Raw genomic sequence first — 72,089 nt, 5'->3', positions numbered from 1 at the left:
GCATCACTGAGCTGGTTGCCACCAAGTGCAACTGGTCGCTCTGTCTTAGGGAACCATGCTCTGAACAGCTGCATCTTAGGACAGACTGTCTGGGGTGGGGGGAAAAAGAGAACAGATTTATCTACTTTCCATTTCCCAAATGGCAACATTTTGACCATAAGATGTTAATTCCTCTGCAATTCTTGGTTGTGCAATTCTGGGCTTGAAGCAAGGTTCCCTGCATCCCCATCATGGGGAAGCTCAGGATGGGGGTTGAGAGGCCTGGGGCATGGGCATGAGGCTGGGAGAAGTAGCTGGAGCTGGTGGCCACAGTGGCCAAGTGTGTAATGTAGTACTTCCACCCAACCGACTCCCAACCAGAATCTGAAGGGGCTTCCTTCATAAAGTAAGGATGAGGATGAAATAATTCATAGAAATTTAAAAAAGGATTTCAGTTTCTTATTCTGAAAAGGAAGGGAAATAATAATAATGCTTACCCATAGGGTTGTTGCAGTGATAGAGTGAATTCAAGAAGTTAATATTTTTAAGCATTTAAAGTATATGTGGCATATGAAAGCCACTATGTAGATATTTGTGTTTTTTTAAAAAAATAAAATGCTGGCTACATGAGCTTAGATAGCTTCCGCAACAGAGCATTAAATTTACCTCTAAGCTTTCTAGCAGTTCAGGAAAAAAGGAAATATGATCTGAAAGAGAGCCAAGCATTTAACTGGCATGAAAACCTAAAGGGAATTGATCGCAAGGGACATTAAAAAGCACAATGAATAATGTTTTCATGATGGTTTAAAAATGGCCAATTCTTTCACTGATACTCTATCAGATACAGCTGCTTCTTCTGGAAGCTATGATCAAGTTCAGGTCTGTAATTTTCTAAGCATTATTTTGAACCAGTGGTTCTAAAGCAGGGGCAGTGTTGCCTCCCAGGGGCCATTCGGCAATATCTGATGATATTTTTGGTTGTCACGACTTGAAGTGAGAGGGTGGTAAAGGAGCTGACATCTAGTAGATAGAGGCTTAGGATGCTATTAATATTACATAGAATATACCTATACTAAAAAATGTATTTGTTGTTTCTAAAATTCAACTTTAACTGGGGACCCTATAGTTTAATTTGCTAATTCTAGTAACCCTCGCTGCTAAATTTTCTTCAGTGCATAGGGACAGCAAAGCGTGGTCTGCCCCAAATGAGAAGAGTAGTTAAGTTGATAAACCCTGCCCCAAGGGAAGTATAGATCTTTGCATATTTTCCTAGAGGAATGGAATCATAGTGTAGATGTTAAAATATATTTTCCTTAGTCAGACTTTTAAGATTAGTTAGCTGACAATTAGTTTCAGCTCAAAACCTTTGGCCTCGGCCTAATTTATTTATGTCTGTGATGCTGATGCGAACTTGGGTCCTGTCTCCCACAAACAAGTGACAAAGTGGACAAAGTATAGGAAACTCCTTAAACGTCCCCACTGATCTTTAAATATCTTCTGTCCATACCTGAAGTTTGATGTCCTCAGCCGTAAAGATGCTCGTCTGGTTATGTGGAGAGATTGATTGCATAAACAGTCAGTTAATCCAGAAATATTTACCCAGACTGACATTGACTAAGGTGATTTGGGCAATAAAAACAGGTGGAAAGCAGAGGCTGTGATACTCAGGGCCTTGCATTTCAGTGCAGAAGTAACTCAAGGGAAGGATACTCCGTGTCTTCAACGTGGGATTAGGTAAAGGTCAGGGGTTGGCTGAAGGACATACTGGGACAGAGAGCTGGGGGAAGTCCATCTTCCAAAGGAGGGGCCGTGAGTGTGGGCAGATGTTGGGCGCCGGGGGCATGCGGTCTTTCCAAGCAGGGAGTCCCAGCTGGCACGTGGCTCTGGACGAGGGTGGCATAAAAGGCTTGGTGGAAAGTCAGAATCTTAATCCCCCTTTCTCAAACTAAACTCCCTTGACTTCTCTGGCTGCCTGTTGCCAAGGTCCACATCACACTGCTTTTAAAATAATTTTACTAGACACTTCTCCATGTAATAGAACCAAATAGTACATCACAAAGAAAATATTCTCTAAGTAGAGCTGGAAAAGTCCACAATGTAAACTCCCTTGTGAAAATATTGATGGGTTAATCCCTCACCTCCACCTGCTTCCCAGGACTACTTAGAATGAGATATGGTTTATTAGTGTCTTCAATAATTGTCCAGAGCTGTGGTCAGCAAACTGCGGTTCACGAGCCACATGCAGCTCTTCGGCCCCTTGAGGGTGGCTCTTCCACAAAATACCATAGCCTGGGTGAGTCTATTTTGAAGAAGTGACGTTAGAAGAAGTTTAAGTTTAAAAAATTTGGCTCTCAAAAGAAATTTCAATAGTTTTACTGTTGATATTTGGCTCTGATGACTAATGAGTTTGCTGACCACTGGTCCAGTGGTTTTGCATTGCAAAAAAAAAAACAACCCTCAAAACTGCAGAGGGTGCATTACCAACCATAAAATGGCACAGAAAATGGGGGAAATTAGCTGCCAGCTGCTGTCCTTAGCTAAATTGCTGTTTAAGAAGGTAGAAGATGCTCTCTATCCAATGCTGGCTCACCTAAGGTTGCACAAACATCTGTCTTATTCTCAATCCATAGTCAAATTTTCCCTTTCCTTAGTCATTTCTTAGTTGTGGGGAGGTGGCCCTGTATTTCTAACTTTGTCATGCCACAGTAAAAAAAAAAAAAAAAAAGGAAGAAAAAAAAGAAAGGCAGAATCATGCTTGGTGTGATGTAATATAATAACAGATGTTCACACCAGTGACCCTGATTCACCCAGAAAAGGAGTCAGAGAGAAGGGAATTTTTAGCATCCACTTCTGAAAGCTTGCCATCAAAAAAATAGCTGGAGATAACTTGTTTTGTCTGTGATCAAAGGGTTAGTTTCAATTCTCTGAGAAGCTGACCTCTGTGATGCACTTCCTTCTCCGTGTGGCTGGGAAACACGTGCTGCTGCACCTTCCTAACGTGCTCGGCTCCCAAAGGTACGGATGGTGGAAGTGCATGTTCTCGAGGGCATAGGCATTTTTTAAAATAAACTTTTTCTGGTGGAATGGTGTTAGGTTTATGAAAAAGTTGTATAAATAGTTGTTTTCACAAATTCCATCATCCAATTCCCCCCATTGTTAACTTACATAACCAAAGTACGTTTGACAGAACTAAGAAGCACATTGATGGGCACATTACTATTAATTCAGCTCCAGGCTCTGTTTAGATTTCGCCAGCCTTTGCATGAATTGCCTCTTACTGTTCCAGATTCCAACCCAGCCCACCACACGGTGTTTAGTCTCCTCTGGTCTGTGACAGTCTCTCAGCCTTTCCTGGTTTTTCTCGACCTTGACAGTCTTGAGGAGGACTAGCCAGGTACCCTGTGGAATGCCCCTCCCCAAATTTGGTTTTGTCTGTTGTTTCTCACATGATTAATGGGGGTTGTGGATTTTGGGAAAGAATACTACAGAGGTGAAATGCCCTTCTTGTTACATCATATCAGGAGCATATGATACCATGTGACATCTCTGGTGATGTTAACCTTTATCATTTGGTCCAGGTGGTGTCTGCCGCATTTGCCCTTCAGACACAATGCCAGGCACGATGGGACTGAGGATCCTAGGAATTCAACACCTGAGACCCAAACCCAAAGGTTTCACAACTGAAACTCAGTTATGTCCCCAAATAATGTATCATCTCCCCCTGCAAGCTGCTCTTCCGTCAATGTTAATAATCTCGGTATCCATCCAGTTGCCGAAGTCAGAAACCTGGGAGTCATCTTTGACTCCTGCCTTTCTCCTGCCACTAAATCATGCCCAAGTCGTATAATTCCTGTTTCCTAAACATCTTAATCCTTCCATTCCTCACTAGCCCCAGGTCATTGGCCTCATCCAAGTTACGTTACCAACCACATACCCAAATTATGATCGCAGGTGCTCAACCAGACTCCCTGCCTCCAGTCTTGCCCCCTTCAATTTTCTTCTACTTTGGAGGCTAGAGAAATCAAATCATATTACTTCCCCGTTAAACCTGCCCTACTATCCTGAGGACAAAATCCGAACTTCTCACAAATTTACAGGCCTCCAAATCTCTCTTTTGATTATGCCTCTAATCTTCCTTCCTGCCCTCTTTGCCTCAAACTTTATTTACCAATCATAACCAGCCTTTTTTTACTTTCCCAAATACACTCTTCTCTCACCTCGAAGAACTTCACACATGCAGATCTCAGTTTAGCATATGTTATCATCCAACCTTAATTAGTTTTCAGTATTCAGCTTAAATACCTCTTTCTGCAAGAAAAACTGACAAGACTCTCTCTTTCAAGCCTTCAAAGGAGATAGCCTCCTCTGAGCCCTCTTTTCATCTAGACCTCCTCTCTGGCAGATTTTAGCAAGAATTCTGCTAAGTCACTTTGGCAAGAACTGATTGAGTTCTTCATTCCTACCCTTGATGTCTGAGTCCCTGACCTGCCCTTAGCAAAGGTCCCGTTAGGTCCATTTAGTAAGAATCCCCAACCCTTAATGTCTTCTCTTAGTATTTTTTGGTCCACTGACCCCTTCCCTCTGCTTCTTGGCTGTGGAATCCCCAGCTGTTTTTGCTGTATTTGGAATAGAGTCAGTTCTCTACAGAAGTCTCTTTCTCTACTGCAATAGTTACTGAATAAAATCTGACTACACAGCCTTTAACTAGTGTCTGGCTTTCCCCCCCCCTCTTTAACAATAACTCCTTGACCCCTAGATGAGGTTAGGACCTCTATCACACAACTCTTCTACTTCCCCTGCCATGATTCTCATTATAGGTTATAGTAACTTCTCTAAATATGTGTTGTTTATTTTACGAAACTGCAAGTGTGCTGAGAACAAGGATTAGATCCAGGTCACCTTTGTATTCCCAGCACAGCCCAAAGCTGTGTAGGGCAGTCAAGGTTTGTGGAATAATGGAATGAGTTTTGGGGTTGCTCACTTGCCTGCCTGTATGGAATGTTCCGCCTGGACAGGAAGTGTTAGGTAGTTTGGGACCATCCAAAGGTAGTGTAGTCGGCCTGCACCATGAATGAATCTGTATCTACGTCTGCACCATTGAGCACCTCTCTGGGTCTGGTCTGCCCTAGAGCAGAAGCACTGATGTGGTTTTCTCTAGCAATGCCTGCTGGTACAGTTGGCCACTGCCTAACTCATTCACTTTCTCAGGAGACACTCTCATCACAAGTGCCTAAAGCTCATTCTTGCACTCTCTACATTTGTTTACCTGTCTTTGTCTCCATTTTTGGCTTCTACAAAAAAATAGGGTAGACCTAAGTTTATCATTTATAGTGTTCAGGCACAAAAAAGTGATTGCTAAGTTCTTCATTTAAAGTAACCATTCTTCATTTTGTATCTGTCTCTCTGCTTATTTATTTCATTGAAGCTTGGAGGCAGTTGACTGCTTTTTGTTGCATTTTGGGAGACTGATGAAGAGTATCAGGTTCATATTAAGTTTGAATGGGGGCTTTCTGCTGTTTTGAAACAGATAAATGGCCAATAATTTTCAGACAGGAATATCTGCATTTTAATAAAGTATGGAATGTAGGTAAAGGCAAACAAAACAGTGGTTACATTAAATAAAAATTCGCTTTTATTAAACAAATAGGTTAGATGCAAAAGATTGTCATTAATCTGACATTAAGAGACCAAAGGGACCACCTACAACAGACTACCAGACTGCACCCCAAAGGGGAGAGGTCTCATCAAAACCCATTTATCTAGAGAGTCTCTGTCAGAGTTTTAAAGGTTCATGGAAAAGAGAATTCTATAACCTCTGTAGCAGATCTTTCTCGCTGTTGGAAATGCTGACTTTGGGAAACCTGAGTCTATTGATTTTTCACTTAAATTCTTCATGCTGCAGGTAAAACCTAACTCCTTTTGTCTTTTTTGCAGTGTAGGAGGAAACAGAAGCTTAAAGAGGTTAAATTACTTGCCCATAATTTCACCTAATAAGTGGTAGACTTAAGATTTGGACCTCTTTCTGTCTTTATCTACTAAAGCAGCTCCTCTTTTGTTCTTAACCAATGGACTCCTTGCCTGGTTAATTAGATTATTCAATAAATAAGCTAATTCACTTCCTTAGCTCCGATTAAAGATAATGCCCACTGTTGTCCATAAATCCATATTTTTCTAACTCTATGTCCAGGGGTCCAGGTCAGTGTGAGCAGCTACCAGTCTGCCTTTGGGAATACTGGAGATGGAAATAGAAGGCTGCAATGTAGCGTCGTTGGCGTAGTTCATGAACAAGCTTGGAAGCATTGAATATTCCAGGCCTCTAGTACAGTTTTCTACTCCAGATTATCCCAGAAGCTCTGACATTTAAAAAGTGGTAAAGGCTAATCTGAGCTCAGGACTAGTAATTCTGCCTCAAATCCCTTGTCTGTAAAATGAAGACCATAACACACTCCTAGTAAGGATCCCTGGCACAGTACATGTAAGGAGGTTGAAACAGAGCCTAGTTGATAGTGAGCTTTCAATAAAGCTTAGGTACAAATAATATATTTAAATTATTACCATTATCTTTGTTATTGTTGTTGTTGTTGTTGTTATAAAATAAGAGCAAGGTGTTTAAATACAGCCACAGCCAATTAAGTGGTGACTAGGCCTCTGCCTTGAGGTCCTGACTGGCCAGTGACTCAGGCAAGTCAGGCTGTAGCTCCAGCAGCTGCAGCTAAAACACACAGCCAGGGGCCTAACCATCTGGGAATTTGTACATTCATTTTAGCGTTTCCCAGAATTATATCCACTCTTGAGTGTACTAATATTTACTCATAAAATATTGTTGTATTTAACTCTTGTCTCCCAAAGCCTTACTTTGTAGTGCTCCTATTTATACTATAGACTTTGGGGGTTTCTGTTTTTCATTATAGCTCACTGATGATTCACATCCAGACCTGGTTATTGGTCTTATATCTACTCTTCAAATTTTTAACCATTCTTCTTTACACAGAATTCCTACTTTTGCATTCTTACCAAATTCTTCTGACTTTTCTCTCATCATTTGTAATTTTGTTTGTTTCATATTCCATTTGACCTTTGTCTAAATCTTGCATTAACATTTCTTACATAGCTCATCTTTTGCTTTTTTACACTTCTTAAAACTTGAAAACCTTTGTTTAAGCACATAAATGCTCAAACTGCACAAGAAAGTATACTTACTATAAAAACACAGAGAAATACATACAATTCTTATTCCATACTTTATTAGCTTCAAATATTTTCCAAAATATATTTTATTGATTTTTTACAGAGAGGAAGAGAGAGGGATAGAGAGTTAGAAACATCGATGAGAGAGAATCACCGATCAGCTGCCTCTTGCACACCCTCTACTGGGGATATGCCCGCAACCAAGGTACGTGCCTTGGACCTTTCAGTTCGCAGGCCGATGCTCTATTCACTGAACCAAACCGGTTTCGGCAAGCTTCAAATATTGAACACTTGTCTAAAAGTTGTAATAGTAAAAACTCTATTATATTTAAATACATGAAACAAACAAAGCTCAGACCTGCAGAACATAATTATGAAATGTTCCCTGGCATTGCCAATTTTTATGAATGAACATGCTCTTACTATGGAGACCACTAGGTACTTGCACATTCCTTAGCTGCAGGGGCCCCATGAAGGACTCTTTCAGATGGCATGCCTGTGTTCTCTGCTATCTCCTTAGCCTGTAGGTAGAGCCCAGAGGGTGTTCTTCATTCCTCTCATTTAACAGATACCCTCATCCACATGCATTGGGCTATCCTTCTGAAACTTTCTCCTTGGAGACCACACTTGATGGTCATCTTGATCAGATGGTATCTCTACACAAAGGAGGAGAGGGTAAATGTGTTTCAGGAGTTCACTAATATGCTTATGCCTGTATCCCCAGCCAACCCTTCACCCCCACCCTGACACCCCTATACTTGTGAATGAGTGTACTTGCTTGAGCAGGTGGGAGTTTGTTAAGAAGAAAAACAACATGTTTCAGGTCTTCCTAGCAATCTAGATGTTGGTGGAGGCCAGTGGATGGCAGTGTAATTAATGTTCTTATCTTTCTCTGAGAGAAAACCCTTCATGGCAAATGACATTGTGGCCATGCAGATGGACTCCTGCAAAGATAAGGATGTTACTGAGAGGTCAGGTCATAATTCTGAGATCAGGTCACAATTCAGGAAGATTTAATGGGACCTATTGACAGTACCTTCTGAGTACCTTGCTAGCACATACACCCTAATGTATCCCTGCCCAGGGCCACACCATGAGTCAAAAGGTGAGTACCTCCTCAGAGGCATGTAAATTAAACACAGTAACTCTTTCAGCCTCTTCCGGCTGCGGGGTAGCAGGAAGTAGTCTAATTAAAGCAGACATGTCCTAAGCATCTAGATTGGAGAAAGGAGAAGTATCAGGAAGTCAAAGGTTTTTTTTTTAGAAAGCTAAAGATCCTATATGAACTGATGATGGATTTGTAGAAAATGTTGATTTGGAGATTGAGGTGAAAGAGGTGTGCAGGAGGCAGCCAATTAGTGATGTCTGGAGTCTAACTATGACTCAGCAAACCACCGCAGGCACTGCTACCAGCGGAATGCACAGCTCACTCCCCACAAAGCAGCAGGTGCCAACAGCTGCCCTCTGCAGGCTTCTCTGGACCATCCCAGCAGCAGAACCTGAAACCACCAGGGAGACTTGTTTCCTGGGAAGTGGATGCAGTGCCAATAACCTTTTGCACCAGATGTAGTAACAAACAATAGAGTGTCAAGCTCTGAAAACATAAGCCATAAAGCTGTTTATTCTGATACTGGAAAAATGAGATATTCTTTCTTTTTCTCGCTGTATATTCCATAGCAGGCAAGAGGGGGAGGCCACAGGACAGACACATTAGGCAGCAGGCTGCACAAGAACTTTCAAAGTCGTGATTCTCCCACTGGCCTGCTAAGCCCCAGCTGCCATCCCCTGCCAGCCTGATGACCCCTTAACCGCCTCTGCCTCAGCCCCGCCTCCATGGCTTTGTACAGAAGGTCGTCCAGAAGGTCTCCCAGTCTAATTAGCATTTTACCTTTTTATTAGGAGAGATGATACTTATTGACTGTTGTTTTCCTCAGAGGATTTCAAATGAAGGGTATCTGACTCAATGCGTGTTACCTTCATTTTGCTGCTGGAGTTGAACAGCAAGTAGAAGGCTAACTGAGGAGTTAATTAGCCATTGGTGCAAGTCTGCTTCATGCTTATTTCAGGCCTCTCCTCCTCCTTCCCCCAAAGGAGCACTGATTCCTGCTACCCTACCCTCAGGCCAGCGATGTCTGTTGTGGCAGATGGGGATAGGGGTGGGGAATCTCTCCTTCTTCTGACTGGACCACACGTTACCCTCACTGTCAGCAGGGTATACATTTTGGCTAAGGGATGGGGAGAGTCTTAGGCCAGTATTTGAACCCAATTCTAAGGTAATCATGTATATAAAAATCTAACTTTACCAAATAGATATATTCTAATTGTATTGCAATCATATTTTTTCTTTTCTTTATGAAGGAATGAAGTAAGCTTCCTTGGTGATTTTAGAATAGGATTTGATTTGCAAATTTTTTATTTAAATACAGCCATTCAATTATTTGCTGCACTCAGCTGGATTAGGAAGGTCCGAATATTGGGTTGTTTTTGTAAGGGCTTTGAAGTGCTCTTTGTAAGAGTTTGACCAGCCACGGTGGGAGGCAGTGTTGCTAGTAGTTAAGAGCCTGGGTTCTGGCGTGGAATTGTTCTGATTTTGATGCTTCCAGATGTGTGTTCTTGGACAAGTCAATCTCTCAAAACCTCCCCTTCCTTATAGGTACAACTGAGACTCTTAAGAGCTGTTTCCTCCTGAAACTACTAAAGGATTCAGTAAGGTGATGCCCTCAAAGAGCCTGGCATAGGCCCTGGCACTAAAAGTGTTGGATTATAATGATGGTAACGGTGAGCCCCATATGGTCTTTGTCTTTGTCAAATCCCCACAAACACTCCTCTTTATTTAATCTGCCAAATGCGTAATTTTTCTGCTGCAAGAGATCTAAATCAATAGGTAGTGGGGTAGATATGAAAGAATGCAGGAAAAAAACCAAGTATTTTATTTGTTGTAGGAAGAGAGGCAGGGAAAAGGATAGAGAGATATCGTCAAACAGCTGTTTCCTGCATGCTCCCTGCATGGGATCAAGACTACAACCTGGGCATGCACCCTGACCAAGGACCAGCCACCTCTTGGCTCATGGGTCCACATTCAACCACTGAGGTACACCAGCCAGGCGAAAAATAAGTACTTTTAAAAAATACCTGAAATGCAGATTCACCTTCAAAATAGCAAGATAGCAGGACATGAATAAATTCTAGGAGAATTACATACAAATGAATAGCGATAGCTATTGTCAGGGATGCCTGAGGATAGACACATAAGGGAACAGGAAGGGGTGTGGTCTACCACAGGAATGAATCACTTGGGATCAGGCAGGAACAGGACGTGGTGGGTGAGGGTCAGCAACCAAAGCCAAAGGCTTGTGGGCCTGAGGGAGGCACACAGAGCCACTGTGGGGCCCAGCGGAGGCTAGCCAGCAGCAACTGAGAGGGCTGACAATGCACAGGCGAATTGAGTAAGGTTTCTAAATATAAGGACTTCTGACGTAGTGTGTGAAACCTCAGCTGGTCTATAATAAGCTCTAACCTTTGTCCACTTTGGAACCAGACTTTACAAGGGGATGGTTTACTCCTGTGCTTGGCCTCAGGTCACAACCATTGGTTGCAGAGCAGGGCACTGCTGAATGTACAAACTATTAATATAAGAGACTTATTTTCTTACTGCAGGCATGTGCTCAGTAGGGTGCGTGCAGGAGGCAGAGCCAAAGGCCATGCCTTGTTTAAGTCTAAGCTTCTCCTAGTCTACGGTGGGAGAGAAGAGCTCTATCTTTGGCAGTAACGACTTACGATGCAGTTCTAGATCTGGTAGGCTCTATTTACTTGGCAGGATACGGAGCCATGTGTGTTCTGATTACTCTCTCTGCCTCACTGAGCTATTTTTTGTGGTCATATGCAGGTTACCAACTTTCAAAGAACTAGAACTCGACAAAATGCATTAACACAGAAGCTAGAAAGGTTAGCTTACCCTTTGTTTGGCAATTTTGTAAAGCTTTAGGATCTTGGAGGACCTCATCACTGTCCTTATCACTGCACAGTCCTAAACTGAGAAAACATAAGCCACTAGGCCCAACATATGCCCTTAAGCTGTCTTGTGAGTATGTCTCTACTACTGGACTTCTGCTACCTTCTTATCAAAGTACTTGCTAAAGAGCGAACTGGTTATCTGAGTCTTTCGCTTGTCTGGACTCAGAATGGATGGGGTCCCCCTGTAGCAGTAGCCCTGAAATGCATGCCGTCCCTGAGACACGCTAAACGAGAGCCGCAGGCAGCACTCCTTGGGTCTGGTGACAGAAGCCCAGGCTTATGTACGAGCTGCCTGGTGTTTCGGTCTGATTCTGATAGCCCAATCAAAGTAGCCTGAAAACTTCTTTTTACGTAATCCAAGAAAATAGTCATCACTATTCAGCTAAATATCGATAATTCATGGCTACATGCTGACATGACCTATAACTTATTTCAAAATATTTTTGTTTCACTTGTCTTATTCCTCTTTAAAGAAGGGAAATTATCTCACTGACTTCTTGATTATACAGCGTATAATTTAAAGTAATGAGACTGATTTTTTTTTAGATGACTATTTAGATCAATTTCAAGTATGAGTCCCAGGACGGCTTTGAACAACATACGAAGTATACAGCTATACCTTTAACAAGGTATGGTTTGGCCCTGGCCCGTGTGGCTCAGTTGGTTGAGCATTGTCCTGCAGTCAGCATGTGCAAGAGGCAGCCAATGGATGTTTTTCTCTTCCTCCCCCTTCCTCTCTCTCTGAAAATTTAATAAAAACACATTTTTTTAAAAAAGATATGTATTTTTCCAGGACCCAGGAATTAAAGAAATATACAACCTATCACTTGCAAGCCCTCTTAGGTGCCCTGGAAAACTCTTTCCCAGCAAGGCAGTTGATGGGATCAAACTCCTTGGCGCCCTTCCTTGGTTCCCATCCTGTGTCCCCAGCACTTCATCTTGCCTTGTCTGCTGCTCTCCCCCTAGTTCTTGATCTTTTGGCATCTTAGCATTTGCCTCAGCTGCAGGCTCTGGCATCTCCCTTGCTCTTCAGTCCTGGTGCTCCTCAATGCTTCTCTGAGACCTGCCCTGCCGCCTCCTGGAGCTCTGGTTTGCTCTCCACCTCAGGTTACACCTGGTCCTGGCAAGAGCTCTTGGTGACAACCCCTTTCAGTCCTGCCAGACCCTAGGCCTTTGCCCCAAGGCTAGTGCATGCATGTGTGTGGGGGGCCGGGGGAGAGAGTTATGGGGGTTACTCTTTGCTTAAGAAATAGATACTAATAAATTTATTTTGCCACAGACACCTTTTAACAGATTAAAAAACTATTCTACCAGTCTGAAGCATGTTTATTCTTAATTCTATCAATTCAACAGTTTTTCATTATTGATTGATTGGAAAATATCAATGGAGGCCTTTTAGGTATCTAGACACTGAGAAGCTATCTTATTGCCCTCAATTCTGAAGAGAACATAGGGTGCTCTAGTTATGAGATGTGTCTCCCTGCACTTGACTACAAGAGCTGACTACACTTATCCCCATGGTTGGCAGATAGACTGTCTTCCCTCCTAGTCCATAGGGCACCTCCTAAAGCTGTCAAGAGAGGGACACCTAGATAGGCCATTCCTTCCTCGAGTGTATACACATTGTCAAGTGTAAAAACAAGAAGTAGGATTTTGTGCAGAGGGTACTTATGCTAGTTGAAAAGGCAGGGAGAAACTATATTTATAGTACTTCTGGAAGAACATGCAAGCAAGTGACAATATCAGTTGCCTCTGATGATGGAAACTGGGTGGGTGGGAGTCTGGGGAAGAAGAGAAAGTTTTCAATATTTAGGCTGCCATAACTTTTGAATTTTAAGCCATATGAATATTATATCTTTAAAAACACACACACACACACACACAAATAAAATCTATTTTTAAATGTTAAGTCTCAGCAAGAAGGTGGGAGAGTGTGGGAGGTGCTGTGTTCCCTTGCTATACCTTGGGATCTTGAATAAACTGGTGAGAGAGGTACACAGGTGTAGATACAGAAAGCGAATCTCTAGGAAATCATAGAGGAAGGAAGCAGAGCTTAGCCTTACATTTGTGTGTAGGTTTTGTTTTTTTCTTGAAAAATATATAAAGACACTCCTCATGGAGTTGCATGTGGTGGGCCCCTTTGGGCCATGATTGGGAGGCAGACAGGCAGGCCCATGATGACCAAAGGAAGGTGCCAGAGGGGAGCATCTGGAAAGCGCTGGTGAATCCGAGGGGTTTAGGCAGCAGAGGTTGCCAGCTGTATCAAGTTCTGCATAAATGCTTCTGTGCATTTCTTCTTTTTAAAAAAATATATTTTATTGATTTTTCACAGAGAGGAAGAGAGAGGATAGAGCTAGAAACGTCAATGAGAGAGAAACATCAACCAGCTGCCTCTTGCACACCCCCTACCGGGGATGTGCCCTCAACCGAGGTACATGCCCTTGACCGGAATCGAACCTGGGACCTTTCAGTCCGCAGGCCGACGCTCTATCCACTGAGCCAAACCGGTCTCGGCTAGCTTCTGTGCATTTCTGAGAGAGCCCACATAACCACTGAGGGATGTGAAGACTTACAAAATGTTCACTTTCGTGATGCTTGTTTGAATGTCAGGCAGGAAGATACTGGATTTTGATGATATCCTGTCAAAGTATCTTCCTTAACGAACCTCCACTCTCCTCTCAACAGAATAAATTTGTGTTCCCTGGTATAAACAATAATGAACACAGAAAGTGATTTACAGTATTGGGTAAGGCTGTCTGTATAATCTGCTGTTTATACTCCCACCTCTTTTTCTTGGTGACAAATGAGCTTAATACAGTGAAGAAGTCCTGTGCAGCCCACAGAGGGGAAGTCACAACTCACCAGATATCCAGGTGGTTATCAAATCTGCAAATCAACCACAACAGGCCACCAGCACTAAAACTCTTCAGAGCAATTCACAATGTTAAATGTTAGAATTGACTTTAAAATATAAGGCTCCTCTTTAGAAAAGCAAAACATGCACAGGTGTTCCACAGGTTGTGTTTGCTGGACATTTAAAAGATTCATATCCCTAAACCATGGGTAACTGGAACAAAGTCACATTCCTGAGGAGGGCAGAATTCTTTACTGAACTAGAACCAAAGGAACCAACCCCTTTTGGGATCACAAGCAGCTCCAGAGACCAGAGCCTTCATCTTGGGTCTCTTCTTACAGTCAGTCAGCTTGAGCACGCTTGGCTGCCCGCTCATCTTCCTCCTCGTTCCACAGCTAAACTGTTTACATGCATTACTTCATTAAATCCTCACACCTATCAGCTGGGTTATTATCATGGTGTTTTATAGATGAAGAACCTGGGATAGAGAGAGGCTAAGTCATTTTTCCAAAATTGCACAGCTAGTCAGTGGTAGAACCCAGGCAGCAGGATTCTTGAAATTGCAATCTCAAGACCACATTGTACTGCAGCTCTATAGAAAAATACTGTGCTCAGTGGGATCATTTTATATGCGCTGTGTTTAATGGAAAAGTGTTAACTTTATATTTGAATACTAAAAGAAAGAAAACTATAGAAAACTTGGGCTGCCAGGCACAGTTGTGCAGGTGAGCACGGCCCAACCTTAGGGGCCCATTCACCTGACAGCCCTACGAAGGATACTTCTTAGTGCTCTGCAGGGCTCGGAGACACACGCAAGTGCATGGCCTCGAGTAACCTGAAGGATTGATGAACTTTGGGTAAATGTTTCTTTCTTTTCTTAAAAAAAATAAATTTTAGAGAGGAAGGGAGAGGGAGAGAGAGAGAGAAACATCAATGATGAGAGAGAATCATTGATTGGCTGCCTCCTGCAAACCCCCTACTGGGGATCAAGCCCGCAACCCAGTCATGTGCCCTCAACTGGAATCAAAACTGGGACCCCTCAGTCAGCAGGCTGACACTCTATCCATTGAGCCAAACCATCTAGGGCTGGGTAAATGTTTCTTTACCATGAGTGCCATTATTTCCTAATTGATCCCTGTAAAGTTAGGAAAGCTGACTATAGAAAAAGAAAAGCAAGGGAGGGGAAGAGATTTTAGAGACTATTAAGAGTTTGGCAAATTTATTTTTTAACACTAGGCTTCAAATTTGACAGATTGAATTAACTCGTTTTGCTATGACAGGTGTGAATTACCACCTCTCTTCCCACATCTCTTCCCTCTACTGTTTTTTTGTATGTATTATTATTTTTATATGGTCAACATTTATAATATTTATATTTTATTAGGGATTGTAATCTTCACAGTTGCTTAGTCTTAATTCCACATCGAAATGGGCTACCATAACTTATATCATGGTCTCTCTGTTATTCACATTGAGTAACTTCTTAATTAGTCCCCAGATTATCGCTGGATACCTATAATTTTGTGATTTTATTCAAGTATTTCTGTGAGATGGATTCCCACAGAAATTGGGATTGTTGGGTAACAGGGTACTAGCATTTAAAAGTGTATAAGGCATTGTGCCCTGGCTGGTTTGGCTCAGTGGATAAAGCGTCAGCCTGCAAAGTGAAGGGTTCCGGGTTCCATTCTAGTCAAGGGCACATGCCTGGGTTGTGGGTTCATGCCCAGCGTGGGGAAGGGGGGTGCAGGAAGCAACTGATCAACGATTCTCTCATCATTGATATTTCTATCTCTCTCTCCCTCTTCCTTCCTCTCTGAAATCAATAAAAATATATATATTTTAAAAATTGTATACGCATTGTCAAATTGGCCTCTAAAATGGCTGGACCAACTTACGCATCAACAACTGTCTCAGAGACTCTTTATTCTTATGCCCTCATCCACACTGAATACCACTTTTTAGAATTTTTGCTTGTTTGAAGGATTGTGAAGAGTATCCTACCCTATAACCCAAGTTAGAGATAATGACAATTAATCATTTATTGTATATTTTCCAGATATACAAGCACCAAATGTATGTACACACATACAGTCTTTTTTAACATAAAAGGTCAATACTATACAAACTATTCTCCATCTTGCTTCCCCCCCTCCCCCCATTACAGAAAATCCATGTCAGCATATATCTATCTAATTTTAAAAGCTGTATAATATATACGCAGATGGCCATTATGTAAGTGTTCCAATATTTATTTAATGTTTTATTAATGGTCTCTTATGTTGTTCCAGACTTTTATTTCAAATAATGCTACAGTTAATATCTATGTCTACATCTTTGAACACATTTTTTATTATGTCTGCTGGTTAGATTCCTAGAAGTAAAATTTCTGGGCAGAAAGGTATGGGCATCTAGTTTGTATTGATGTTGCCAAAATAGCCTCTGAAAATGTTGCACCATTTGGAGCCCCACCAGCAATGCCTAGCATCTCCTGTTTATCCCTGGCCTTTGCAATAGTGTTGTGTTAAACTTTGGGATATTGCCAAAGAAAGTGAAAAATAATATTTGTTTACCTTTATTGTCCAATTGTCTTATGGGTAAACAAGGAACAAATTTTTAGTATGTTTAGGAGGCATTTGTGTGTCTTTTGAGGTGTTCTTTACATCCTTTGTCCACTTTTCTGTTGGATTTGGGGGAACTGCTATTTCTTTTTTATTTGCAAATTTATTTATATATTGAGTACATTAGCTTTAGCCATATGTTTTGTTAACATTGTTTCCCATTTGTAGTTTGTCCTTGTCTTTCTTTGAATTATTTTTGGCCATAAAGAAATCTTTTTTTACTTTTACATAGACAAATGTTTTAATAGTTTGTTTCTAGGTTTTGTTTCTTCCTTTGAAAGATCTTTGTTCTGAGATTGAATTAAGCAATTATTTTATTTTTAGGTGCTTTGATGTTTTTATTTATATTTAAATATTTTATTTATCTGCTACTTATTTTGTTATAAGGTAGGCATTCAATCTCCTTTTTGTTCTTATTGTTAGCTTATTGAACATCAAATGCTCTGTCTTTTCCCCACTGCTTAGAAATCCTGCTCTTGAGAAAATCACAGAATTTCTAGTGGGAAGGCACCTAAAGAGAGATCTAGCTTTGAAGTTCGTGCATACTGGTTTGCAGATTGGTGCTCTACTGGCCACCTCAGGATCTCACAGGGACTCACCGAAAACACAAGTCACTGCCCCATGAGCTGCAGTTCTGAAGGTCTTGGTAGTGTTCAGGTTACTGTCTTTCTTTCTCTGTTTATTTTAAAAATTTCAACCCAGTTTTGACAAGAATGCTACATAGATAACGTGCATCATATTAGGAGACACACAAAGTCAGTTTGTCTTCATCATCGGTGCTGTTAAGTTTAATCACTTTGTATATACAGATTTCTAGGCATCCACAATGTTTAGATGCTATGCATGTGATTTTGATGTAAAGCCAGGTGTAAGATTCACTGATTAGTAAAATATTCTTCTCAGAGACCTCTCTTCTAGGAGGTCTTTGAAGGCTAGGCATTTGCAGGAATATTATTAGCTGTCTATATAAGGGAACTTAAAGTTTTCAAGAGCAGACAGATCCTTCTAGTTTAGCTCATTAAAAACATATTAAATACCCAAAAGAAAAGAATAAAGAATTAAAAGAGAGGGTAGGGAGATGGGGGAGATAAGAGATCAACCGAAGGACTTGTATGCATACATATAAGTATAACCAATGGACACAAAACTCTGGGGAGGGAGGGCATGTATGGAAGTGGGGGGGGCAATGGTAAGATATATACACATATAATAATTTAATTAAAAATAAAAATTAAGTTAAAAAAGAATTAAAAGCATTGGCACAAATAGACACTTGTATATTCATATTCATGGCAGCATATTCCCAATTGCCCAAAGTGGAAACAGTCCACATGTCCATCCGTGGATGAATGGATAAACAAAATGTGGTATGTACATACAATGGATTATTATACAGCTTTAAAAAGGAAGAAAATTCTGATGTGTGTTACAACATGGATAGAAAACATCACAATATTTCATGTTCCTAAGTGAAGAAAGCCAAACACAGAAGGTTATATACTATATGATTCCATGTATATGATGTACTTAAAAGAGCCAAACTCATAGAATTAGTAAGTAGAATAGAGGTTTTACAAATTGAACATTATAACAATCTAGGACAGCCTTGAGATTTTTATTTATTTATTTATTTATTTATTTAGAACACTAAAAGTAAATATCATAAAGGTAAAGCAGTCCTCCCATTCAGACATGGGACAGCATCAATGGCACCTGGCCACAACCCTCCTTCCCTTTCATTTGGAGCCTTTGCTCTGTTCCTGTGCCTGCAGAGGGTCGTGCAGCCACAGAGGCTGCCTGAAAGCATGTTGTGTGTGACGATTTATACAAAAGCAGCTGTAGAGAATGCTGAGGGCTTTCCTTTTCTCTTCTGGAGATTTCAGGGCAGACAAAGGAAAACTTGGTCAGCTGGAAACAGCTTGGCATTTCTTGATAGCTCATGTAACAATTCATAAGCAAAACAGCAATTCAACTTTGTATGGCAACCAGTCTGTTTCTTCCAGTGAGGTAGGCTCTAGCCAGGTTGTTAGCTGCCCTCACAGCTCAGCATGCACTTGGCCTCCAAGACTGCAGCCCTATGTGAGGAACCTCAGGCCACTCCAAATTCAGGCCCAACCAGCTCCTCGGTGTCATCTGGATTCCACACTCATCATAGGGGCCCAAGGCCCAATTCTATCCCAAGGAGGCCACTGAGCAGAGGTGGGGCTCCCCTACCCCTCAAGGGTGATGCTTAGTTTGGGGATGTCAAGGAGGCTGCCCCAGCATGGATTCATCAGCACTCCTTGCAGGAAATTTGTGTCTTTCAAGGAGCAGACAAGTACAAAGACAATCACAGCAGGCAGGGAAGAGATGCCTGGAGATCCAGAATGAGTAGAAAAAAAAGGGATCAGATAGTCTGGGGCTTCGGGTGAGAGCCCACATCTCAGCTTCTCCAGAACATGTTGCTCCCACACCTCTACCCCCAACCTGTACCCACTACCCTTCAGAACACCCACTACCCTTCAGAACAGGAGGGAACTGCTCTCACTGCCTGCAGCCTGACCCAGAATCCCACCTCCTTCTCTAGAGCCATGGGCTCTCCAGCCTCCCCCAAAGGTAAAGCGGCCCCTCAGGCCTTGGTAAAGGAATGGTTATTATTACTGAGGGGAAAAAGCAATAAAAAATCTCCAAGGACTTTGGAGAGAAGAAGGGTGTGGCCCTCAGCCTAAGTGTAAAGAGGAAAAAATATGCCTTCAGCATTCTTAGGGCCCAGTCTGATCCTTCCAAGGCCCAGAGAGCAAGAGTCCAGTTCAAGTGGGAGGCCAGACCTTCAACAGGAGCCCCAGGCTGCAGGTAGGGAGAAGGGCCCAAGACCCTAAATGTAAGGTTTCTCCCCCACCTGACCCCCCATCTCCACCCCCAATCCTCTTTCCCACCATCATCCTAGGCTGAGGCAGTGCCTAGATGAGTTGGAAAGTTACAGCTCTTTGCAAGGAGTAGGAGGAGACACTGAGGAATTGAGAAGATAACACCCTGGAGCCTAGAGGCATTCTCCTTCAAGTCATCTAAAGTGACTAAAGCTTTCCCTCTTCATTCTCTTTGCTTGAAGACTGACTTCTACCCTGTATGACAGTCTTTTCCCTCTTGGGACAAGCCTCCTACAAATCACTGTCATCCAGGCCACTATCGCCCACTAATCTGGAGAAGATTGTTTTTGTGCCCAATTTTGCTTGCTGGAAACTACTGTTTGGTCTGCGGTGCCCATGAAAATAAAAAATTTGCAAAACCAACCCTGTGCCTTTAGAATGAGAGAGGAGAGTCAAAAGTAGCAATACTAGTATATGCAGCTGATGGCATTTAGTGGTGAGGCACGAGGTGAAGGAGGAAGAGCAGAGGGCCAAAGGTCATGGCCAAGTGTGTCTCCTCTAATCATTCTTTGGTCTGGGCGGACCATCTTTCTATACACCCAATTCTGTCCTTCAGGAATCGGTGCAGAGTGACCCACAAGTGAAAAACAAAACAAAAAGAGCCTTATCAACAAACAAGATCCCCTTTTTACCCTTTGAGTTATAAAGTTGTCTTTGCAGGTCAGCTACAAGCATAGCAATCTCTAGAGAAGCTATATACTTTTTAAAATAATATGAGAATTGATGCCATGACATAAAGTTGACAAATTGACATAAAATAGTCTTGAATTTCATGAAATGAAAAATAATAACAGAAACATTAGTCCCTCTGTTGCTAAGAAAATGAAAGATATGGAAAGGCCACTGTGCAGTGAATGAAGAGCGAAGTGAGATGTCCCCAAGTATAGGCTGAGAAACATGGAAGACTGTGCCTACATGGGCAGGACGGGGCAGAAATTCTTCCTGGATATGTAGAGCAGATGACATAAACAGCCATGGAGACCTCTCCCCCAGTTTCTAGTGTTGCAGTAAATACTAGGAGAAAACATTCTGAACTTAAACATTCTTTCTTCAGTGACACTGCCCACCATCTGGGAACATTTAAAGCAGTGCCCGTGGGAAGTTTAGAATGAGCTGGAAAGTCACCTTCCAAAATGGGAGCACTCCCACTGCCCTGAGCTGATTGACATCAACTCCCCTACACTGCACTCTGCTGAGCCAGGGAGAGGAAAGGGGGCGACCAAGGCAATAAAAAAACTCTGATTTCAGCCCTTTGGTGTCTATCTAAGGAAGCACTGCTTAATGATCACGTGTGATGAAACCATTAGACAAACTTCACAAAGGAGGGATCAAGATGGCCCTACCTGCACCCACCAGGCCTCACCTGATGAAACTCCACCTCTCCAAGAGTCGGACAACCAGACATGTCTCCTGCTATGGTATACTGGGCAAAATACAGCATCTCCTATCAAGTGTTCTTGCCAAAAGAGTTTAACCAAAATGGAATCAGTCCTGTAAATGTTCCAGTTTATAGGAATACACAGGTGGAGAAACAAAGTTCAATGATGCTACCAGGAAGCAAACAGTCAAAGGCAGATCATGACACTTTCTGTGACACAATTGGTTGTGGGTTTTTTTTCCAACATATTGTTGGGATTAAAGTGTAAGAAAAAGCAGGAGGAGAAGGAGAAGGATCTGATCTATATTAAAAGATGCTTATGTAATAACCAAATACAATAAATGGACCTTATTTGGATCCTGATTACAACAAACTTGGGGGGGGGGGAGAGGAATTGAGGCAATCAGGGAAACTTGTAGATGGTCTGCTGTTAAATGATACCAAGAAATTATTAATTTTGGTGGTTATTATATTGACATTATCTATATACTAGAGGCCCATTGCATGAGGAGATTTGTGCAATAGGCCTTCCTTCCCTTGGCTTCCAGCACCGGAAATTACTAGTCTGTATTTTTATTAAGCCTTAAAACTTTTCTTGTGTGTAATTGGTGTCAACATTTTTCTAGAGCTGTACAAAAACTATAAACCTATATTCACATCAATAAGATGGTGAATCACTATTGACAATATATTTTTATATTTCTCAAGCCTAAATTAGAGTTTTCATTAAATAAAGGTCATTTTTCTTAAAGAATAAAAAAATTAATTGGCTTTATATTCTAGATGTTAAATGAATTAAGAAACAACAAATATATGTTACATGGGTTGTTATATTATATAAAAAATACCAGTTCTGGGAAGCCTGAGAGGACTGTATAGTGCAATGCAGAAGTAAGGCACTAACTGACCCATTGCCCTTACTGGCTGCATGGTGGGGGTTATCCGGTGGTGATGTCTCACATCCCCTCCTGTGCACAGACCTCAGCTGTTTAGCTGTTGTTAGGAAATACAGGTTAATACTCTTAAATCCAGACCTGGCCAGGAGAATGATGTCCTCAAAGGATTTTGAATCTGGTTGCCAGTTTGTGTCCAGTTGTCATCTCGTTCCTTGAGCACATCTCAGGCCGATTTGATGCACCTCATTCTTGAAGTGTTATCATCTGTGAAGTATTTTCTGGATCCTTCAACTGCAGGAGAACTTGACTCACTCGTTAGCAGATCCCTACTGAGGCATTTCATTTCTTTAGCTAGTTGATTTATGCAAAAGTTAAAAAGAGGGAGAGGAATGAGCAGAAATCTGTGCTTATTATATCAGAAACTTTTTTTGTTCCTTTATGTCTAAGAAGTGAGAAATTTTTGTTTTGCGAGAAAAATATATTGTTAAGAGGTTAGAAACTGCCCTTGGAAAATGTAGTTGTATTTCTACAACAGTTATCTGAACTATAACTCCTGAGTGAAAGCAGGAAAATGGAAATAACCCACTGGGTTTCACCGATTCTTAAACCCAGCTCTGAATGGGCTGAGGTGGAGATTCTGGAGGGTCCAAAGAACCACATCTCCACCTTGGAAAAGAATCAACTTGAACTAGTCTTTAGTTTGAAAGACAATGCTGACTGTGCAAGTCCAGTCTCACTAGGGGTCTGACACTTATCAACTTGGAGATGTGGGTCTAAATTTCTAAAAGTGGAAGGTGGTTCCTTAATAAATAACAAGACGGGGTAGAAAGAGACAGTATAAGCTTCAAATCTGAGCTTAACCCCTATTTTTTGAACTAGGTCACATTTGTTATTCTCTGAGCCTCGATTTCCTCTTTTATGAAATGAGATTAATACCTAGCTTGCAAACGTTTTGTAATTTGCACACACACACATACAAAGAATATTCTGTTCTGCTAAAGCCTTCTTTTGTAAGCATGAATTATCTCATATGTGATTGGTACCTAGTGGAATGATGGCATATAACATGAAGTGCTGATGGATGTCACCAGCAGGCCAATGCTTTCCTCCATGAGTATCAGCAGCTGGTCATAGGGTGTATCCACAAAGCTGAACATGACAGATGTGAGGTCTACAGAACTGTCCATACTGTCTAGTCACCCCTTGTTGTTGTTGTTGTTGTTGTTGTTGTGTTGTTGTTTGGGGCTCAGTTTGATCCACTGCTCTGTCCAGAAAGTGTTTATTGTATGATTTTCCCTAATCTTTGGGCAGGATGCCCTAACCACCATAACTTAGTACCCTCACACTCCCTTACACCAAGGTACATTCACTTTTTAATTTTTTAAGTAAATATATTTATTTTTAAATATATTTTTATTGATTTCAGAGAGGAAGGGAGAAGGAGAGAGAGATAGAAACATCAGTGATGAGAGAGAATCATTGATCAGCTGCCTCCTGCACACCCACAATGGGGATCAAGCCCGCAATCCAGGAATGTGCCCTTGACTGGAATCGAACCCAGGACACTTCAGTCCACAGACCAAACCACTAGGCTTTAAATAAAAATTCTAGATATACTGTAGTATTTCTTTAGTAGGAATTTAACTTGTGTTTGCTTGTTTTTTACTGTTATAATATTTTAATAATGTTATTTTTGTTAATGCCCTGTCACAAATTTGTATAGATTTTAAGAGGTATACTCCTTTTTCTATAGTTTTTGTATGAATGCTAATTTTAGTATTAATGTTGTAGAATGCTAAGTGTATCAGTAAGACAAAAATTGTGATAAAGCAGGAATTGCATAATGCAAAAAGTACGCACACACACGCACACATACGTTTTGATACCCAGTAGCAGTGGTGGACCAATGATTCATTCTGACTTCCCAACTTCTGAACTTCTGAGCCCGGAGAAGTCACCCTTATCCTATGACTCTGATGGGACAAAGATGACTTCTCAGTGCAGAGTCTGCTCGGCACTTGTTTTCCCAGATCCCCTTTGTAGCAAGGGCAAGGCCCATGCCTCAGGCTCTGCCAGTTACAGCCACCTACACCAAGACTCTGCTGTGGCAACTAGTGACGCTATAACCAAAGGACCAGAAGCTCTCTGTCATTTCTGGGTGTTGGTGTCAGTCCTTTCCCCTCCAGAATGGTTTGGGGCCATAGCTTCGATGTTCTTATTTCCTGCTTGGGCTGAAGCTAAATCTTCGGACCTTTCTATGGGTATGATTCATGAGTTACCCACTGTCCTTTCAAAACCTTGTTAACTCAGCCAGAATTAGCCTCTGTTACTTACTATGAAGACCTCTAACTGATAAGGTACTTATTGTTATAATAAATTCAGTATTGTTTCTAGCATCTACCACATCCACTATACTTGAATGGATGCCCAGATTGGCAAATTACCTATCTGTTCCAGGTATCTATCGCTGCATCTAACAAACCACCCCCAAATCTTAGTAGCTTAAAATAATAATTTATTATTATCTTCCATGGTTCTGGGGGTTGACTGAGCCCAGCTGGGTGGTTCCTTCATGGTGTCTCTTATACAGTTGCTAGCACTGGAATCATCTGAGGAATAGACTTCACTTACACACCTGATTCCCTGTCCTCCCTCTCTTTCCACGTGGTGCCTCATTGTCCTGGGCCTCTCCATGTGGTTTGGGGCTTCTCACAGCATGCTGATCTCTGAGTAGACACACGTGGCAGCTGGATTTCAAGGGGCAGAAGATGAACACAAGGACTACATCTAGAACCGGCACAGTGTAACTTTCATATTCTTTTGGTCAAAGTAGTCACAGGGTCTGCCCAGGTTCAAGGCAGGTAGAGAAATGGAGAAATGGCCTGGCCGACATAGCTCAGTGGTTGAGTGTTGACCTGTGAAACAGGAGGTCATGGTTGATTCCCAGTCAGGGCACATGCCCGGGTTGTGGGTCAATCCCCAGTGTGTGGTGTATCAGAGGCAGCCAACCCATGATTCTCTCTCATCATTGATGTTTCTATCTCTCTCTGCCTCTCCCTTCCCCCTTCTGAAATCAATAAAAGTATATTTTTAAAAAGAGAGAGAAATGAACAATAGTTCTTGAAGTGGGAGTAGCAAGGTTACTCTGTCAGTGTCAGAGATATTTTTGTGACCATTTTTTGAAAACGCAATCTGCCACACTATCCTTAAGGGACTAGGTACTGTCCAGAAAATAATGTAGAAAATATTCGGCAATATGATATTTAAAAGGCAAAGTGCCCATCCTGAAGGGATGAGATTGGCTATCCATGGAATCAATCATACACAAAGTACACAGTGATGTGGTTTTTAAAATATATTTTATTGATTTTTTTTAACAAAAAAAAAAAATGGAGAGAGATAGAAAGCTAGAAACGTCATTGAGAGAGAAACATCGACCAGCTGCCTCTTGCACACCCCCTACCAGGGATGTGCCCGCAACCAAGGTACATGCCCTGGACCGGAATCGAACCTGGGACCTTTCAGTCCACAGACCGATGCTCTACCACTGAGCCAAACCGGCTTCAGCAATGTAATGTGGTTTTTGAAGTCAGGTATTAACTTCACAGTGGGGGGAGTCCCCACCCTCACCCCCTGCACACAGGGTCCTACTCTCTACTTTGTGGCAAATAATAATACAGTGCATTTTCTCCAATTTTAGAATCCAAGAGAAAAGTTCTCTCCCAGTTTTTGGCTTTTTTATTACTTGGGAAAATCTACCAAGTGGGAAAAAATGATAAGCAGTCTCCAAGCTAGCAAAACTTAGGGGTTTGTTTTGTTTGTTTTGTTTTGTTTTTAAAGTAAGCAAATAGAGAAGACAGTAAGTAAACTGGTGAGCTCCAGGACCTTCCTTGAGCTACATGATTCATGAGAGTGTCATAAAGGAAGCGGGACAGGACCTCTGAACTTCATTTCAGGCGTGAAAAACTGGGACTGGTCTAAGCACAATTTGATTAACATCGTGGCTGCCCAAATAGCAGTCTGTTTACCTGTGCACTAAGCAATCCTTTCTTGGGCCTATTCCAGGGATGTAAGAAACTGGACTCTGTCTCTGACATTCAGTACCTCTGATTCTTAAGGGTAATTTTTCTTATCATTTTGACATTACTGCTTAGAGCTATATGCAGTCTTGACAGTAAGCACAGGATAGATATACCTCTATTGGTTGTATAAAGCTTCTGAATCTAGCTTTAGAAAAATGATCTCTTCAGTCTGGGTTTCCTCCACGCTCGTTCAGGAGAGTGGCTTGCTCTTCTGGAGCCTGAGGGGTTTAGTATCTCCTGTATGGTTTTTGTTTCACGTGCCCTGTTGGGGCCATCGTGAATTCTGCTTGGGTAATATAGTGAGCCTATAGTTCTCAGGGATGTTTCTCTGGATCTTAGTTAATATTTTCTGCTTTGCTTCTGTTCAGGCAAGGTTTCTATAAAATCCCGAGTCTTAATATCATTTTCCTCTTTATATAAAATTTTCTTGGGCTTCTCCTCCCCCCACAGTCTTTGCATTGTGATTATTATCATCTGAGTTCTTCCTTAGTTTCAAGTGACATGGAATTAAACTCGAATTGGCTTAGGACAGAAAGGGCACCTATTGGCTCTGGGAGCTGAACAGCCCAGGGCGGGGCTGACTGCAGACATAGCTGGATGCAGTGCTTAAATTCTGCCAGTAGGGCTCGATTTCTTTCTGTCTCTACTGGTGCTGCCTCCTGTTTTGACTTCATTCTGTCTCCAATTAGCTCCAGATTCCAGGCTGCTCCTTCCCAGTGATGTGATTGCCGGGGCAGCTCTAGCCTTAGATTTTCTCCGGTTAAAGCAGCTCAAAAGAGAGGATCTTTTCCAGTAGCTTCTGAACAAGGCCCAAGACTTATTAAGATTTAAAACTGATGAGTTTAGGTCACGTGCCCATCTTTAAACCAATCCTTGTGGACAAAGGAAGACCGTAAATTAAATGGCTTATGCTTGAGTCACATGTTCTGTCCTTAGAGCCAGAGAAGGAACCGCACTGGGCAAGCGGTGACTATGAAACCAGACAACCAATGGGTCCAGGCTGCCTGTCACTACTCCAGCTAATTCAGCAGAGAGAGGGTTAAATCACATATGAGCATTTATTCTAAAATACTGCCGGCAGTATGAGAGAGCAGCAGGTCATCCATAAAAACCTGCTCTCTCTTCCCCAGCAACTTATATTGGGTATAAGGACAAAGATTACAAAAGAGATAAGAATGGGTATGCAAAATGGGCAGTTTCCAGGCAAGGTGGGCTTGGGGTTTAAAAAAGGCTGAGGGGGGTGTGGGATTGAAAAAGGCTGGAGTTTTGCAAAGACCTGGGGATTGCAAAGGGCTGGTGCATCTGGATTCTACAACAAGGTTGTTAATCTTTCCATGATATTAGGCAGCTCCCGGATGGGGAGGATGGGCTGCATTTCCTAGTGAGCTCCCAGGTCCCACGTACAACTCCCAGCCAGGTTGAAGTGTGCTTTCTTTAATCAGAACAAAATAATCACGGTTAACAGAGCGTGATTTATATTTCTTGTAATTATAGCTGGTCTCCAATATTCTATTTCTGCCCCTAACAAGTCTGCAATGAGGGTCAGAAGTTGTTGGTGAAGGGAAAATGAATCCAGGGAAGGAACAAACAACTGTCAGTGTTGTTATTACCATCATAATTATTTTTAAACTGCCATTATGTATGTGATTCCATTTAGTCCACTCCGCCTGGCCCACATTAGCTGCTGCAGAACACATATTGAAGAAGGAGCTTTTTACTAATGATAAACATTAGTTCAGTCCTCTAAGCTGCCAGTCAGACGGGGCTGCCAAGCAAGAATGAGGCGCATAAAACAAACACTGAAGCATGAATAATGCATCAGATTTTAAAGCAGGCCTTCAGCTCTTTATTCTCAGAACGTTTGATTCCACGGGCAGCAGCATGTGCAGTGTTATAAGGTGAAGTACATTTTACATTGCTGTGTACACGGGTGGCTTTAAGTCTCTCCCGAGGCGAGCAAATCTGACACACTTCACTTTCAGCTGAATTGGATTGCTTCCAAAAGGCACTCTCAGACGCTGCAAATGCACCTCCATTGTGGTGCCTCACTGTCTACGCAGAAAGTCTTCCCACCCCCTGGGGGGTGGGGGTGGGCAGAGGGCGAGGGGTGGGGTGGGGATGCCAGGTCAGCTTCCGCAATGCAGAGGGTATGTATTCTTTTGTTTGCTTCTTTCCATTCTTGATGCTTCATTTTTCTACTCCCTAAGCAGGGCAAAGCAGCTCATCATTACCCAAGGTCAAGACTTTTGGTGGAGAACAGGGCACGGACAATTATATGAGTGGCTCTTCCTGAATTCCCCCAAGGGCGGCCCTAAGAATGACACAAAACTATGTTTCTATGCTGAAACCTGTTTGGCTCAGTGGACAGAGCATCCGCCTGTGGACTGAAAGGTTCTGGGTTCAATTCCGGTCAAGGGCATATACCTTGGTTGCGGGCACATCCCCAGTGGGGGGTGTGCAGGAGGCAGCTGATCGATGTCTCTCTCACATCGATATTTCTAACTCTCTAGCCCTCTCTCTTCCTCTCTGTAAAAAAAAATCAATATTTAAATAAATAAATAAATAAATAAAACTATTAGACAATTCATAACTAGAACCATTGTCTCTGCATCAAGCAGAGTTCATTTATTGATTACATATAATGCATGTCTCAGTGTAGCAGGGAATGACCATCCACAGAACTCCAGCAGAGGAAGGCTCACTTATTAATAGATCTTGGCGCATCATCATCTTGTTTGATTTGAGTACCCGGTCGTGAAGTCTTTAGGGCTGCACTGAGAGGATGCTTTTCCCCTGGCCAGGTTGTTTGGGGGCCCTGGGCCTTGGTGGCTGTGGTGGGCTCTCCACACTTCAGGGAGGAGAGCCAGGTAAGTTGCACAAAGAAGCACCTTAGCTGCACCTCCTTCCTGCATGAGGCGGCATCCCTTCCAGGGGGAAGAGGACCCTTCCCTTCCGCACCAGGCTAAACGCTAAGAATGGCTTTGTCTTGCCTACTGCCTTGCCCTTTGGCCACAAAGTCACTGAAAAGATTCCTCCCCTGTTTGTGTCTTCAGTGCCTGGAAGGGAGTCCTGGAGAAGCTTATAGAGCCACGAGTGTTCTGACTTAGTTACAGGAGGTGTCAGCTCTACTGGCAGAGACAGAGAATGCTCTGAGGATGGCCTCAAGCAGCAAAGAGCCCAGAGATTATGCAAAAGAGCAGCCATAACCTCACAGTCAGGTATACATGTGGGAGAGGCAGGGTTAAAAGGACCTTCTCTCTTCCAAGAAGCCCACAGAATAACCTTCTTTCTCCTCAATGTACAGACCAGAGATAGGTTAGACACCTTGCGTTTGTACATAATGCTTTTCATCCAGATACTTCAAAAACTCCCTTAGAGAGAATTTCTGAAGAGAAATGGGAGGAAAATCAAAGCTTGATTGTTACAGCGACACTCTGATTTTATAACACACTGAGAAGAAATAGTCTCTCGTGTCAGTGAATATGGGTACATTCTCCCCTCCTCTCTCCATTGACTGCTTCCCAGAGGTAACTTCGCAAAATCCAGCCTTCAAAGGACTTCAGCAATCAGGCTGCATTATGAAATTTTGACTCAGTGAAAGCAGTTTTTCAAAGCTGATTTTTCATTAGAAAAAAAAATGGGAAGTTGGGAATTAAGTGGGAACAAAACAAACTGGCAAGGATATGTATTACAACTGCTAAATCAAACAGTGAGTCATCTAGTTTCACCACAGCCCTTCTATGTGGAAGCTGCCCTCGGACTTTGCCTCCGGTTTAAATTGGTAAATTGCAAAGAGGTTTAGAAACATTATTCTGATGAAGGATCGATTCACTTTATTCTTATTTCTAAGTGCTGGCCTAAAGGATTGCATTTAAGAGTGTGTTTTATTAATAAACATTGTTCAGCATGTCATGATTAAAATACTTATTTAATTCTATTGATAATTTGTTTTTAATTAAAATTAAGTTGACCTATTTCACATAGCCTTAGGCTGGTGAGAGACAAAGTTTATCTTCTATTCTGGTGGTATTAGGGTGAAATATTTGCTTCATCATAAAATAAACTCAGAGAACAATTAGAAATTAGGTCATATAAAATCAACAGGCTAGCCGAAACCGGTTTGGCTCAGTGGTAGAGTGTCGGTCGAAGACTGAAAGGTCCTGGGTTCGATTCCGGTCAAGGGCATGTACATTGGTTGCGGGCACATCCCAAGTGGGGGATGTGCAAGAGGCAGCTGGTTGATGTTTTTCTCTCATCGACGTTTCTAGCTCTCTAGCTCTCTCCCTTCCTCTCTGTAAAAAATCAATAAAAAATATATTTTTTAAAAAAATCAACAGGCTAGGTAATAGTCTTTCCTTTACCCATACATGCTCTTCAATAAATTTTCCATCAGGGGAATAACTAACAATCCTATATAATAAATACCTAATATGCTAAGTGTCCGGCTGGCCATTCAACCAATCAAAGCGTAATATGCTAAATAATATGTTAAGGCTGCTCAACCACTTGCTATGAAATGCACTGACCACCAGGGGGCAGACACTCTGACTGGTAGGTTAGCTTGCTCCTTGGGTCCAGCCGATTGGGACTGAAAGAGATGGGTCAGACATGCTGTGGAGCCCTCTTGTGGTCCCTCCCCAGCTGGCCAACCTCCCATGTTTCTCCCCAGTCTTGATTGTGCACCAGTGGGGTCCCTCTGCCTGGCCTGCACCCTCGGGCAATCTGGGACTTCTCGGGGATGTCAGAGAGCTGGTTTCAGCCCAATCCCGTAGGCCAAGCCAAGGAACCCCACTGGCGCACAAGTTCGTGTACCAGGCCTCTAATAGAGAATAAAACCAAAAGAGGGGAGGAAACCAGAATACTATGAAAATACGTAAAACTTTTCTTGACCAAATTGCTGCTGATGACAAGTGTATCTGTGTGGAAAACACAGCATTTATGGTTTCGTTAACTTACTAAATATTTATAGAGTACCCAGTTTGTAACTGCGATAGCAGAATGTAGCAAAGTGGTTAGAGAATGTCATGGGCCATAAGCTCAGATGACTATAGGAAAGCAGGTAATATAAATGTGATTGTGACCAAGGCAATAAGGATGACCAAGCAAACAGAAGAACAGGCACACAGGTAAGATGGTGAGTGTCCCAGGTCAGCCAGGTGGACCAAGGTAACCAGGGGTTCTTGAAAGTGGGATGAGGGCAGGAGGGTGGGGCAGAGATGCCATGGGAAGGACAACCTGAGTTGTTGGCTTTGAGGCTGGAGGAAGGGACCTCGAGCCAAGGCATGCAGGTGCCCCTGGAAGCTGGGAGAGGCTTTGCAGGGACACGGAAGGGAACTGTCCTGTAAGGAGTGGATTCTGCCAGCAACCCGCGAGCAGGGGATGGGGCCTCCTGGAGCCTCCAGGGAGGCACACAGCCTGGTGAGCCTGCCTCTGGTTTCTGGCCCACACCACCTGCGACCACACACTTGGTGATGTAGGCCACTCTGTTTGAGGCCACTTGTTAGGGCAGCAATGGAGAACCAATATAGTCCCTATTGCTCCCTAGTCACATCACCTAAGTCTGTTTTCTTCACGGCTCTGAGTATCTTCTGAAATAAAGTTCTTGTTCTCCTGTCTGTCTCCCAGCCCCTCCCAGCACCTGAAAGGTAACCTGTGAAGGCTTTACCCCCGAGACCCAGGTCCAGTGAGTGCCACAGAGGAGGGGGCAGCACACACATGAATGAATTCGGGAGTGAAGGCTCTCTTCTGATTTCATAGAATCTTATTTTTGTAACAAAACCGATTCACTAATGTATAAATACATATGATTTTTTAAACCTCTTTAGGACATTCCAAATCAACAAATTCATGAATGAAAAACTATTTTTAATTTTGTTGTCAAAATCTGTGGACCTAGAGGGTATTATGAAACTAAATGAAACAAGTCAGACCAAGACAAGTACCATATGACTTCACTTACTAGTATATGTGGAATCTAAAGAGCAAAATAAATAAACAAAATATAAACAGATTCATAAATATAGAGACAGACTGATGGTTGCCAGAGAGAAGAGGGTTTGAGGGCTGGATGAAAAGGAGAAGGGATTAAGAATTATAGATTGGCCTGGCCGGTGTGGCTCAGTGCTTGAACATCAACCTCTGAACCTAGAAGTTACAATTTGATTCCTGGTCAGGGTACATTCCAGGTTACGGGCTTGATCCCTAGTAGGGGACATGCAGGAGGAAGCAGACTGATGATTCTCTCTCATCATTGATGTTTCTATTTCTCCCTCTTTCTTCTTCTCTCTGAAAACATATATATATATATATATATATATATATATATATATATATATATATATATATATTTTTTTTTTTTTTTTTTTAAAGTAGTAGTACATATTGGTAGCCACAAAATAGTCCTGGGATATAAAGTACAGCATATAGAATACAGTCAATCCTATATAATAAAGAGGTAATATGCAAATTAACCCCATGCCCTCACAAGATGGCTGCCTATGACCAGGCCAGAAGGGGAGTTAGTGAGGGACGACCAAACATCTGAACAAGCAGATTGCATGGGGCAACCAGACCAGCGGAGGGTGGGGGGTAGGCATGAGGAGTGACCAGGCTGGCAGGGGAGGCAGTTGGGGGCGACCAGACCAGCAGGGAAGGCAGTGGGGTGACCAGGCCAGTGGGGGTGGGGGGGTAGTTAAGGGCAACCAGGCCAGCAGAGGGGGACAGTTGGGGGCAACCAGGTCAGCGGGAAAGGGGTGCAGTTGGGGCGACCAGGCTGGCGGGGGTGGGGGAATGGGGGCAGTAAGGAGTGACCAGGACAGCAGAGAAGGCAGGTAGGTGAATGATTAGGAGCCAGCAGTCCAAGATTGTGAGAGACATATCTGACTGTCAGTCAGACATCCCCCGAGGGGTTTCAGATTGGAAAGGGTGAAGGCTGGGCTGAGGGACCATGCCCCCACCGTGCATGAATTTTATGCACCGAGCCCCTAGTAATATTATAACTATATAAGGTACTTAAAATATCGGGGGTGGGGGGCACTTTGTAAAGTATATGATTGTCTAACCACTATGCTGCACACGAGAAACTAATACAAAATAATAGGGAATGCAAATTGTAATTGAAAAATAAAAATTTAAAAATTAACTATCCTGTTAATTGAAAGGATTTGGCATGTGTGATCAGTCTGACATCTTGTTCTAATTTTTTAGTTGTTCATGAAGGAAAAAGGAGTGTTCAGAATAGACAAAAGACAGTCTTGCTTAAAATCTTTGCTTAGAAACTCTCTAGGAAATTTTCTTCTTTGGAAATCTCTGACCCTGAAATCTGCCAGTGGGCTCTGTGAACCATCATCTGTAATGTTAGTTTTTCTGTTGAATACCTCAAGCTGTGGGTCATGGAGCAGAGGAGATAGACTATTATATCATCCTAATGGCTCAATGGCTCAAAACCAAATCCTGGCAGAGTATCAAGGACTCCCATCAGAAACACAAGGGTGAAAGTTCCCTCTCTAGAAAAAGTATAATTCTAGGCTTGTTTTCTCTTTTAAACGTTGAATATATGTATCATACTCTTTTATTCTAAGAAGCCAAAAGAAAGCCACATGGTGCCAAAAGTAAGGAAGAAAGCCTACAGAATACAGAACAATTCTGCAAGCAACAAAATCTGCTTTAAAAGATTGGCTTGTTTGAAAGAGCAGTGAAATAGCCTTGTGTCCCATATCAAATTCTCAGATCTGGACATATGCATTTTATTTTCTATTTAAAGCCCTGCATGAACGTCCAAGCAACTGTTTTGTCCAGCTGGTTTGTGCCCTGAGCTGCCTCTGCTCCGATAGGACTTCACCTGCTCCAATCGGCAGGAAGGCTTCTTGCCACAAACTTCACACTTAGGGCCGGAGCTCAGCAACATTGTAAAGCAGAGGGTTTCTCTTAGCCCCCAGCTTCCACGGTGCACCATCTTTCTCTTCTTCCTCTGTGTTTTCTTCTGTCTCCTGGCTATTAAAAACGTTCAGACCCCTTTTTAAAATACTTGCATTTGAACATGGATGCTATAACTGGGGGATCCTGGTGTCAGAGTGGCGAGGAGCAGGTGAAGCCGCACGCTGTAGGCACCAGGGCCTTCCCAGGACCCAAGCAGGTGAGGAGTAGCCTCCTTCATCTGCTTGCCTGGGTGCCGACTTTATCTTCTCACCAGGTCTCTCATCCCGCTGTGCCTAACAGGGTAATACTTTTGTGCCTCTTTGGCTCAGGGAAGCAAGAGTCAGCAGAGCTTTGCTTAAATATGATCCCCTTGGGGGCCTCCAGGGAAGGGAGATGGTGGGAGTAGGTGGGCCTCTGACTTCTCCCCCACTGTCTTCTTCAACCAAAGCAATTCTTTGTTTTTCCTTTCTTCCCCCCAGAATAAAACGTTTGAGCAAAGAGTTCTGTGCCCAAAATAAAGATGGAAAACAATAGAGAAGCACCTAAAGCTCTCAGGCATGGGGAAGCTCTGTGCTCTAGTTCCTGCTTCCAGGAGGGCAGGTGAATCCAATACTCAGGGTTAACATGACTAAGCCTCAGGGCCACATCGGCCCCAGAAGGTTTACCCTATGCTGCCTCCCAGCTCCAGCTGCACACTTGCAGAGAGAGGGCTTTTCCATTCCATCCTTCGGGCTGGAAAGATATGTACACGAGAGAGACATTTTCAGTGAGCTTGGAAAACCAGATGATGGCCAGTGACATTATATTATAACTAACCCTGCAAGCCTCCGTTTTCTCATCTGTAAAATGGGCATGGTGACAGTGATCTTACAGGGGTGTTGTGAAACTTGAGTAACATGCAAAGCTCTCTGCCCAGCTTTTGGCCCACAATCTGTGTACGTGCCAGCTACTTATTCAACTGTGTACTGTTCTGTATCACTCTCCAGTTCCTTCCTGTGGGATCCATGTGTCTCCCACTGGACAGAAAGTGTTTGGATGGCATTACACTTTTTATCCTATATTATTGAATCCCCATCTCCCCGTAATACCTAGTACGGTGTCTGGCATATAATGACTTCTCAACAAAAGCTTATCAGTTGTGTTACGCATGCTGCAGTGGAGATCATGGACTCTCATGTCCTCTGCAGTTGGTGACATTGTGTCACCCCAGTTGTCCTCATTTCTGTTTGCTTTTTATAGAGAGATTATTACTTAGAAGCCTAAGCATTTTTTAAAAAATTTTTTTAGAAAATGAAGTCTGCTATTTGATCTTTTGGTCTACCTACATGAAATTGTAAAGAGAGGGGGAGATAAAAATCAGATTCATTTTGTGTGTTTTTTTATTTGCTTTTGAGTCAACCCAATAAGAGCTTGTATTGTCCACTCTCAGACTATAGGATATTGGAAGAATCTTTTGGTTTTACTTTGCTTTATATTCTCCACTTGTACAAAAAGAGGAGAAAATGCAATCTTGAGTATTATGGAGACTGACTTATTTTTATACGTTTAGAGAGGTAAACATAAAAAAAAGATCAAGTATGTTCAATAGTAGGGACATGAGGAGGATTACATTATCTTCCACCACTGAGGATCTAAAGTAAAAATAGATCTGATGTAAGTTTAACTTTGTAATGGCAAAATAAAATGATTTAACTAAATTTAAAAATATGCACAATAACTTGTTGTTAATATGGAATAACAAATGAGTTTTCTTATTTAACATAGACTTTAAGCATAAATAAGAATAACATAGAACAGTCTCTTCAAATGTAGTTTGTAGTTTCTTTAAAACTAGACATACACTTAACATAAGACCCAGCAATTACTTTCGGGCATTCATCCGGAAAATAAAAACTGATGCTTACATAAAAACATATACATAAATATCCATCTCAGCTTTATTCAGAATACACAAAAACTATATACAGCCCAAATTTCCTTCAATGGGTGGTGAATGGTTAAAAAAAAAAAAAAGTGATACATTCATACTCGGCAATAAAAATGACGATACACACCACGCTTGCAAGGACTCTGTGCTCAGCTTCCAGTGACCTGCCGCACCAGTGGGAGCCTCAGCCCTGTGATGTTTGAGCTGTGTCATCTGGGCCTCTCAGAGCCACTTATTCTCATCAATAAATTAAGGGGAATAATAAAATCAGGGTGTTTTGAGGTTCAAATAATTTAACTCGAGTAAGTCATTTAAGTCGGGGGGGGGCCATCAAGATATGTCCTGTGGACTACATCCAGGCCTCCCCTCACCCCCCACCTGTTTTGAAAAATAAAGTTTCATTGGACCACAGCCACACTCATTCCTTACCTATTACCTGTGGCTGCTTTCTCACTACAACAGCAAAATTAAGTACTCACTACAAGACCAGACAGCCTACAAGCCTAACACATTTATTTTCTGGTCCTTTCCAGGAGAGGTTTGCCAACACCTGGTTTAGATTAACGCTTGGCAAAAAAAAATGAATTCTCAATAAGTATTGACTATCGTTGTCACTGTTATTGTTAACATTCACATTGAGGTCTTGGGGTACAGACTTGCCCCGTCTTTTTGAGGCCCTGGTACAATTCATAATTCAAATTGTTTATCCTTCAATCATAATTCTGGAGTCTCTCACCTAGAAACTCTATTAATTTTTTAGGCCTGTGTTATGAGAGCAGCAACCTGGTAAAACAGGTTTCTCTCTCTCTGAGAAAACTAGGGTCATTTTAGTGAATCAAGTACAACTGACCTGTCAGAAACTCCTGGGTTTTGGCATAGTTGCAGCTTGGCTTTTCCAGGTCAGACAAACAAATATATTTGCTAGGAAAGCATGAGGCAATAGACTAATTTTTATCCTTATACTAGATCATCTGGCCAGAAAAAAAAAGGGAGTCCACGGAAAGTAACCTCACAGGGTGGTCTGATCATAAATTCCTAACTGGGCAGGTCACAGTGTTTGGTCATGCCCCAGGCATATAACTTTTTAGTGAAAGGTCTTTAGCCAGCCCTGACCATTGTTCTTGTGCATCTAGGTTAACACATCTTTTAAAATATATATACATATATTTTCTTCCTTTTCATTGAATTTATTGGGGTGACACTGGTTAATAAAATTATATAGGTTTCAGGTGCACAATTCTACAACACATCTGTACATTGTATTGTATGTTCACCATCCCAAGTCAAGTGTCCATCCATCACCATTTATTACCCCTAATACCTTTCCCTAACTTCCCTCCCTCCACCAATCACCATGCTGTTGTTTCTGTCCCTTAGTTCTATCTCTCTCTCTCACTCCCTCACCGCACCAAATCCTCCACCCCCAATAGCTATCAGCCTCCTCTCTATCTATGAGTTCATCTAATGAATAAAATGAACTAACAAGCCAAATAGAGACAGAGTCACAGACTAAACAGCTTTGAAATGCCAGAAGTAATATACCTTGAGGCTGGTTTTAACCCTCTGGAGAGCACATAATCCTAACTATCCTATAACCTACTCCCTACCTGGCTTCCTCCAATCTTCCTTATATCCCCTATTTAATTTCAAATGCATAAGAGTCTGCAAAACTGTTATTCTTCAAAGCATTTAAGATTTTGCTTCCTTGTGTATGTCATAAGTTTGGCTCAGGTAAACTCGTACAAATTCACTGTAGGTTTGGACGTTTTTTATGTAGCCAGTCATTACGATCATGTTCTCTAGGGATAGGAAAGGTTATTACCTAAAGGCTCTACTGCTGTTGCTGGAGGTCACATCTAAAGATGAGAAAGAATAAGGGGAGGGAACACAAACTAATCTGGATTTGAAGATAACAAAAACAGAACAAAACAAAACATAATTCTTTTATTGATCTAGGTAGAATTCCTGGATTAATTTAAATAATTATAAATTGAAAATAAAGCCATCCTTCACATAGCATGCAGAGTGATTTTTGAAAACACAGTCCCTCCTTTGAGTAAAATGTTCTGCCAACTTCTCGTTTTGGCATAAATTCCAAGATTTTCCTCTGCCTACATCTCTGACCTCCATCTGCCACCATTCTCTCCTTGCTCACTCAGGCCCACACATACGGTACACTTTCTTTTGTTCCAAGCTCATGCCTTAGGTGTTTACACCTGCCTTCCCCAAGAGTGTCCCCACCTCTTCATGGAGCAGGTTCTTGCTTGGGAGTTGGGTCTCAGCTCAAATGGCACTTCCCCAACCAACTTTCTCTTAAGATCACCTACTCACATTCTCCATCACATCTTCCTGTTTTAGTTTATTTGTAGCCCTCATCAGTAACTGAAATTATCTTGTTTACTTATTTGCTTAATTGACAATATCTATGTTCCTCCTCTAGTACATAAGCTTTGTGAGAGCCTAAAATTTCCTCTGTACCTATTGGTAGTTAATGAATGAATTGGCAAGGTTTCTACCCCACAACTTAAAAAAAAAAAAAAAAAAAGCCTGAGGTGGAAATAAGAACTGTTTTTGGAAAGTTAATTTAGGTCAGAGAGCAGTATGTCACTGGAGTGCAGTTGGAAGACACAGAAAGACTGTCAAACAGCTATTTAGAATGTGCTTTCAAAATGCATTCTTCTGATACTTGCATTCTATTTCCTGTCATTTAGGCAGGACTTTCCTACTTGGAAAATCTATGGAAGTATATTTTAATTAACAATCATAGTCCTCCTTGTTAATTTTTATCAAACTGCCTTTCAGGCCAGAAGACAAATGGAATTCCCTTCACTGTCTCTTGGGTCATGGTCAAAGGCCAAATCCCTCTTTCAGAAGAGAACAAAAATCACATCAACACTCTTTGAACTTTTTTTTTTAATATTTTTTTATTGATTTTTCACAGAGAGGAAGAGAGAGGGATAGAGTTAGAAACATCAATGAGAGAGAATCATCGATCAGCTGCCTCTTGCACACCCTCCACTGGGGATGTGCCCACAACCAAGGTACATGCCCTTGCCAGGAATCAAACCAGGGACCTTTCAGTCCGCAGGCCGACGCTCTATCCACTGAGCCAAACCAGTCCCGGCAACAGTCTTTGAATTTTTTGTCTATGGTTCCATTTTCAGGTGTGTGTGTTTTTAATATGAAAAGTTATCTAAAAGCCAATTAAGGAAAATAATGTTGCACCTGAGAGTGGTTCTTTAATATTTCACAGACTTGTCATATGGAATAAATGGTGTCACACACCCTTGGAGACACCTCTAGCAGAAGTTCTTTTGTACTAGAACTAAAATTACACACTCTACACAGAATGAGAAATTGAAGCAGTCCCTTAAATTACCTATACTGGTGAGCCAAGGTTGCTGTGAAATCAGGCCTCCAGTTTGTCAGGAGTCTCTCCTAGGACCAAACATGTCCAGTTCATTTGTCAATAGCACATGAATATTACCATTGAAATTTTATTTAATTTAAATTTGCATACAACATAAAATGCACTCAGTTTCCATACATGGGAAAGATTCTAGTTCAACTTAATAAATAAAAAAGAGGGGAAAATAAAAAATAATTATGTGAATTTAGAGAAAAACTAAATTCAGCGCATTTAGATGAAAGAGGCTTAGCCAATGTATTTAATACACATCTTATTTTCTAGCTCAGATTTTCTTTTTTTAGTTGTGAGGTTAAAAACCTTATTGGTTTGTTCATATATTCATTCATTCGCTTATTCAACAGTGACTTATTAAGTTCTTATTATATAGCAGGTGAAGTTCCAGATTCTCACAGAACTTATGTACTAAGGAAAGAAGACAGATACTTATCAAATAAAAAAAAACAAATTTAATTCCATATTTAAATCTGGAAGTTCTAAATCTCAAGCAAAATATCTGAAAGAGTTGTCTTGACCAAGCTTTGATATTCTTCATATAAATTATTTAACATCAATCTAGATAGACCAAGAGAACATTAACTCTTGCAAAATTTCAGAATTTCATATAGATACAGATTTGAGAGAGAAATTCCAAATGGGACAGATGAAGAACATGGCTTTCCAGTAGGATTATATTTTTATTGAACTGAAAGAGGATTGGCTCAGATCTTACTGAAGCAAATTAAATATTGGACATATGGTCTAATACCATAAAAATGTACTAAATGAAGTTTATAGAATAAAATAGTTTTCTATCTATTTGGTGGATTAGAAATATTAGTTTCTCATAGAGTGACACATTTTGTCATTCTTACGAGATCGTTCTCTGAGATGGGTCTCTGAAGCAGAGCCACGTGTGCAGGGACACTCTGGACCCTGCTTGCTAACTCCTTGTCTCTGCCAGGTGCAGGGACTTACTAAGGGCTTTGGACTCATGGCCTCGGTTAACCCTTACAAACAACCTGACCAGGCAGGTAGGAAATGGACAGAAACAGAGAGTTGAGTAATTTGCCCTAGGTTGACTGAGCTAGTAGGTTAGTAGGTCTAGATTCGGATTAAGGTCCAACTCTAGAGTCTATAAACACTCTATCACTGGGGCCACTCAGTTGAGAAATGTCAGTTAAACTTGAATCTGAATCAAGAGTGTTATGGTCCATTTGGCTGTTATCCCTAAAGCAAAGTGCTCAAGTCCCCTGGACAAACTCCAGAGCATTTGAAAGGCTCCTTTTGAGAGTGCCTATTTTTTCTTCAGAATGAGCAATGCTATCATTGATATATTTATGTATATGTTTCTTTGTGCAAGAGTTTATCTATGGTATATATCTATCTATCTATCTATCTATCTATCTATCTATCTATCTATCTGAGTTAATAAATGCTAATTGATGTAACCCAAGTTTAGATAGATGCCGAATCCTCTATGGCTTACATAATGAAAGTTTATTTCTTGCGTATGTAAAGTCCAAGTATTATACATGTATGAGGTAGGTGTGAGTAAGGGAGTAGACAGCTCCTGCCTCCTGTCAAGGTTAGCCTGTTCCTCAACATCCAGCCAGTAATGGAGAAAGAGAGAGTGCAGAAGGTATAATAGCTTTTCAAGCTCCTTGGCCCAGAAATTACACACATTATGTCCACTTAACTTCTATTGGTGATAACCAGTGCACCTAAATGCATCCTGGCTGGGAAATATTGCCTCTCATTAGGCAGCCTCATTCCCCACACTACTCTATCTTCAGAAGGTAAAATAAATGTTTGGAGGATGGCTTACCATCTCTCCTACATCACCTAAAAGTGGTGTTGCTGGTTCTTTCAAAAGAGGGTTGGGTGTTTTTCCCCCCTTTCATTCAGATAATATTTATTGAAGGTCTATAACTAACTTAGACATAATGCTAGGGATGAGGGATGCCAGTGAGAATAAAACATAACATAACCCTGTTCTTTCTGGAAAGTTAATGTATTAAGTGAGACATATTTCAAACAATGCCATTATGATATAGTGTGAAAATATTACAATAAGAGGATTTTAAGATGCAAAATTAAGATCACATAAAAGGGTCAAATCAGACTTGGGAGGTTTGGAATGTGTAGGATGAATTCTCAAGTTTTGAGTTGGCATTAGTCTGCTGAAGTACAGGTTGGGGAAAAGGAAGGGGGGAGAGGACAAAGAAGGTGTGAACAGTATCACAGATGCTGGAAGGCAGGAGAAAGCATGGAGTCAGAGAACCTGTAGAAGCCCAAAGGACTCAATACCTGATTGGATTTTGAGCTAATTGTGAAAATGAAAGCATCAGTACTGATACTTTGTTTGTAGCTTGGATAAATGGTAGTTTGAGGATAAAGATGACAGATCTAATCTTAAAACAGTTTGGATTTGTAGTATATGTTTAACATCCAAGTGAAGATGTCTAAGAATTTTATGGCTATATGGGTCTTGAACAGGGGGAAAGATAGAGGTTAAATCTAATATATAGATATGGAAAAAATAAACACCACAATGATATTCCAAACTGTGATGTGATGATATTATATAGAACAAGAAGAGAATAAAACAGGAAGCACCCAAAGTAACAGTAACATGAAAAGAAAAGGCAGACATAAAGGTTGTAAAAGGATTTTGTGTTTGCCAGAACTTTGGATTTCTTAGCAGAAATAACCTTCTGATCTGGTTAGGGCTATTAAAAATGATCTATAATTTCACGAAGTATTCCCTTTCATTGTCATCTTTCCCTCCTTACCTCTCATCAAAAAAAGAGTGTTGTTTACTCTGTTTTTATTCTCTTGACTTTTCTTTGTACTAAGGAATGTATTATAGGCTCATAAGTCTTGGTAGCAGCAGAAATACATAGAATTAAAGTAATTTAAGGTTTCTCTCTTGCCATCATATTTGTTAGCATGATAAAAGAGAACCATTGTTACTTGTAAATTATTGGTAGCTGGTCTTGGGTGTGGGGGGCGGATGACACAGCAGATTTCATTTATTGTCACTTTCCTGAACTCGAGACTTTGAGAGATCCTTTGATTACAGCCATGCTTAATAACTACATCAGGAATAATTTTTTATAAACTTTAAAGGAGGAGAATACCAGATTGTACCAAATGCTAGGCCAGCAGGCATTCCAAGGACATTTGTTCTGAGACCAGGAAAGCTAAAGAGCCACTTGGGGCAGGGCAGAGATGGAGGGTGGCTGCCACCCCATCCTTTAAAAATTCTAGGCTACTTTCTATCAAAGGCACTTGAGAATAACGTAGAACCACCCTGCACATTATTTAGGATCAATAAGTTAAGGATAGGTGCCAAGAGAAGAGAAAGTATTTGGGAAAAGCAAAGCTTATAGTCTTTCTTCTAAAACCAGGTTTTAAATATACAAAAGAAAAAAAAAAACCAACAAAAAATGTCACGTTTAGCAAAGTTCCCTTCCATTACCTAAATGATATTTCCTATAAAAAGGTAAAACTGTTGGCTAATAGAGAATGCTGCTACATTATCTACTTACTTTAGAGTTGACAATGAGGTGAGACTGGGGGAAATAGAGTAATTATAGTTGAGAAATTATCAGGTTCTCTGTTACAGTCCATATTCTGCAGCCATCAAAAAGAATAATCATTTGTGCTGCTATAGAATAACCTCTAAGATGTATAAACGGGGTAAATAGCATATAAATATTTGTGTACCAATAGGAGAAAAAAATAAGTTTATATGCAGGTATTTGCTTGTATAGGAAAGAATATCTCTGTTTTTGAAAATAAACTACCCTGCCTTGGCCAGATGGCTCAGTTGATTGGAGCATTGTGCTATATACCAAAAGGTTGCAAGTTCCATCTCCAGATACTTAGAGGAGGCAACTGATCAATGTTTCTCTCACATCTTTCTCTACCCCTTTCCTCTCTCTAAAAAAAAATAAAATTAAAATTAATGTCCTGACCAGCATGCTCAGTGGTTATGATGTTGGCCCTCACACCAAAGGGTTTTGGGTTTGATTCCGACTCAGGGCGCGAACCTAGGTTGCAGGTTCAATCCCTGGCCCTGGTCAGGGCACAACCAACCCATGTGTCTCTCTCACATCGATATTTCTCTCTCCCCCTCTCTCTTCCTCCTTTCTCTCCTTCCCTTCCACTTTTTCTAAAAATCAATGGAAAAAATATCCTTGGGTGAGGATTACAAAAAAATAAATTAATTAATAAAAACATATCCTCGGATGTGGGTTAAAATAATAATAAGTATATTTCTAGGTGTTCTATTTGGGGCACGGTTCTCTGGACTGCCATCTTGCTAGCTTTATAGAGCTCCATTTCTTTGCCATCCTTACCTAAAAGGGCAGCATATGAGAACCAAGGGGGAAAGGGGAAGTGGTGGCAGTGTTCTCTAGTGATTCTGAAACATACCCCAATCTGCCACCCAAACTCACTCCCTCAGTCATCCTTGGGGAACAAATAGTTCTAAATAAGGACCAAAATCAGTGCCCATTGGCCATTATAACTTTCAACTCAAGAGAGAAATCAAAACAAATGGAAAGTTTCATCAGATTTTTTATGATGTCCTAAAAGGAAGAACGTTGCCATAATAATTCTTATAATTTATGATCCTAGTATAATACAGCTGTGACATACCAGGTTCATAAATGAATACCTTATGGAGTGACACTTTCCAAAAATTCCTGTGGGTTTTGCCTTAAATTTTTGGTTTTCCTGCAAATTTACTAATCAACTTTATCAGAAGGAAATTCGTGACATAGCTAAATGCTAAGAGACCGGGGAACAAAATTAGGGCTGGAAATAGTGACCTGGTTTCACGAGAGAGTGCAGGGAAAGTGCTGATTTATAGGTCACTGCTTTTTTTCTACCAGGAGTATCTGACTAAATTGGGTTACAGCCTGCAGGTTCTTCACCTGTCTGTCACATAAATAAAATTTCCCAAGAGTGCCCTTGCAGCCCTGACTCACTGACTGGCACAAAGACATTTCAGCCCGTGCAAACTTCTGTTTGTTTGTTTCAGGAGAAACTCGGTTCCTTCAAATGGATGTGGTATGAAAGTTTGTTCAAAGCCAAAGGTGGGTGAGAAAATCGTCCCTAAAAGGATCTCTCTATGTCTAAGATTCTAGAGTTCTATGATTTTAGGGTACAGAATAGAAATTAATGAGATGTGTCCCACATAAATGAGCAGGTCTAGGATTAGAAGTATGCCATAATTTGAAGACAATCCAGACTTTATTTTTAGGGAACATGAATCTTTATAGGTTCTTGATTTCAGAAACAAAACCCACTCTAGCTAGTTTAAGCGAAAGAAAATAATCTTATTAAAGGTTTTAAGTAGTTCTAAGAGTCTCCGTGAGGGCCAGAGAATCAACCTCAACCACGGATGTTCTGAGACCAGTAGCCACATTCAGTTATGCTCAGGATGGCTCCAGGGACACTGTGCTATCCCTAGGCACAGATACCCCGCTCTGAGCACCAGAGGTGGGCCCCCTGGCGGTGGTCTCTGGAAGGTGCCTCTACCTGCCACGATGGATTCTTTGAGGCTCCTCACTCCCTTCTGCATGGAGATCTGAGTCAGGTGGGTTTCTAGACTCAAATCTAAGATGTCAAGAGAGTTTCTGACTTCTTTGGGGAGCAGACTCTTTGAAATTAGGATGTTGTCCAAATAAAAAATGAAGTAAAGGGTGGCCAAAAAGCAAATGCCCCTTCAATGCCATTGGAGTAGTACGGCCTCGGCTTCCTCTAGATGCCTGGAGAGACCAGTCACAGCGCTCCTGGGGCAGACCCTGGACCAGTGGGAGACCGGGAGTGGAGCAGAGTGGCAGATAGAGTCATTTCCCTTCCTCTCTCCCGGCCTACCTTGGGAAGCAGTACTGCAGTACTTCATTTGGTCTGACTGAACGCACACCATGAGCTGGAGTATTATCCACACTTGCTGCCAATAACAGACTGACTCAAGCCTCCCTCACGCTGGCCCGGCCTCACGCTGGCCTCAGGCTTGCTTCCCTGGGATTGCACAGCCCTGACAAGTGGCAGCTCGGAAATGTCTCCCTTAGGCTCTGGTTTCTCACAGAACCCAGGCTACAGGAGCTTCTTATTACAGATGCAACATATTCTCACCAGATCTCAGCCTGGTTTCTATGGCCAACTTCGATTGTTTTCCCTAGAAATCTAGTAATGAAAACTCATGCACATTTATAAACCTGCACTTGCCACCGCTGTGACTCATGTTGAAAACAACTTTTCTACTGTCTCTAAATTTCTGCCTCATGTTAAAAAAATGAACACAATTATTCAATGGGGGATTGGGCTGTGAGAATGGAGGTGAAGGAACTAACTTGTCAATTCTCAGGATCACTAAGAGTCTCCGAGCTTCTAGTTGAACTGGCCCCGCGCTTTGTGAGAGCATGCTGACTTTTTTCTAGTTCCCCAAACAAGACTTGGTGTCCATTTCTCTGTGCCCTCCCTCAGGTTATTTTCTTTTCCAAGCAACTGTATGACCCGCTCTTAGTACTGCAAGTAAATGCATCTTGTCCTTGAAAACCAAACTCCGGTGTCTCCTCTTTAAGCTCTCCTGAGGACACCGAGCCCCAACTCTAATTTATGTTGAGCTGTGCATTCCTGTAACACCCTGTGCATTGTATTTATATGCGCCACACTGGACTTCAGGTATTAGTCCTATGGCGTGTCTCATTTGGTTTTACAGCCCTGGCTTTAAGCAGCATAACTGGTACATAATGATTATTCAATAGAAAGCTATTGAATGCATGAATGAATGAATAAATGAATGGTTGTGACAATTCCTGCTAGGGTCCCTGTGCTGCGTTGTTGCAGTACCTGGAAAAATCCCCTCTGCGAACGGTTTCTTGTGTGGAAAAGCTGTTCCACCCTTCTACCCACCTGAGAGATAATCAGTAATGGCACTGAAAAATATGCAACATATGCAAAGGGATGTTGCTACATTTGGGGATCTGAAAGAGGCCCAGCGTAGCTGGAGAACAAGAGAGGAAGTGAAGGAGGCCAGAAAGGTGGTTAGGCCCAGATCATACAAGGTTTGCAGGTCGTTTAAGGAGTCTTAAGGACACTTTAGGGAGCAATAGGTTACAGAAGTCTGAAGGAGATTGTTGGTAAAAATTCATTCATGAATTAGAAGTTACTCATCTTTATTATTTTGGTTTACATTCTGGTAAGTAGTTGAGGTCTGTTATTTTAACTGTTTATATTATATAGAAATTGATAGTATTAAAATATTCTAGCTACTTGAACTATGAGGAACTCTTAGATTTAGTTTAAAATTTGGGAAATAATCTACTTAAGAGACTAAATGTCAGTTGACTATATTTGAGAGTTTGACTCTGAAAATAATTTTTTTTCATTTATCTGCCAAAGATTCAACTGGCATATGCTTTCTTCCTCCTACTGCTGATATAATAAGAACTTCTAATTTTCATGCATAAAATATTAAAATTATTTTATGTTGCAAAAAAAAATAAAATATAGACTGTACAGTTGTTTATTGTTTCTCAGATGACATCTGGTGGATAAAAATAGAAATGCAGTTTTATATAGTTTAAGAAAAGTGAGGTTCTCAAATTCCATGGTAGAAAATCATTTAAAAATATGAGATGATTTGGTTGGAGATTAATTTTGCTTATCATTTTGGAATTATGGCATTATGGTGATAGAGAGAACACTCCCATGTTCTCCTGGATTTGGCAGGCTTTAAGTTCTGCTCAACCCTCTGACAGTAGAGAGCTAAATGACTTGATTAGCTACAGACATCAAGAATCAGATGATATTGGACTTCTCAGTAGCAATACTAAAAAAAGAAAGAAAGAAAAAGACAGACAACAGAATAATATATTCAGCATTCTGAGGGACATATTCTTTCTATCTTGAGTTTTCTACTAAACTAAGTAATTTTAGACATGCATGAAACTTAACCTTTCAGAAGCCCTCTTTGGGTTGCTAATTTATTTTGTATTTATTTTTTAATATCTATATTGATTTTTAGAGAGAGAGAAAGGGAAATGGAGAAAGAGAAATTTCAATAAGCGATTGTGAGAGATTGATTAGCTGCCTCCTACCTGCACCTTACCAAATACCGAGCCTGAAACCCACATATGCCCTGACTGGGAATCCAACCAGCAACCTTTCGATACATGGGATGATGCCCAACCAACTGAGCCACATCGGCCAGGGCTGAGTTGCTAATTTAAAAATTTATCTTTGTCAATACTAGGTTTCAGTTTATTTGTAAGTATTTTCATTTTTTGCTATTGCAATTTGGGCTTATATTTCTTTTTTAAAAAATTAAGGTATAATTGACATATAGTCATGTTTTCTAACCGGTTGTTGTTCGTATAGATGAAGGCAATTGATTTTTACACACTAATTTGATACCATCCATCTCAAGTTATAATTGAGTTCCTTGGTTTTCCAGGTACACAGTTATCTGTAATCAGTAATAAATGTCCTCTTCTTCCAGTGTTTATACCTCTTATGTTTTTCTCTTGCCTAATTCCATTGGAAAGCCTCCAGAACTATGCTAAATAACAAACTGTAGACATAATTGTCTTGCTGTCGATTTTAATGGGAATGTGTCTAGGGTTTCCTCATTAAACATACTAACAATGCTTTTAAAATGCTATCTTCCCTACTTTATGAAGATTTTTTAAAGTCAAATATGGATGTTGAAATTTATCAGATGTCTTTCCAGCATATTTGGATAAAATCATACAAATTTTTTTCTTGTAATCTATTTTATCAGCCAGGGTTCAGCTGCAGAAAACAGAAAGGGATTTAATGCCAGGAATGAAAATCAGTGAAGAGCTGGAGGAGGAGGCTAACTCCCAGCATAACTCCCCGAACCACACTGCAGCACTGCCCACAAGAGACCCGCTCCCTCCCTCTGCGGCAGTCAGGAAGTCAGACTCACACCCATCCTTTAGCTCCAGGAGCAAAGGGATGGGTGTGAGTCTCTCATTCCTAGATCACATCAGGATTCCATGTGATCTAGGAATGAGAAGTTGCTATCAGAATTCTTAGCTCCAGGAGAACACTCCTTCCTACCTGTCACTTCTAGATCAGGAAACTGATGCTTGAACTGTCAGCTCCAGAGTTTCATCCTGCCTGCTACACACACACACCCGCAAAATGTATGCCTCAGGCATCACCTTTTCTCCTATTTAATTGAGTTTGAAATCAAGTTTCACAGGAGTGCATCTTATTGGCAAAACGTATTTTACATTAGCTCCCTAGCTGCAAGGGAGCTTGGGAAACGAGAATCCTGAGTTTTTCAGCCTATGTAGAATAGGATGGCACGCTAAAAAGAAATAGGAATAGATGCTGGATGAGCCAACTGACTGTACCCAACCACTTCCCAACATAGTGAATAATATTGAATCATTCTTATGATCCTATGGAGAAAAGTATTTTTCTTTTCCTTCCTCAGAGATGCTGCTAGATTTCATTTGCTAAAACTTTAGTAAATGTTTTTTGCATCAATAGTCATAATTGATTTTTGTCAGGTATTTTGTGTGCAATTGCTGTCAGTTTTGAGTAAGAAGCATATGTCACTTTTATTATTAGAATTTGGAATTTTCTTTGTTTTGTCTCTGTTCTGGAACAATTTAAAACATTAGAGCCTACTTATTCCATAATATTTGGTAAAATTAACCTGTGAAGCCCTCTAGGCTTGGTGGTCTTTGGGAGCCTATCGTTTTGACAACTTTTTCCCTTTTTTTAGGTTTTTAATGTTTAATGTTTAATGTTATTTGTGCTACCTGAATTCTTGATCAGGTTAGCTAGTGGGTTTATCTATCTTAATTTGTAAAATTTATTCATTGTAATCACCATTTATCTGCTTTTTATTTTATCACTTTCTGCTTTAACACTTCTTAATTCATTTTTTCTTTATTCCTTTTTTTGTTTGTTGATTTCCTCCTAAGCTGGGTAGCTAATTCATTTATTTTTATTCTTTCTTATTTATTAATATAATTATTGAAAGCTAATTTTCTTGTGAGGATTGCTTTAGCTATAATCCATGGATACTAATATGTAATGTCACCAATGTTTTCTAATTCATTTTCAGTTTTATTTTTTTATATCCTTTTTTACTCCTGAGTTTTAAAATTCCAGGTAATGCAGTCTTTTTGCTTTCTCAGTTAGTTTGCTTGAGAATTATATCTGCATTATTTCTGCTCTTTGGCATTTATTGAGGATTTGTGACCTAAATAAATGGCAATTATATATATATATATATATATATATATATATATATATATATATATATATAATTGATTTTTTAGAGAGAGGAAGAGAGAGGAATAGAGAGTTAGAAACATTGATCAGCTGCCTCTTGCACACTCTCTACGGGGGATATGCCCGCAACCAATATACATGCCCTTGACCAGAATCGAACCAGGGACCTTTCAGTCCGCAGGCCGACGCTCTATCCACTGAGCCAAACCGGTTTCAGCTAAATGGTCATTTTTTGTGAATGTTTCATGAATGTTAAAAAGGAAGGTATAGTTCCTGCTTTCAATGAATAGAGTTCAATATGTTAGTTCTATCTTACAAATTTAGATTTACATGCATATAAAATATGTCATGTAAGCCACTCTATATTGAGAGCCCATTCCTCCCTTATTATGCCCTTTTCTGGGAAGTCTCCCCATGGCTTGGCAGCCTTAAGGAGGTAGAGCAGTTTTGCAATTTGTCTGAAAGCTATGATCCCGAGCTCTGCCAAGAGAGTGAACATCCCTGCCTGTGAAACTAAGGACCAGTCCTTGCAGAAACATTGATAGGAAATAGATCTACAAGAACTAGTCATTATCTCTCACTCATTTACACCAGCGGTTACGTCAAGCACACACTTGAATTTACAAATTTGACAAACCCAAAATCTTTCTTTTCTTGTTTTTCCTTTCATTTTTGATCCCACCAAAGTTTCTACCAGATTCTTCCCTCACACTGCTCTATAACACCATCTGTGCAGTCTCTCAATACTGCCTACTTCCAAGCTCAAATCAGAGTGGTATTTCCACTTCCATGTACTTCCCTGTCCTTGGCAACTGGTTTGCTATCTACAGTCTTTCCCTAGTAATGGTTCTAATACTTGTTGATTTTTTTTTTTTTTTTTGCCAACATGAGTAAGTCATAAAATATTTCTGTGCTCCAAATTATGCTCATCACTAGACATTTACTATTTGTTACATTTTATAGGTATCAGTTAATGTTAAGCTGGCAGTGGCAGGATTATCTCAGCAAAAATATAAAAAGCAGTGTTTTTAAAATTTTTCTGGTTGTTTTTCTCCAATAAAAAGAAGCCCAGAGGTAGACGGTATAACTGCTCAAATCTCTATATATTAAAGCCTAAGTGACCATACAACCAAACAACTTGAACGACCGGAACAACTGGTTGACCAGTTGCTATGACACCCACAGCCAACCCCAACTAGGGGGCCAGCTGGCCAACCTCCCATGGTCCCGCCCCTCTGCTGGCTGGGCCCCCATAGGTCTCTATTCTGGCCAGGATGAAGGACTCCACCAATCACCATGCACGAATTCATGTACTGGGTCTCTAGTTAATACATAATAATTGTAAAAATAATAATAACAACAACAACAAAAACTCCAACATTACAGAAGTCCCAATCGCTCTGTTTTCTTTATTAGTTTATTGATTTATAACTTGTTAACTTGTACATTTGTGTATAGGGATCTTTTTTTTTTTAATTCTCAAGCAAGAATCAATACTTAATGGAAAAGTTATTTTGTTCTTATGAATACGTAGATAATATGACGGTTTGATTTTCTCTTTAACTATAAAAGAATGACCTTCTGATTACTTTTTCTGAAATTAATTTTTAAATGATAGGTTCGTGTTCATCAAATAAGTTGGAATTCTCAGGGGAAAGTGCTCAATTGGGTCTAAGTGGTGTAGTCATAAAACTGCCAACCACACTGAAGATTTTTCATTTTCCCAAGGCTGATCTAAGGAAGGTAAACCTGGGACTACCTACAAATGACCATTCAAACATGATTGATTGTCTTCTTTATTTTCTACTGGCATGCAGTGGGGGGGGGGGGGGGGGGAGATAAAAAGAGAAAACACTGAAATTGAACACAAATACAACCGAAAGGACCCAACTATATACAAATTGATTTTATAACCACACAGAGAAAAGACAGATTAGATTTCAGAAAACTTTTGAACATAACACTCTGCCTGGATATCCTGTCCAGAAGATATTCCAAGGATGAAAAGAACTGCAAAATGGTCTTAAACGTCACTTAGTAAGTTTACTACTGTTAGTGGTAATATTAGAATTCTAATTGGAAACTACCTAATTGTGTGAGTAAAAGCAAATAAGTAAGTATGCTGATATTCTAAGGAACCCAGAATTTCAGTGAGAAAAGAAATGCATATAACATATTAAGGAAAGACAAAAACCTCAAGTCCTTGATGCATTCCTGTCTCTCGTGTCTAATAGTGTGGGCTATGCTCTGGTTGTTTATTTAAAAAGTGAAATATAGTTTTTGTTCAAGTTCATCAATAATACTTCTTTTAGATTCAGTCTCACCAGCACTTAGTAGGAACCTAGAAATAAGTTCTATTATGTAAACTTTCTGTATCTTAAGATAGATACAGATGTTTCTATATATATCAAGAATACAATTCCGGATGAGAATAAAAAACAATGAATTTTTCTGGCGGTCAGGGAACGGGTAAGGTTAGGTGTAGAAAGATTTTGCTGAGAAGGCTATACACCGCCCCCGCCCCCTGCATCCTCTCACCTCCCCCCCAGCTCAGAGCCAAGCCAGGCCTCTACTTAACCTGCTCCCCAACCCGGCCCCGCCCCATAGCCACGCTCCAGCCACGCCCCCCGCGCTCCAGCCACGCCCCGTGGCCACGCCCCCGTGCTCCGACCCCGCCCAGTATCTACGCCCCGTCCCGCCCCGTATCCACGCCGGGCCACGCCCCCGCGCTCCGGCCCCGCCCCGTATCCACGCCCGGCCCGGCATCCCCACGCAGCCCCGGAGCCCGGCAGCTTCGTGCAGCATCTGCCTTCCGGGAGCGTCCGGCGCCTGAACCCTCAGGTCGGGGTGGTCGCAGCGGCCGGAGCGGCTCGGCGAGGAAAGATGGCTGCCCTGACGACGGTGGTGGTGGCGGCGGCGGCCACGGCGGTGGCCGGGGCTGTGGCGGGGGCGGGCGCGGCCGCGGGGAGCGGCGTGGGAGCAGCGCAGGTGCCGCCACAGGTAAGGACGGAGGCCGGAGCCTCTGGCGGCGGCCGGGGGCCCGCGGGGTCCGAACAGGTGTCCGCCGCGCGGCCGGGAGGTGTCCGTCCCCCCGCTCTGGAGGCCTGGCACCGCCCGGTGCAGCGCTTTGTTCGCCTGTGCGTTTAACGGCTTTTTCCTGAGACCCATCCTCCCCGCGACTCGGGATCTTCCCTGAAAACCTGCAGCCGGCGGCGTGCACCTGCCCCAGCTGCGGCCATGGAGTCCCCGGTGCGAGGCTTGGGGGAGAGGCTGTGTGCCGAGGAATTGCTCCGTGGCTGCTCCGTTATGGGGCCTGACAGGGAGGGTCCCAGGCAGATGTGTTTCCTGAGATCATTTGGGACCCCCTTCTTCACAATGCAAACCAGAGGGCCCCTCCAGGAGAACTGCTGCTTCCTGGAGCTCGGGTCAAAGGTGTTGGCTCCGATTCTCACCCCAGTCCTGTCTGCTCCACCTTCAGGGTAAACCCAGAGTCCCCCTCTTCTCACCGCTTCCCTGGTGCACACCATCATCTCTTCCTGCCTGAAATACTCCCCCAAGGGGTTTAAAGTGTTCTCCACAGCAGGGTGGTTCGGTCCAGTAAGGACCCGATTCTGCCCAGGAGACTCGGAGAGCGTCTGGATCTCATTCACGATAAAAGCCAGCATCCTCACCCCGCCGATGAGCTGCCCGCCCTCGCCCACCTCCTGCCCCTGCACCGCCAGTGCCTGCTGCAGCCATTCTGGCTCCCTGGCCTTCACTCAGACATGCCAGTGAGCACTCTCCTGCCTCAGGGCTTTCAAATTGCTCTTTCCTCTGCTCTTCCCCACACCTAGCGCTGTCACCGCCTTCAGATGCCTTTGTGCAAAACGCCATCAGCTCAATGGTTCTTTCTATCCCTTCCCCAAACTGAATTCCCTTATCCAGTGCAGCCCCGACCCTTTTTCTGGTTTTCTTTTTCTTCATAGCACTTATTACCATGATATGTTGCATATTTTATACCTATTTTTAAAATGTCTTTCTCCTTATACCATCCACCCTTAGGAATGTAAACTCTGTAAGGGCAGGAGTTTTATTCACTATTGTGTTCCCAACATCAAGAACTGTGCCTGTTTACGGTAGTCCTGGAGCGTAGCACGTGCTCACTAAATCTTTGTGAAGGAAGGTTGTTGTGAGCTGAGGACATGTTCCATCTTTTTCTTCCTGAGGGATGGGAGATGTCCATCCCACAGCTATATAAGGCCGGAGAAATCATTTGCTCTGGCCCTGCCAAGGCATTAAGGGTGAGTTAGTTAAATGCTTGGCCAAATATAGCAGGATATTTTTTAAGCTGGTAATTTTGTATGGCCTGTGAGTGATGTTACAAATATCCAAATGGCCCTTAGTAGAAAAAAAGTTTCCCACCCAAGTTCTAGGGAAATACAGTGTCTTATATAAATTCAAGAAATTCCACTTCAAACAAATTTTCTCACACCTTTATAATTCTCTTTATTATTCTAACTCTGGCCCAAATGACTCAAAAAATATATATTGAATAAAATATATAAAGATTCATAATCCTATATAATAAAAAGCTAATATGCAAATCAACCAAACTGGGAAACAATCAGTCACTATGATGTGCACTGACCACCAGAGGGCAGATGCTCATTGCAGGAACTGCCCCTTGGTGGTCAGGGTGCTCCCACAGGGTGAGCGCCACTCAGCCAGAAGCTGAGCTCATAGCTGGGGAGTGCAGCAGCAGTGGCCGGAGCTGCTCCTGCTTCTGCAGGAGCGCTAAGGATGTCCGACTGACAGCTCTCAACTGCGAGAGGGCACAGGCCAGGCTGAGGGACTCTCCCCCCACCTTCTCTCCCCCCCCCCCCCCCCCCCCCGACCCCATGCACAAATTTCATGTGCTGGGCCTGTAGAATAAATAAATATATATATATATTTTTTTTATTTAAGAAAATAATTTTTTTTTTTAATGTATGACCTTATGGTTTAGCCATCTTGCTGGCTTTCTTCATGAAACTTTTTTGTCTTACTTTGGTTCAAAGAGATTACTTTCCTAAATTCTTACAAATATGTTTTACCTCCTGATTTGCTGTCTCAAGTTGCTTAATATTATTATCAATGTACACTTTTATCACTTCACTACAGTAATTCTCAGAGGTTTGCCTTCCAGGGTGATCAAAATCATCATGGAGCTGTATCAAATGTTGTATCGGTCCTCAACATTTTGCAGTGTCTGAAGACATTTTTGGTTGTCACAGCTGTGGGGGGAGAGGGGGAGGTTGGTGTTTATTAGCATCTAGTGAGTAGAAGCCAAAGAATAGCCCTTCTCAGCAAAAAAATAATAGTGCTGAGGTTGAGACACCCTGCTTTATATCCTCTCACCGTTTTAGGGGATGAGAGCCTCACAGTTGACAATTAGCAACGGTGATGGAGTAGAACTCCTCAAGGGTGTTTCGGTTTTAAAAAAGAAATTGGAATCTCTGCTATACTACATTATGATTTGTGAGGAGTGTATGTGTTAATCCATTTTTGTACTCCCCTCCCCCATACACACAATGATATGCTCAAATTCCATAGCCTAACACTGAACTTGAATATTGTCATACTATTTATTACATGAATGAATACTCCTATGGACTCTAACACTGAGACCAACTAATAATTTTCTGATGACAACCTCATGATATTAGAGGTATGCGCCAAAATATCTAAAGTTTCTGTTTTAGTCTTTTAGGGCTCCATAACAAAATAACTCAGATTGGGTGGTTTAAAGAACAAAAACAAAAACAAAACAAAAAAATTAAGATTTACCTTACACTTGTTTAGAATGGCTATTATCAAAAAGACAAGAAGCAACAAGTGTTGGTAAGGATGTGGAAAAAAGGAACCCTTGTGTACTGTTGATGGAAGTTGGTGCAGCTCTATGGAAAATAATACATAGGTTCCTCAAAAAATTAAAAACAGAACTATATGATCCAATAATTGTACTTCTAGGCATTTATCTGAAGGAAACAAAAACATTAACTTGAATAGATGTATGCACCCCATGTTCATTGTAACTTTATTTACAGTAGCCATCAATGGATGAATGGATAAAATTATCCCCTGAGAAACTCCATCATTGACATTTCATCTCTGAAAAAAAATTCCACCTTAATCTTTTACCATTTTTATTATTAAGGATAAACTTTTTTTTTTTTTTTAATGCAGAATGATGGCTGTTTTGGTACTTCAGGTGGAATTCGTTCTTTTCAGCTTCACAACTGGAAACAGAAAGTTAGTCAGCCTAAGAAAGCAGAATTCATACGCACAGCAGAAAAATTTAAAAATTTGTAAGTATAAAGACACTGTCTCCAAATAACATTACTAGCCATTTTATTATAAATAATGTATAAAATTAATTCTACTACTCCCTGTCCAATCTCCACAGTAAGTACAAAATTCTGGTCATTAGTGTGTTCAATAGACAAATGATAAAAGACTATTTAATATAATTTTAAATGCAGTTATTTGAATTTTATTTATTTTTACCATTTGAACCAATGTCTTTCAAAGGAAACAATATAGTTATTTCTTTAGATCTCATATATCAAATAACAGATTGAATATATTTCACTTACCAAGGTTAACATTTGGTAAATATTTTTGAGTGAGTGAACAATTTTAATGAAAAGTCTCTACCTCAAGTTATTTTTTGAAATGTCCTTTTATTTGGTCTCCCTCTTATGGTCTCTGCCCTTTTCAGATCAATCCTGCATGTAATGATTAGGCTGAGAATTTTTAATTTGTGGTGTATTTGTATTTTTTCTTTGAATAACTAGTGATATGTACAGGGTGTCTACCCCCCAACTCCCTGTTAAGTGTATACACACTTTGAGTAATTATTAATTCCAATGAGTTAAATCTGAAGAGAAAGAAACATTAATTGAGGTGTCAAAAATATATGTGTATACATTTTTATGGGACGCCCTATATTGAATGTTCAGTGTAATGATATATATATCATGAGGAATGATAAAAGAATTAGAACTCAGAGCAGTCAACCCTACCCTACAATTGAGAAGTTTGTTAAAACACTTCTTTGAAATTATAAAGTATCCATTTATAATTTATCAATCCACAGAAATTATAAAGTATCAATTTATCAATTTATCAACCCACAGAAAAGGAGATTTGTTAAAAAAAAAAAAAAAAAAATGCTCTCTGGACCAGAATTAGTGGCAGTTATCTGTTTAGAAATTCTACCAATAAAAAAAGTAATACTGTTTGAAATTTGGAAAGTTGTACTATATATACTATAGCTTTGGGAGATTGAATTCTCAACTGCACTTATGTAATACTCATATATTACTTTTAATACTCAGAATTTGAGAAAATACAGTTTTATTTTCTTTGATTTCTAAAATGTATTACCTTGGATAATGTTAGACTCTTGGTTAGGGGTTCTGGTATATGTTTCTCTCTAGACTAGTAATCTACCAAGGAGTTAATATGGATATTATATATATATATATATATATAGCAAACCAGTAGATTATGCCAGTCTTGATACTTGTCTACCAGAATGTGCTGGTTTTACAGCTCTCAGTAGGCTTTCTTCATCTGTTAAAAGGTTTTGGAAAAACTCATTGGGAGAATGTTATAAAAATCCATTGGAAGAATATTTTTATCCAGCAATTCTCATTGCATATAAAGAAAAAAACAGCCAAGACCGATTTGGCTCAATGGATAGAGCGTCGGCTTGGGGACTGACGGGTCCCGGGTTCGATTCCAGTCAAGGGCATGTACCTTGGTTGTGGGCATATCCCCAGTAGGGGGTGTGCAAGAGGCAGCTGATTGATGACTCTCTCATCGATGTTTCTAGCTCTCTGTCTCTTTTCCTTCCTCTCTGTAGAAAATCAATAAAATATATTTTTAAAAAAAGAGAAAAAAACACAATTTGTAATATAACTTTTATTTTCAGAATAGATAAAACATTCACTGGTTTAAAAATCAATACATATCAAAGGGTACTCAGTGAAAAGTCTATTTTGCTGGTGACCCCAGCTACCCACTTCCCCTCCTCTCACACAGCCAATATTTTTAGTTTCTTGTATATTGTACCACATATATTTTATAATCTGTGCTTACAAGGAAATAAAAGTGCATATTCATAGTTTGTCTTTTTTATATAAATTTTAATATCTGTTCTGGACCTTTCATGTTGGTGTGCTTTTTTAAACTTAAGAGTATATCTTAGAATAGATACTAAGGGATTGTATCTTGTCAGGCATGATAGTAGCATTTTAGTGATGTAAGGCAAATATCCATAATCTCTAGAGATATACACTGAAGTATGTTGGGGTTAAATTAAAAATGAAATGGGCTTAATTTAGAATACTTAAGCTAAAAGTAAAAAGAAAGATAGATGAGCCAAGAGAGGAAGAAGAGGTAAAATTGTTGAATCAGAGTGATATGAGGGAAATAATATTATTTGAAAGTATACAATTTAGCATTTTCTACCTTTGGGTATGACTAACATTGTCATATAAATTCTTTGTTATAAAAAGTGTGTGTAGTAGAGATCTTTCCTTATCAGTACATGGAACACAGTGCCACTGCATTGTATTCCAGGTTAAATAAATTATAATACTATTTTGACTCCTTAGCCTTATTATTCAAGTCATTATATTTTGACTCCTTAGATGAGTGAATCCAAATATAAAGTTCTGATTATTATAAGTGTCTTCATATTTTAAACAATTAAAATATATTTAAGTTATATTTATACCATTTATTTCTTTTTCTAAAGAGTTATTAACATAGAAAAAGATAAACACAGTCATTTCTACAACCAAAAAAGTGACTTCAGAATCGAGCATAGTATGCTGGAAGAATTGGAAAACAAATTGATTAACAACAGGAAAACAGAAAGTAAGTTGAGTTCATGATGAACAAAAACTGTTGAGTGACATAAAGTTGTAGTTTTGCCCTATGCTTTATATCTGTGCATTGACTTATGTTTTCTATCAAGACATTTTCTCGTTAGTAATGTGTTTGTCTTTTATGGATATGTATTTATTTCGTCAGGTTACTAGTTAGTGATTCTAGCTGGATTGTTTTCTGTGTGTATTTATCTCAATTTAATAGGAAAAAGAGGGTTTTGTTTTTTGGTTGACAAACTAGATAATGTTATTAAAATTTCTTACATAGAAATTAATTCCTGGGCTATCTGGTCTTAGCTCATCATAATAGTAAGAAGTGATCAGGTCACATAATCCTGTAAACTTGAGTTTACTTGTCTGTAATACAACACCTACCATTTCTACCTCAGGGCATTTGTTCTGTACATCCCATGAGATAATATATGAAAAGGTGCCTTATAGATTACACAGAAAATGTTATATTATTTGCTATGAATATCAATCATTGTTTATACTGTACTAAATGTTGGTCTTAATTCTACAAGAATACCTTCTTTCATTGAAGAGTAGATTTTATATGTTGAAAAATTCTAGGTTATAATAATAAAAAATTGCATAGCATTGTTTAAAGAAAAAATAATGGTTATCAACTAACTAAGCTTTATAAAATATTGACTTATAAATCCCTTATAGCCAATTAAAAGAAATTCTTAATAATTTTTTCCTTTTAGAACAAAAGATTGCACTATTTTAAAAATCATCTTTTGTTGGATACTGGCAAGAATCATTCTCCCTCTTCTGTTTGAGTGATAACAGGACCTAATATATTGTAAAATTTTCAGTTCTCCTCTTTGCTTCATAGAGAAATCTAAAGATCCCTAGTTTAATATTTCTTAAATACCCTCATTCTTTTTTTTTTTTTTTTTTTTTTTTTTTATTGATTTTGTACAGAGGGGAAGGGAGAGAGATAGAGAGTCATCGACCAGCTGCCTCTTGCACACCCCCTACTGGGGATATGCCCGCAACCAAGGTACATGCCCTTGACTGGAATCGAACCCGGGACCCTTCAGTCCCCAAGCCGACGCTCTATCCATTGAGCCAAACCGGTCTTGGCCCCTCATTCTTTTATAGACACGGAGAAGCTGATCCTTAAATCTCTCAGTTGTGCCACTAGCTATAGTGTCTCTATTCTCTGCATTTCCTCTTTTTGAGGCAACTTTATTTTTATCTTTTTATTCTTTTCTGCTACACTTTTGCCTCTCTTTATGAACACTTTGTGTTTATCTTATCAAGGAGAGAAAGGAATGCACTTAATATAAAGATATAGAGGCTTTCCCTCCCCATTAGAGCCCAGAAGAAGTGAATTTCTTTTCCTTACCTCAAACATCATGCCATAATTTTAGCGTGCATTTATGTATTTAAATGGTTTGCCTATTAGAGTGGCAGTTCCAAATGAAGAAATAAAAGATTACTTGCCCTATAGAGATGTCTCTATAATTGATCAAACTATGGCCCAGAAAAAAAACACTCTCCTAATTGCTTGCATTACTAGGGAAGTTTTTTGATTTTAAGTTCCAACAGTGAATAAGACTCTTTAAAAATACAATGGATAAAGTTTCTTCTCTTTGGAACACTTGAATTTTTATTCAGAAATAACTAGCCAAAGCCACACGCACATATTTGAGGTTTGTTTTGGATATTAGCATTGGCTCCAGGCTTACCGGTAACCTTTCTAAAAAAATAAAAAATTATTTTAAAGACTTGGACATAGCTGTTTGGTTTTTCATGCTCATTTGTGAAACATTAAAAAAAATGGAGGGGCATAATAAAGTACCCAAAGATGATAAAATAATATTACTGTTATATATATCATATATATCTCACAAATATAAATGTACGAATGTAAATATATGATTTTAGCCTATATAATTGAAATAAATACTAAAGTAAGATTATTACTTCAGAAAGAAATTTCAAAAGAGGAATCTAGGATTTCTGCTGCTGATACAGAACAGCTGAAAATGTCTTTGAGATCCTCCTCCATTTTACAGGCTTTTATTGCGGGCCCAACATTTTCAGGCTGATCCTTTGGATGAGCTTGGCAGCCTATAGTGTATATATCACTGAATGGCACCTGAAAGCACTTTGTCAAGGCTGTGACAGTCAGTCACACAAGGATGTGGTTAGATGAAATTAATTCTTATTAGGAAGTTTGTCAGTATTCATAGAATTAATATTCAGTTTTAATATTCTAAAAATAGAGTTGAGATCTAGCCCAAATTCTATTCCCATACAATTATAACAAATTAAAAAAAGAAAACTCTGTGGAAGAATAAAATATGATTAAGCCTAAGCTATTGATCCATGTATTTAAAAGACTGTCCAATAACTCAATCTCCTCAGAGTAAAAAAACAGACATTTCCTTGGCACAGATTACAATAAGATTTATCCCGCTGTGCTTTTAAATACTGGAGGAAATTGAGAGATACTTTATTTAGATCAAGGGTACTTATTAAAAGGTTCAGGCTGTATTGATACTTAAGTAACCATCTTTTGTTCATTATTTAATTTCTCTTGGCTATCTTTTACCAAATGAAAATGAGCTGTAACCATGTTTGTCATAGAATTATTTTAAAGTACATACTTCTCCCTTATAGGATCAAAAATCCAGCAACAATTGGCCAAAATACATAATAATGTAAAGAAACTTCAGCATCAGTTAAAAGATGTGAAGCCTACACCTAGTTGTAAGTACATTTAGATTTTATATTCTTATATATTAGTGTGTTTTTATTGTTCAGTAGAAACATTTATACTTTTCTAATAGGAATTTTCCTCTTTAGCATTAATGGAACTAAGACCTACTTTATTGGTTAGGGATTGATAAGAATACATTAGAGAATTGTATTACCTGACTTTACATAGCTTTTCATCTTTAAAATGCTATAAATCCTGCCCAAGCTCAGTTGGTTGGAGCATTGTCCTGTACACCAAAAGGTTGCAGGTTCGATTCCCAGTTCGAGCACATACCCAGGTTGCATATACAGTCGATGAAAAGGAAAAAAGACTGATTTCCTCATGTTTACATAAGTAGACAGGAAAGGATACAATTTTATTTTTTTACAAACGACTAGTGTTTGTCCAAATATTATTTAACCATTTCTTTAGGCATTTAGAATGCATCTTAAAAGGCAATTATTTCAAAAACCAATTGATGGGAAAACCACTAGGCTAAAAATCAGGAAATCAGTCTTTTTTCCTCTTCAATAATCTTATCTAATAAAAGAGTAATATGCAAATTGACCACACCTCTGCTACACCCACAAGCCACGCTCACCAGCCACTCCCACCAGCCAATCAGAGTGAGTATGCAAATTAACCCCAACCAAGATGGCTGCAGCCACAGAGAGCAGGAGGGAGGCTTGGGTTTCCTAGGCAATGGGAGAAGCCAAGCTTTCCGCCTGCCCTTGCTGGCCTAGACCTCCACTCAAGGCTACAAAGTTTCAATTATAGAAGGTAAACAAATCCAAACAGAAATGGCAGCAGCCATAGTGTAAGCAGAAGGCTTGGCTCTGCTCCAGGCTACAAAGTTTCAACTGTAAAGGTAAATAAATTCCAGATACCAGGGCCTCTGCTTGGGACGCTTGGCTGGCCTGCAAACCACCACAGGCCCCTCGCCCAGGCCACCTCACACCCCAGGGGAACCCCCACCTTGATCTAGGACACCCTTCAGGGCAGCTGGCCCCCATCTGTGCACCAGGTCTCTATCCTATCTAATAAAAGTAATATGCAGATTTACCATCACTCCAACACACAAGATGGCTGCCCCAATGTGGTCAAAGATCCTGCCCCTATGTGGACACACAATGGCCACCACAAGATGGCCAGCAGGGGAGGGCAGTTGGGAGGGACCAGGCCTGTAAGGGAGGACAGTTGTGGGTGATCAGGCAAGCAAGGGAAGGCAGTTGGGAGGCACCAAGCCTGCAAGGGAGGGCAGTTGGGGGTGATCAACCCTGCAGGGGAGGGCAGTTAGGGGTGACCAGGCTGGCAGAGGAGGGAAGTTGTGGGCAAACAGGCTGGCAGGGGAGCAGTTAGACATCAATCATGCTAGCATGGGAGTGGTTAGGGGGTGATCAGGCTGGCAGGCAGAAGTGGTTAGGGGTAATCAGGAAGGCAGGCGGGCAAGCAGTTGGGAGCCAGCAGTCCTGGATTGTGAGAGAGATGTCTGACTGCTCGTTTAAGCCCGATCCCAGTGAACATCCCTCGAGGGGTCCCAGATTGGAGAAGGTGCAGGCTGGGCTGAGGGACACCACCGCCCTCCCCCCTCCCCCCTCCGTGCATGAATTTTATGCACTGGGTCTCTAGTGTGTGTGTGCATGTGCGTGGCCTGTGTGTGTGTGTGTGTGTGTATTTTATTGATTTTTTACAGAGAGAAGGGAGAGGGATAGAGTTAGAAACATGGATGAGAGAAAAACATCTATCAGCTGCCTCCTACATACTCCCTAGTGGGGATGTGCCCTCAACCAAGGTACATACCATTGACCGGAATCGAACCTGGGACCCTTCAGTCCACAGGCCAGCACTCTATCCACTGAGCCAAACCAGTTAGGGCTGCATATGAATCTTTCATTACCACTGATTTTCCATCCTATAAATGACCCTAATATCTGTTTTGCCCACTCCATAATTTATAAAAATTTATAGCATTTTAAAAAAACCCTCACCTGAAGATATGTTTCTATTGATTTTGAGAGAGAGACAAAGAGAGAGAGAGACAGAGAGAGAAACAACTATGTTAGAGAGAAACAGTAAAGTACTCAAGATGAATAGATTTTAAGAATCAAACAGATATTGAGTCAAATTCTTGATCTACCAGTTATGTGATTTTAGGCAAGTTCTTTGATTTTCCTGAGCTTTCATCTCTCAGCTCTAAAATGAAAATAACCACAGTACTTAACTCAGGGTTGTTCGGGGATGAAGTGACACAGTGTACATAAAGCACTTGTGCTGTGCTTAAAATTTAGGAAGCACTAAAAATGGCAAATATGAATATTATAGTTTGTTAAATTAATATAAAAAACCATAAAAATACTAGAAGAGAACATGGGCTAATATTTTAATAATTGTACTAAAGGTCCAATGCATGAAATTCATTTGGGGGTGGGGGGTTCCTCAGCCTGGCCTGTGACCCCTCGGGGAGTGTCCACCTGCCAGCTTAGAGAGTGGGCCTAAGCTGGCAGTCGGATATCCCTCTCACAGTCTGGGAGCCCTCACTCCTTACCACCGCCTGCTTGCTACTCCTTACTACTCACCTGGCTGCTCCTTAGCGCTACCATGGAGGCGGGAGAGGCTCCTGCGCTGCCGCTGTACTCACCAGCCATGAGCCCTGCTCTGGAACTAAGCCCTGTTTTATTGGTTAGGGGTTAAGAATACTTTAGAGAACCGTATTATCTGATGTTTACATAGCTTTTTATCTTTAAAATGCTATAAGTCCTGCCCACGCTCAGTTGGTTGGAGCATTGTTGGTTGGGAGCGCACACTGACAACCAGGGGGCAGCTCCTGTGTTGAGCATCTGCCCCCTGGTGGTCAGTGTACATCACATTGACTGTTTATTCTGCCTGTCTTTCTGCTGTTTGGTCGGTTTGCATATTAGGCTTTTATTATATAGGATTATAGTTTATAAGAATGACAAAGATCAGAAACCATAAAGAAAATAGTGGGCAAAACTGACTGCTTAAAAAAACGAAATACCAAGAAAAGCCCACAAACCTTTATATAAGCAAAGTTGAAAGACAGGAAAATATTAGTGATATATGTAACTTAAAAGGCTAATATGCAGAGTGTCCCCTCAGGAGTTCGACTGAGAGACCAGGAGTTTGATTGCTTGCTATGATGTGTGCTGACCACCAGGGGGGTGGTGTAGAACGAAGGAAGGCCCTAACTGATAGCTGGCAGTCAGGGAAGGGAAACCCTGGTTGGCAGCTGGAAAGTCCCAATTGGCCCTGGTCACCGGCCAGGTCTAGGGACCCTACCTGTGCACTAATTTTGTGCACTGGGCCTCTAGTAATATATGAAGAGTGCCTACAGATTAGAGTAACAAAGGTAAAGTACCTAATAGAAAAATCGGCAAAGATATTACTGTCCATTTTACAGTGAGAAAAATACAAAAGGAGAAAAAATGTCCGTTAAATCAGGAACAATTAATGTTTGCCTTTCATATTGGAAATGATTAAAAGTACCTGCCTGGGAAGGAGCACTCAGGATCCTTTAGGATAATAAATGTCTTTAAGTTAAGGGAACAGTCCATTTTTCCCTAATATTTAATTCTTAGTCACAATGAAATGATATAATTTTTCTGTTTTTTTTATAGTTGTTGAAAAGCTCAGAGAAATGATGGAAGAAATCGAAAATGCAATTAACACTTTTAAGGAGGAGCAGAGATTAATGTATGTTTTAAACATGTTTTAATATAAAATTATTGATATATATTCCCAATAACTCTCCACTAGGTGGTTATATATAAACCATTTTACTGTTATACCTAGTGGCCCGGTGCACAAAATTTGTGCTGGGGTCGTAGGGGAGAGGGGTGCTCCTCAGCCCGGCCTGTACCCTCTTTCAATCTGGGACCACTGGCTCCTAACTGCTCACCTGCCTGCCTGCTCACCCCTAACCACTCTGCCTGCCAGCCAGATAACCCTCAACTGTCCCCCCTGCTGCCTGCTTGTCCCTAACTGCCCCCCTCCACACCTGATTGCCCCTAACTGCCTCTGCCTCAGCCCCACCACCCTGGCTTTGTCCAGAAGGATGTCTGGAAGGTCTCCCGGTGTAATTAGCCTATTACCCTTTTAGTAGTATAGATATATAACACTAGTCTTACACAGAGGCAACAACACTTTTCTAATTTTGTTTTAGATTATAAATTGCTTTTCATGTTTAAAGTGAATCTTCATGTATATATGGACACTATAAAATCTTAGATAAGAATTTGAAAGACATTATTCTCTGAGGAAACTTAAGTCTTAGATTTATCAATGTTAATAGTGCTAAGTGGAGATGATGACACGAAAAGAGCAATAATTTAAATAAGAGGAAAAATAAAGGGTTAATATGGATTGATTTGTATCTTATTATTCAAACTTTATTTTTGAAATTTTAGATATGAAGAGCTTATTAAAGAAGAGAAAATAACTAATAATGAGTTGAGCGCCATCTCAAAGAAGATTGATACATGGGTTTTGGGTAGTTCAGAAACAGATAAAGCTTTCAGAGTGATGTCAAGCAAAGTTCCTGTAGACAAAGTAGCACCAACTACTCTTCCAGAGGAAGTGGTGGATTTTGAAAAATTCCTTCAGCAAACAGGAGGGCGACAAGGGGGCTGGGATGACTATGATCACCAGAACTTTGTAAAGGTGAGAAACAAACATAAAGGGAAGCCAACATTTATGGGAGAAGCCCTAGAACACCTTCCCGGAAGAACACAGGATGAAGTTGAACAGCATGAGAAATGGTATCAAAAGTTTCTGGCCCTAGAAGAAAGGAAAAAAGAGGTAATAATAATTATTATAGCTATTATTTGTTGTGTTTTTCTCTGTTCTAGCTACTGTGGTAAACTCTTTTAACATTTATTCATTTTACAACAACTCCATGAGGTATATTGCAGTTTTCACCCCATCTTACAGAAGGTGCAATGGGCCTTGGGAAGTTTTAAGTAACTTAACTAAAGGAACTATAGTTGGACTTTCTAAGGCCAAACATTTCTACCCCAAGAAATAATATAGTGGGCTAGAAAACTTCTGATTGTGGGCAAAACCCTCTATGTCCACCAGAAATGGTAAAGCCATGATTTGGTTCTAAATGGTCTGACTTCAGAGCCCATACTCTCAACCACATCACTCTTAATTCATCTTCTGATATTTGAACAAAGAAGGGTCACTCAGAAAGGATTTTAAGCCTTGAAAGAGGATTTTGGAAGCATAAGTAAGATGATCAGAGGAAAAGAATGAACACAAACAAATGAGGTGTAATCTTTGTGAACTGGGGGTTAAGAGAGGATAAGAAAGGCCAAAAGAATAAATCATTATTCAGTGTTTTAAGAGACATTAATTTTTAAAAACAAAAGTAGAAAAAACTGTACTGGTTAAAAAGGCAACAACAACAACACTTGGAAACCTAAGTATCCTAAAACTAATATTCTTTATAGAAAGATAGACTTGAGGTTGTATTTTAAAGTGCTTTTGGTTATTAATTTTTCCCTTACTATATTTTCTTCATCAGTCTATTCAGAATTGGAAAACTAAAAAGCTGCAAAAAAAGGAGGAAATTTTCAAGGAAAAGGCAGAGGACATGCCTATGCTTTTTCAAAGCAAACAAGAAGATAATCAAAAGCAAAAAGAGGAACAAAGAAAGAGGCAGAAATTGGCAGTGGAAGCTTGGAAAAAACAGAAAAGTATAGAAATGTCAATGAAATATGCTTCCCAGTTAAAAGAAGAGGAAGAGAAAGAGAAAAGGCAACAGAAAGAGCGCCAACGCCAGTTTAAACTAAAATTACTACTAGAAAACTACACCCAGCAGAAGAAAGAACAGGAAGAATTTTTAAGACTTGAAAAGGAGATAAGGGAAAAGGCAGAAAAGGCAGAAAAAAGGAAAACTGTTGCTGATGAAATTTCCAGATTTCAAGAAAGAGTAAATACGTTTTGAATAATTTTAGAAATTATTTAGTGGTGTTACTACAAATAGAGGTAATACTTCCAGATTCAGTTCAGGAAAAATTGAGTGCTTCTGTTATATTAGGCTTCTGCTTACCAATGCTCCCTCATTCCACCTCCCTGCCCCCGCCTCATTTCTTGTATATTATAGTCTAGTGGGAAAGATAGATGGGCAAGTATATTTCTGTATGATGTTGTAAATAGTGTCATGATTGAGGTGATTGTGGACAGAGAATTTTAGAAGATGGGTATGCAGGGAGGGTAGCTTATTATCATAGCTATTAGTATCAGAGAAACACTAGTGGTATTTGAGTCTTGAAGAAGAAAGGGGAGATCTTTCCTAGCAAAGGGAACAGCATGATTGACAGCTTGGAGAAGTCTAAAAGTGGTTTGTGGGGGAACCCACGAACACTTCAGTATCCTAAGGGCATCAGATGGAAGGTGGGAATCAGCAGGAACAAGGCTAGAAAGGTAGCCACAGGCTAGACTACTTTTTTTTTGCCAAACTGACTGGCTTTTCCCCACAGATGATTTCCTTACTTGTTTACGGTCCATCTCCCATCATAATAGAAGCTCTATAAGGGTAGAGATTTTGTCCTTTGTTTATTCCTGTACCCTGGACATTGTAGATATTCAATGTATATTTAAAGGAATCAAGGTTATTGCTGAGAGGTAGGATCATAAATGATTTAAAAACAAATATATATAAGAAAATGCAGTCAACGAGATTATAGTCTTATCAAAGTGGAATTCAGTCCTAAGAGTCTCAAAAAGACAAAGTATATATACCTTAAAACGAAAAAGAGTGCAAATGAGATAAAACAGCAATATCTATAAAGCAAAAATTAAGAAAAGTACAAAAAATTAGGCAAAAACACATTAGTGGAATTTTAGTCTCTATAAAAATATCTCCCCAAATAACAAAATGCCCCAAATATGAGATCTAAAACCAGACATATCTGTACTAAAAGTGGCCTTAACTCACCTATTAAAATAAGAAATAACCCAGCAGAAAATAATTCCAAAAATGTGCTTGTATCACACTTATTTTCAAGGAAAATAAAGCTTTTGCTCTTGTTGGGAAAGGTCATATTAAGGAATATTAATATTTAAAGTGATTTAATTTTACTTTCAAGCAGCTAAAGTTTGAAACAAATTTTAGTTGATTTTACTTTCTAATGTTATATTTTTGTTGGCATATGTTTCTTAGGATTTGCGTAAACTTGAACTGAAAATTCTTGATAGACAGTCAAAAGAAGATGAAAAGGCAGAAAAACAAAGAAGACTGGCAAAATTAAAAAAAAAGGTACTCTTTACTGAGATTATTTTTGTTATTCTAATTCTATGATTTGTAAGGATACAAACATCCGTTTTCTTTATATCCAGCTTGATTTCTGTATCATCTTCTTTAAAATGTACTTATTTAGCATAGCTTAGTACAATGTAAACTATTGTTTGAATTCTATCATTTCACATTATAAACACAGTGCTTAATCTCAATTGATGATACTAATAGCTAGAGATATAGGTGACTCTCAACAAAACAAAGAACTTTCTGGTGGATATTTATCCTAAATTTATTGCCTGGCTATGGCACTATTTGCTGCATCATATTTCCTTCATACTATAAACAGAATAAAATAATTGAACTAGAAAAAAGAAACTAAAGTAACAGTTTATTGATTGATATAGTCCCAACTTTTATTTTAGCTATATGAGCACAATAAAAAGTTTACAGAAAAGATTATTAACAGTTTTCAATATCAAGTATTTTTCTTAGTAAGGTTCACAAATACAATGTTAATATTTCAGATTCATTTTACTTCTGATTACAGGTTGAAAACAATGTTAACAGAGATCCTTCTAGGCTTTACAAACCTACCAAAGGCTGGGAAGAACGGACCAAAAACTTAGGACCAACAGGCTCTGGGCCACTTCTACATATCCCACATAGGTAAAAAGGAGTTAGAAGAAGTGTTAACTTTATTATAATTTAATAACTGCATGTTTCACTTGGCCAGCATGGCTTAGCGTTTGAGTACTGACCTATGAATCAGGAGGTCATGGTTTGATTCCCAGTCATAACTCTTGCCCGGGTTTCAGGCTCATCCCCCTGTATGGGGTGTGCAGGAGGCAGCCAATCAATGATTCTCTCTCAGCATTGATGTTTCTCTCTCTCTCCCCCTTCTCCCTTCCTCTCTGAAATCAATAAAAATATTTTTTAAAATAACCATGTTTAGCCAAAACCGGTTTGGCTCAGTGGATAGAGCGTCAGCCTGCAGACTGAAGGGTCCCAGGTTCAATTCTGGTCAAGGGCATGTACCTTGGTTGTGGACACATCCCCAGTGGGGGGGGGGGGGGGGGGTATGCAGGAGGCAGCCGATCGATGTTTCTAACTCTATCCCTCTCTCTTCCTCTCTGTAAAAAATCAATAAAATATATATTTAAAAAAATAACCATGTTTATATTTTGTGCAACTTTGATATGTTCATTATATTTTATAGTAAAAAGTGATAAAAATAAATCTACATATATTTTTTTAATTAATATTTAATTGGCATAACTCGAGTTGGCCCACCTCCACTTGGATGCATACTTTTCACTTGTTTCACCCTGGCGTCCACACCCTGGCCTCTTACTTTTTCTCTACCTGAATAAAACTTGCTTTATAAAAAAGTTCAAGTAAAAGAAATAGAGGTTAACATATAATCAGTGTTTTTATAAAATTTTTCCATGTATTTATAATTACTCTTCTTTTCTTCTCCTAGGGCTATTCCAACCTGGAGACAAGGACTTTAGAAAAGAATATGAGATAATGAAATTGGTATTCAGTTGATGGGAATGTTAGCATATTCAGCTTGAATAGGACAGAGTGATTCACAGCATGTTTTTTAAATATCACTAGCTAAGACAGACTGATTATGGTGTTGTATGTAAATTGACAGATGTTAAGCTCCAAGTAGTATTGTCATTAGTATTTCCTGTTTATACCAAGAGGGTATGTAATGTGTATGTTGGCCTATTATTATGTAAAAGTTTTTTTGAATAAGTTTGTGTTACAAATACTATTTCATTTAAATACCCACAACATTTCAAAGATACTTTCTTTTTGGCATGCCACAGCAAAATAAGTTGGGATAATCACGGAATGACATTTTCAAACCAAACTTTTGTAACATTTATATTTTGGAGGTAAGTTAGCTTGAGAAACAAAAATATAAAAAAATTTTTGGTTTGAATTATGAAATAAGTTAGTACTTTTTCTAAGGTTAACAAATTGGTAGTTTATTAGTTACTACATTTTTATGTAATAAATATTTTGTATTTGTTCGAAGCATGCTTTGTTTTATATATTTATATTAAAAATATGCCTCACAGTTCACACCTCATTTATACTCTATTATTTGTATTATTGATAAAATCTTTTTGGTTTTCTTTAGCTTTTCCAATTTTCCTTTTAGCCTTTTTGGACTTGACACATTTATAAAATCCTTATGTCTTTCATATCTTCTTGCCTGATTCAATTTTTGCTTCTGTTTGCCTCAAAACATTTGTTCAAAAGTTACTTTTAAAATTTACAAGCTTTGGTACATGAAAACACAATGTAACAATTAGTCTCAACTTTTCATATAAAATCTTAGTTCCTAACTTTAATTAGTTCTCAACAGCTTATAGAAAAGTTACCATCCTATCTAATAAAGAGGGAATATGCAAATTGACCATCACATCATCAAAAAGATTTCGGCACCCATAACCACAAGATGGCAGTGCCCAGTCCCCTCAACCCTGCGGGAGCCCCCCAGTCCTTCCAGCCCTGCTGGGGGAGGAAGGGGCAGGCACACAGTGCGGCTGGACCCGCCCTCTGCCCCCCAGCTGCCCAGGGCCAGCCCAAGGTGCAGGCAAGCCTTGGATGTTGGCTGTCCACCTATCCAGGGCCACCCAAGACTCAGGTAAGTAGGGCCGGCCAAAGCTTGCTGCTGGCTGTGGCAGTAGCAGAGGTGTGATGGGGCCAAGTCGCCTCCCACCCCTGAGGGCTCCAGGACTGTGAGAGAGGGCAGGCTGGGCTGAGGGCCCCCTCTCTCCAGTGCATGAATTTTCATGCACCAGGCCTCTAGTATACATAATAAACAAAGTTATTTCTTATGACTTTTAGATGTGACTTGATACATTTAGGTCAAATGACTCAAATTTACTAAGTAATAGTAGTCAAAACTTTTTTCTTATTTTACAATTATGACTCAAAGTAAATATAATTTCTAAAGGGAACTAAATTATTATTACACAGTTATTGTTGCAAAATAGGAGAATTAACATAAAACATCCTTAATCAGGAAAGCACATTTTATTTGTAGCACTCATTTTCCATGAATTTTAAAAATGATTTGAGGCTGTTTAGAATAAAATATAGAACAGGACAAGGGAATTTAAAAACAATTGAATAAGAAGATACAGAAAAGTAAAGGTTTTTATTTGCTACTTACTAACATGTTGCTTTTTTTCCCACACACAAAGGCAGCTTTCAATTTCCTGCATCTAAGGTAAGTATAGTGGGCAATGCTATATGGGTTTTTTTGTTTATTTTTATTTTGTCTTTTTAATAATAGAAAGTGTATGGAAGTTTCTTTGAACAACCAGTCCTTCTAACTGAATCTAAAGTGAATGAGGAATTTGTTAAATGGCTCTTTATACAGACTACGTAAAATAAACAACAGACATGTCTTCAGTTGCAAGCTCATAGAAGAGATGTCAAACACTTCTTAAACTAGTTTAAAAGTACGTTAATAAGAAATTTAGAGAGAGAAAAAAGCACACACAAATGTTATAAAGCACCAATTCAACCACCCCCGGGTAACTTTCCAAAAGTATACCTACATATTTCTAAATAGCTATAGTCATAGATTAAGTTAGTTACTATATTGTAAGCACTTTACATTACACATATTTTTCTCTTTCTACATAATTTAGACATTATCACTTAATGGCTAAATAAGTTTCAATTATAATGAGGATGCTCCATCCTC

At 40.2% G+C, this 72,089-nt stretch overlaps 1 protein-coding gene across 2 annotated transcripts; it reads left to right on the top strand.

Moving 5' to 3' along the window:
- The first annotated feature begins 52,208 nt into the window (after positions 1–52,208).
- CCDC112 (coiled-coil domain containing 112) lies at positions 52,209–71,863 on the top strand. 2 transcript variants are annotated; one of them, XM_036410365.2, is made up of 10 exons: positions 52,209–52,461; positions 55,666–55,787; positions 58,247–58,368; positions 61,017–61,106; positions 64,731–64,806; positions 65,520–65,910; positions 66,638–67,045; positions 68,279–68,374; positions 68,904–69,022; positions 69,837–71,863. In XM_036410365.2, exons 1-10 carry the CDS (start codon positions 52,345–52,347, stop codon positions 69,865–69,867), a joined length of 1,572 nt encoding a protein of 523 aa, XP_036266258.1. In that variant the 5' UTR covers positions 52,209–52,344; the 3' UTR covers positions 69,868–71,863. The 2 variants fall into 2 exon arrangements, with proteins under 2 accessions (XP_036266258.1, XP_036266259.1); XM_036410366.2 differs by lacking the exon at positions 68,279–68,374.
- The last annotated feature ends 226 nt before the right edge of the window (positions 71,864–72,089 follow it).

Source organism: Pipistrellus kuhlii, unplaced genomic scaffold (assembly GCF_014108245.1).
Source record: "Pipistrellus kuhlii isolate mPipKuh1 unplaced genomic scaffold, mPipKuh1.p scaffold_m20_p_4, whole genome shotgun sequence".
Classification (NCBI taxonomy): Eukaryota; Metazoa; Chordata; class Mammalia; order Chiroptera; family Vespertilionidae; genus Pipistrellus; species Pipistrellus kuhlii.
Note: the sequence above shows the minus strand (reverse complement) of the source record. Positions and strands in the feature narration are given on the sequence as shown.

What these genes read in the sequence shown, in the direction of transcription:
- CCDC112 (XM_036410365.2), top strand. Translation starts at nt 52,345, where the DNA reads ATGGCTGCCCTGACGACGGTGGTGGTGGCGGCGGCGGCCACGGCGGTG. An exon ending in GCAGAAAAATTTAAAAATTT is followed by an intron (nt 55,788 to 58,246) that starts GTAAGTATAAAG and finishes CTTTTTCTAAAG; the next exon opens with AGTTATTAACATAGAAAAAG. An exon ending in TAGAAGAAAGGAAAAAAGAG is followed by an intron (nt 65,911 to 66,637) that starts GTAATAATAATT and finishes TTTCTTCATCAG; the next exon opens with TCTATTCAGAATTGGAAAAC.